The sequence below is a fragment of the Elaeis guineensis genome, chromosome 3, assembly GCF_000442705.2.
Source record: "Elaeis guineensis isolate ETL-2024a chromosome 3, EG11, whole genome shotgun sequence".
Taxonomy (NCBI): Eukaryota; Viridiplantae; Streptophyta; class Magnoliopsida; order Arecales; family Arecaceae; genus Elaeis; species Elaeis guineensis.
In genome coordinates this window covers 106,982,068-107,045,623 of record NC_025995.2, presented here as the reverse complement: position 1 = coordinate 107,045,623, position 63,556 = coordinate 106,982,068, and the positions used below count along the sequence as shown (strand labels likewise).

At 36.4% G+C, this 63,556-nt stretch overlaps 4 protein-coding genes across 8 annotated transcripts; 1 reads left to right on the top strand and 3 right to left on the bottom strand.

Moving 5' to 3' along the window:
* The first annotated feature begins 12,001 nt into the window (after positions 1-12,001).
* LOC105036520 (protein RGF1 INDUCIBLE TRANSCRIPTION FACTOR 1) lies at positions 12,002-14,455 on the top strand. Of its 4 annotated transcripts, XM_029262230.2 has the most exons (6): positions 12,002-12,083; positions 12,184-12,221; positions 12,520-12,555; positions 12,820-13,128; positions 13,665-13,811; positions 13,956-14,455. In XM_029262230.2, exons 2-6 carry the CDS (start codon positions 12,219-12,221, stop codon positions 14,184-14,186), a joined length of 726 nt encoding a protein of 241 aa, XP_029118063.1. In that variant the 5' UTR covers positions 12,002-12,083; positions 12,184-12,218; the 3' UTR covers positions 14,187-14,455. The 4 variants fall into 4 exon arrangements, with proteins under 4 accessions (XP_029118063.1, XP_029118064.1, XP_010910584.1 ...); XM_010912282.1 differs by lacking the exon at positions 12,184-12,221 and having other exon boundaries at positions 12,040-12,083; XM_073253282.1 differs by lacking the exon at positions 12,520-12,555 and having other exon boundaries at positions 12,041-12,083.
* A 6,754-nt stretch (positions 14,456-21,209) lies between these two features.
* On the bottom strand, positions 21,210-35,906 carry LOC105041126 (vacuolar sorting protein 39). The gene is made up of 12 exons (XM_010917950.4): positions 35,341-35,906; positions 34,464-34,675; positions 33,273-33,404; positions 33,024-33,167; positions 28,796-28,908; positions 27,333-27,762; positions 26,115-26,444; positions 24,921-25,142; positions 24,584-24,826; positions 23,885-24,319; positions 22,568-22,666; positions 21,210-21,605 (listed from the first exon to the last, which is right to left on the bottom strand). The coding sequence occupies exons 1-12, from the start codon at positions 35,774-35,776 to the stop codon at positions 21,408-21,410; spliced, it is 2,994 nt and encodes a 997-aa protein (XP_010916252.1). The 5' UTR covers positions 35,777-35,906; the 3' UTR covers positions 21,210-21,407.
* A 1,408-nt stretch (positions 35,907-37,314) lies between these two features.
* LOC105041555 (PHD finger protein MALE MEIOCYTE DEATH 1) lies at positions 37,315-40,534 on the bottom strand. Its single transcript, XM_010918505.3, has 3 exons — positions 40,034-40,534; positions 39,009-39,252; positions 37,315-38,932 (listed from the first exon to the last, which is right to left on the bottom strand). The coding sequence occupies exons 1-3, from the start codon at positions 40,329-40,331 to the stop codon at positions 37,525-37,527; spliced, it is 1,950 nt and encodes a 649-aa protein (XP_010916807.1). The 5' UTR covers positions 40,332-40,534; the 3' UTR covers positions 37,315-37,524.
* Positions 40,535-42,040: 1,506 nt separating this feature from the next.
* On the bottom strand, positions 42,041-51,977 carry LOC105041127 (nuclear poly(A) polymerase 1). Of its 2 annotated transcripts, none has more exons than XM_010917953.3 (12): positions 51,172-51,977; positions 51,004-51,081; positions 50,806-50,913; positions 48,999-49,061; positions 48,737-48,898; positions 45,793-45,906; positions 45,583-45,645; positions 45,171-45,500; positions 44,107-44,271; positions 43,033-44,019; positions 42,559-42,635; positions 42,041-42,328 (listed from the first exon to the last, which is right to left on the bottom strand). In XM_010917953.3, exons 1-12 carry the CDS (start codon positions 51,283-51,285, stop codon positions 42,283-42,285), a joined length of 2,307 nt encoding a protein of 768 aa, XP_010916255.1. In that variant the 5' UTR covers positions 51,286-51,977; the 3' UTR covers positions 42,041-42,282. The 2 variants fall into 2 exon arrangements, with proteins under 2 accessions (XP_010916255.1, XP_073110360.1); XM_073254259.1 differs by having other exon boundaries at positions 44,107-44,292; positions 51,172-51,418.
* Between the last annotated feature and the right edge of the window lie 11,579 nt (positions 51,978-63,556).

Here is a 63,556-nt window from a genome sequence, read left to right as displayed (position 1 = left end):
CGCTTTTCCTTCCTTGCTTGATCCAACTGAGAAGGAGAGGGGTGCCGAAAATGGTGGGTGGCACGTCGAGAGTGCCGCGAGTGTCGCTGCTCGTCCCAATGAGAGAGCCAAGATGACCGCTCTGGTGAAGGAGATTGCCGTGGATGACGGTGGCTGTGCCTAGATAGCATCGAATGCGCCATCGATTGCTTTGCCGATGGCTGTGGTGGCTGGATCTGCTGTTGTCAGAGACTTCTGACCGCCTCTGTAAGGACAGTCACCTACTGCACGAGTGCAGCGATCTGGACGTCCGTGGTGACCATAGGACATGAGGAACTAGGCTCTGCTACTAGAGGAGGGGGAGGAACTTCTTTTCGATGGGAAGAGTATCTCCTTGATCTGATTGCAGTCGAGCATTGGGCTCTGATTTTCATCATTGCAAGTTGTCTTCCCCCTATCTGATGCGTCAATCTGTTGCGACCAACTCTCCATCGTCTGTCGTCGAAAACGAACACCTGCAAAATAGTATCCGCACAGACCAGATTTTTGTCCAGCGGGGACCCTCCGATGTCTAATTCAGAGAGAAAAATTGGTGAACAGGAGTTGAATATAAATAGTAGCAGAGTTTTGGCCCAGAGTTGACTTACCAGCCCCGTTTTTCTTATCATCTTTTATAGATGAGATTTTCGTAACCGTCGGACGTGGTCTCGTATTTTATGATGCTAAATCATCAGACTATAATCACATAATGAATCATTAATTTTCACTGATCACGTCGTGATATGCGGCCGATAACCATTCATGATGGTTATGGTATGTCTGGATTGACTGACCGATCATATGTCGGTAGAATCTATGAACGACCGTCGGCTAATAGTTCTGTTATACCGATGGTCTAAGTCGTCCGCTGCCGATCGATAATAGTCGAATCATTAGTCGATTAGTCGGTAATAGATCGGTGTGGTTCGCTCAGTTGCTCGATGAAGAGTCGGAACCGCATATCCATCCGATGTAGAGTCGGAGTTGTATGTCTGATCGGTCGGCTGTTGTTGAGTCGAAGTCAGTAGTCGCTTTTAAGGTCATATCTGTTTGTGGAGCCAGAGTCGGGTATCGATCGATCTTCGTTGGAGGTCAGTCTGTTTATGGGGGTCGGTCGATTTATCCCAACACCCCTTATTCCACATTGGAGAAGAAACTAGTAGTTGATGATCACACAAATCATATATAAGATATGCTTGATTTGCGTATGTGATAGATATGACAATCTCTAAGGTTTATCACTAACTAATGATAAATAATAATTATTTAGGTTATGAGTTTGGACTTGTCCCAATGGTCATGCCTCTCTTCTTAGCAATAGTGATTTTGTTCGACAGGTAGTGCATTGACTTGGAAACAAAATGCTGGTGGGTCTCCATTCTTTATCTAAACAGAATAAATGTGGCTCGACTCATATAATAAACATACTTGCATGATATTTGAAATAATAAAAATATTTATCTTAAAAATCAAACTCCTATGAGACTAAATTTATTTTTGTCAAAAAAACACAATAAATAAGATGCATCTGTGCTGTATGCACATAAATCAAATATGACAATCATGAGATAGTTTTATGGATTTATAATAGGTTGATAATGGCTACGTAGGCTTGGCATGTTCTAGTTAATACAGATTTTATAGAAGGAAATCTTTGCAGCAGTGTTGGATCCCCCCATTTGATGGGGCGCCGCATGACAAGGTTAAAATAGAAAATTTCTCCCGAAAACACTAATAAAGCCTTGTGAATTGTGCTAATTCTATCACGTCACATCAGAAGGGAATCGATAGGCACATGATTCATGGAATTCTCTCACTCAATTAAGCACACTATAATGCAAGAACAAATAAGATATGCTTGTTTTGCACATGTAGCGCACACAAGAGATTAGACTTACTGTTAACTGGTGATATAAATAATATCTTATGTAGGCTAACCCATGTTTAAAATACTTGCATAATACTTGAAATGACCAAAATACTCATCTTAAAGATTGAAATCTAACAGGGTTAAATTTATTCATGTTAGCAAGCATGATAGATGAGATATGCTTGGATTGTATGTGTGTAAAAGAGATGTGACAGTCATTTATATACTTCTCTAAACTTATCAATAGATAAATACATATGAATGCACGATAAATGCGACAATTATTAAGATACTTTCTAAAAGCTTATGATAGGTCATGTAGTCTTGGCATGTTCTGATTCTGTCGGCAAAAGAAAACTCTAAGCACTGCAATATTATCTAGTTTGATGTGGCATCGATAGATAGAAGAAGGTCAAAATAAAAATTTTTATCCAAAAAAAGCTGCTAAAATCTTGTGAATTACACCGATCTTCTCATGCCATAATGGAGAGGGACTAGTGGGCAATTGTGCCTCGATTCATGGAAACTTCACTCGGTTGAGTACGACAAAATGATGAATATATAACATATGCTTGATTTCCATATCCAAATGCGACAAGCATTTCAGTTATTATTACTTAACGATAAATAATTTTTTTTTAACTAACCTATATGAAAAAACTCTTAAATAATACTTAAAATGATAGTTGAATATCTATTTTAAAACTTGAAACTCTTGAGTGACTAATTGCATTAATATCAACAAAGACGACAAATGGGATATTGTGAAATATATGAGGCAAATACGACAATCATCAATATATTTCTATAAACTTATGGTAGGTAACATTTGGATCTTGCTATTTTTCTCTATATTTTCAAATTGATGAAATTTATGTACTCTCACTTGACTCTTTTTTTTTTTAAACCTTTTTTCCCTTTGTAAAATTAAATATATGCATGCTGCTAGATATGACAAATGAAATGTACTTTAAGCCATATATGTGTAGAAAACACAATAATTGCTAGAATGTTTCTGTAAATGACAATATATGTTTAAGACTTTCATAGGCTCATGATAGATAATGTTGATGGGCACAACATTCAGATTTTCACATTGGCCATCAAACAAAAATATATTTTTGTTAGTAGTTAAGATGCAATCAAGTCATTCATGTAGAAAACGAATATGATAATCACTGGAATATTTTTGTAAACCAATGATAGATAATGTTCATATAGCTAAACTATAATATCTTCAAACTTGAATTCGTGCAAACATTTATGATTTTGTAATCTCTGAAATTCATGATTCAACTAATTATAAGCCAATTCTAAATTATGTGTTATCTGTGTACTACGAAACAATTGATAAAAATAGGGAGATAGCTATCAGGCATACCTTGAAACGGACAACCCTCCTCTATTGCTGTATCTCTCTAGTTTAATCATAAATTAGAGAGAATATTGATTTGGACACTCATTTAAGCTAGCCTATAGTAGGTGATTATCCATGCATCACGTAATGGACATACTTGTTAATTATTAGACTCTTCAGTTTAACCTAAAGGGGGTCATAATTGGATATTTATTTAAGCTAGTTCATGGTAAATATGGATAAGGGGTATCCATGTATAACCTCTAGAGTTCGACCCTAAATTTGAGATCATCTCAATTAGACATCTATTTAGGCTAATCTATTAATTGTAAATATAGAGAGATGATTGTCCATGAGACACTATAAGAAATTTAGTTTTTTGTGACAAGCAATGTTGTCACTGAAACTTGGAATATTGTCACTGATGAATTTCTCTGACAACAAACTAGCCGGTCGCAATTACTTCACTAGCCGGTCGCAATTACTTCATCGCTAAAACTATTTATGACAACTTAAATTTCTTGTCACTGAATCATTTCTTTTCTGTGACAATAGAGCTTGTCACTTAATGTACTTTTTGCTGTCACCAATACAATGAAATGGGCATGCCTTGAAGGATCTTGTGACAATAGTAAATCTATTTAGAGACGAGTTCTCTTATTACAGAAAAGTCTTACAGAGACAAGAGTTTCACTTGTCACTGAAAATAAAATTTGTGACAACTTAACTTGTCACATAAACAAATCATTCTTGTCACAATGCACTAACGTAAATTGGTTTTGGGACAATAATGACTCTGTTTAGTGATAAAGTTTCTTGTCACTGAAATAGCTTAAAGTGACAAGAACTTTTGTTGTCACTGAAAATAAAATTTGTGACAACTTAACTTGTCACATAAACAAATCATTCTTGTCACAATGCAATAATGTAAATTGATTTTGGGACAATAATGACTCTGTTTAGTGATAAAGTTTCTTGTCACTGAAATAGCTTAAAGTGACAAGAACTTTTGTTGTCATGAAAAATCTCATATGTGACAACTTGTTATTGTCACTAAAATTTAGTGTATATGACTACAGAAATTCATCTCATTCACAAGCAAACTAAGAATCCAAATACATCTTTCTCAATGTTTGCATTTCAGTAGATATCCAAAATAAAAATCACAAGATAGTACCAGTAGTTCATAAGCACTCCATATGCTATTTAATTGATCAAAACCAATAGTACATGATCCAAGACATCCAAAAAAATTTTAATTTCACTGTTTGAAATTTGACAGGACATCCAAAATTAATTTTAAAAAAATACTGACTAGTACCTATAGTTCATAAGCACCCTACATTCTACTTAACTGATCAAAACTAACAGCCTATGACATCCATATTTTCAAATTGAAGCTAGTTGATGTACTCCCATACTGCCAACAGAAATAGCTACCCATATTCCTGCATATAAATAAGGTTTGGATTAGTAAATGATTGGCTAGAATAAAATTTTGAGTAATTAAAGTCTAGCAACCTCTAGATAAGCAACAGATTATCCACTAAAAATATTAAAAAAAAAATAAGGCAACTTTTTTTGCATATAATTTGTAAATTTATACTTCATATTGAAAAGTTGAGACAACAAGAAAGGTTTTCAATCCATGTTTTCAATGGATTATACAAGAAATGAGCTCAGGCATGTTAGCAATTAAACTTCTAAAATAAAAAATTAAAAAAAAAAATTTGACTATATATTAAGAATCTCAATTCAAAGTTGCCATTCCTAGAATTATAAAAAATTATGGATCTCACACTCTTAGAATGCAGCACTGTACCTAAGTATACTATAGCTGATTGGTTGTTGTTTATATTCTTCTCTTATAGATCATTGAAAACAAGAAAAAAAAATATTATATTTAACTTTTCTACTTTCTTAAAAGTAAAAAAATTCTTACTTGGTCAAGGTTCATGCATTGAGGAAGATGAAGCTCTTGATTGGGAGAAAGTTTCAAAAAAGGCAGCAAAGCGAGCTTGGATCATAGCATTAACTTTTTCATTAACTTGTTCCTCCATTTGAGCTTGAATCTCAGCTCTAATCTCATCTTGCAATTGAGCTCGAACGTCTTCTCTAATGCTATCCACCAACGATTCCTTAGCTTGTTCGACAGCTCTTTGTACCTCTTCTTGCACATTTTTATTATACCTAACTCTCTTAGATGGTGCCTTCTTTCCAGCACCTTTGCCACGAAAATAACCAGACTTTTGGCCAAGTACTTGCAGTAATATGTCATCACGAGTCATTTGGGATTCATTCTCTTATGTTTGTTGAACAACCTCCTCAAGTTGTTCCTGCAATAGATTATCAAAGATTAGATGCCAAAATAATGCATAATGAATTTTAAGAACAATAAGAAAAGTTTTTTAACTAACATGGATCTCCTTGGATTTAGGGTCAGACAATACGAATTCTCCTTCTTTATTTTTCTTAGTGTGCTGAATCAACCAAACCTGATCTGGTGGTGCTTTTTCACCTGTTTCTGGGTCCCTCTGAAATGAATCACAAAAAAATAAGTGTTTTATTTAGAAGTTCCTAAAACTACGTTAAATCTTCAATTTATTCTAAAAACTTACAGTTGATTCTTCAACTTCAGCATAAGATCGGGTGCCACATGTATGCTTAGTAACTAGCTTTGCCCTATTTGCTGCATTTCGCTTGCTTACTTTCTACAAACAATTGATACATGCAACTAACATCATCTATAAATCCAAAATGATGATGTATATATTTTAAATATAAATTAAATTTTAATTTACAAAAATCTGAAAAGCATCAGAGCTGAAGTATGCCATCATATATTTCCAATCTTCTGGAGTAACATCTTCAGGAATATTAGCCAACCTCTCCTCATCAGTTCTAAATTTTTTATATAAATCATGCAAGCGATTTCTCCAACCTCTATAAAGTCGTTGCATGGTGGCCAAGACAAAAGCACATAAACGATATTCATTCCTATCATCTTCCATCTTAAACTTCTCCTAGAAGACACAAACAATGTAAATTGTATGTTAATATATATAAATAGAAATAAACAAGATACTAAAATCAATCATAAATATTTAATTTACCTTTACTTGTAGCCACATTCGCTCACCTACTCTATTTGCCACATCTGGCCAATTTTTTGCAGTTAATGGAGCTTGTGTCCTGACAACATAACCACAAAAATTGACAATATCTCTAGCATTTTCTCCTACTGCTCTCAGTATATCATGAGGGATGCTAACTTTTAATGGTCCATTCTTTGTTCTCATATCAACCTTAATACATTTGTAACGCCCACGCACATTCTTACTTGAAATAGTTGCTATAGAAAATAAATTACAATTAGTATAACTAAATTTAAGTAGAATAAATTAAAAGTTTCAGCTATAAATAAAATATTATTATACCAGCATTACTACAATGACTAGAAACTCTTGGTTGAGTTTGAAGTTGCTGTCCATGGGATTGACTTTGCTGCAATTCAAGCATCTGATCTTGGTGTTCATTTGTCTGCTGGTTTTGTTGGTCCCAAAGTTGTGCCTCTTCTTGTGATTGATTTCGCCGCAGCCTTTCTCGATGAGGTGATGTAACTTCATTTGTTTGAAATCTTATATCAATAACATGGCGTTGTCCTCGTCCATCAATTCGTGCACCTCTTCCTCTACATCTAACCATTTCCTAATAAAAATAATAAGCAAGCTTTTTAGTAAAAGTTCAACTAATTATCAGCAACATCTACTAAATGCACAAAAAAATATGAATATGCCATTAGAAGATATAAAAATAACATGAACACAATAAAATGATTTAAATTAAAATACCTGTTGGTCATCACATAATGTTTCTTCTTCCAACATGACAAAAAATAAAATTCTAATTACAAATAGGCTAATCATCAGGACTATATTCATCAGAACTGTATTCATCATGGTTGTTTTGATCATCATCTGTTTCGCTTTCAGTTTCTTCTTCTATTTCATCATCATTAATAAAATCATCTAATGTCAGATTCTCTCTATTTGTGTCATTGTTGGGTGAAAAGCTTTGTGGTTGAAGATCATCTCGATGTAGCACTCCTATCAACTCATCATTGTTCATGATTTGATCATATTGAAAATTTTGTTCTTGTTCCTCTTGTTGGTAGACATCATCTTCGATCAAACTATCATCATCATCATCATCATCTGCATCATTATTTATAGATGGCACATCATAAGCATCACGTGGATAAGTTTTTACCACAACAAGCCAATTGCTATCAACTAAATCTTCTACATAGAACACTTGTTGAGCTTGAGAAACCAACACAAAAGGCTCATTGGTGTTCAAAGATCCATGGATATTTACGCTTATATGTCCATAGTTGTCAACCCTATATCCTCGTCCCAATCGGCCAACATCCCACCAGTGACATTTGAAAAGAACTACTTTTTTATTTTTCACATACAACAATTCAAAAATATCTTCCAACACTCCATAGTATTCTTTATCAGCAGATGTATCATCTCCTTTTACAAGCACTCCACTATTCTGACTTTCTCGTCCAGTTGCACGATCTCTTGCATGAAATCTGAATCTATTGACAATGTAAGTTCCATATCTATGAACTATTTTGAACGGTCCAACAGCCAAGCTTAGAAGATCTTCACTTGCTTTGCCTTTAGCTTTAAGCTTTGAAACCTATTTAAGATTAATAAATTAAGCCATTATTAGCATAAATAAAAGTAACTTAAAGTATTTACCTATATTATATGATACCTACACGTTTATAAAACCAATCTAGAAATTCTTTGTGATGTCTAGCCAGGACATTTCTTGAGCTCGCCTCTTCCAATTCTTTTTTATGCTCCCTATGAATGACATAATTAATCAATAATAAAGATGATTGAAGTAGAAACAAAGTTCTTTGAAGATTTTCATAATAACAAGATTTTGTTCTTACTCAATATATGGCCACATTTATTCTATATTGGAGAAGAAACTAGTAGTTGATGATCACACAAATCATAGATAAGATATGCTTGATTTGCGTATGTGATAGATATGACAATCTCTAAGGTTTATCACTAACTAATGATAACTAATAATTATTTAGGTCATGAGTTTGGACTTGTCCCAATAGTCATGCCTCTCTTCTTAGCAATAGTGATTTTGTTCGACAGGTACTGCATTGACTTGGAAACAAAATGCTCGTGGGTCTCCAATCTTTATCTAAACAGAATAAATGTGGCTCGACTCATATAATAAACATACTTGCATGATATTTGAAATAATAAAAATATTTATCTTAAAAATCAAACTCCTATGTGACTAAATTTATTTTTGTCAAAAAAAACACAATAAATAAGATGCATCTGTGCTGTATGCACATAAATCAAATATGACAATCATGAGATAGTTTTATGGATTTATAATAGATTGATAATGGCTATGTAGGCTTGGCATGTTCTAGTTAATACAGATTTTATAGAAGGAAATCTTTGCAGCAGTGTTGGATCCCCCCATTTGATGGGGCGCCGCATGACAAGGTTAAAATAGAAAATTTCTCCCGAAAACACTAATAAAACCTTGTGAATTGTGCTAATTCTATCACGTCACATCAGAAGGGAATCGATAGGCACATGATTCATGGAATTCTCTCACTCAATTAAGCACACTGTAATGCAAGAACAAATAAGATATGCTTGTTTTGCATATGTAGCGCACACAAGAGATTAGACTTACTGTTAACTGGTGATATAAATAATATCTTATGTAGGCTAACCCATGTTTAAAATACTTGCATAATACTTGAAATGACCAAAATACTCATCTTAAAGATTGAAATCTAACAGGGTTAAATTTATTCATGTTAGCAAGCATGATAGATGAGATATGCTTGGATTGTATGTGTGTAAAAGAGATACGACAGTCATTTATATACTTCTATAAACTTATCAATAGATAAATACATATGAATGCACGATAAATGCGACAATTATTAAGATACTTTCTAAAAGCTTATGATAGGTCATGTAGTCTTGGCATGTTCTGATTCTGTCGGCAAAAGAAAACTCTAAGCACTGCAATATCATCTAGTTTGATGTGGCATCGATAGATAGAAGAAGGTCAAAATAAAAATTTTTATCCAAAAAAAGCTGCTAAAATCTTGTGAATTACACCGATCTTCTCATGCCATAATGGAGAGGGACTAGTGGGCAATTGTGCCTCGATTCATGGAAACTTCACTCGGTTGAGTGCGACAAAATGATGAATATATAACATATGCTTGATTTCCATGTCCAAATGCGACAAGCATTTCAGTTATTATTACTTAACGATAAATAAACTTTTTTTAACTAACCTATATGAAAAAACTCTTAAATAATACTTAAAATGATAGTTGAATATCTATTTTAAAACTTGAAACTCTTGAGTGACTAATTGCATTAATATCAACAAAGATGACAAATGGGATATTGTGAAGTTGTATATGAGGCAAATACGACAATCATCAATATATTTCTATAAACTTATGGTAGGTAACATTTGGATCTTGCTATTTTTCTCTATATTTTCAAATTGATGAAATTTTTGTACTCTCACTTGACTCCTTTTTTTTTTTTAAACCTTTTCTCCCTTTGTAAAATTAAATATATGCATGCTGCTAGATATGACAAATGAAATGTACTTTAAGCCATATATGTGTAGAAAACACAATAATTGCTAGAATATTTCTGTAAATGACAATATATGTTTAACACTTTCATAGGCTCATGATAGATAATGTTGATGGGCACAACATTCAGATTTTCACATTGGCCATCAAACAAAAATATATTTTTGTTAGTAGTTAAGATGCAATCAAGTCATTCATGTAGAAAACGAATATGATAATCATTGGAATATTTTTGTAAACCAATGATAGATAATGTTCATATAGCTAAACTATAATATCTTCAAACTTGAATTCGGGCAAACATTTATTATTTTGTAATCTCTGAAATTCATGATTCAACTAATTATAAGCCAATTCTAAATTATGTATTATCTGTGTACTATGAAACAATTGATAAAAATAGGGAGATAGCTATCAGGCATACCTTGAAATGGACAACCCTCCTCTATTGCTGTATCTCTCTAGTTTAATCATAAATTAGAGAGCATATTGATTTGGACACTCATTTAAGCTAGCCTATAGTAGGTGATTATCCATGCATCACGTAATGGACATACTTGTTAATTATTAGACTCTTCAGTTTAACCTAAAGGGGGTCATAATTGGATATTTATTTAAGCTAGTTCATGGTAAATATGGATAAGGGGTATCCATGTATAACCTCTAAAGTTCAACCCTAAATTTGAGATCATCTCAATTAGACATCTATTTAGGCTAATCTATTAATTGTAAATATAGAGAGATGATTGTCCATGAGAATAGATGGACCTCCTTAATTACTAAATATCTCCATTTTCATCCTAAATTATGGAGTATCCCCAAAAATTATTTATTCAGGCCACCATGGTAAATATAGAGAGATGACTATCAACCTTTCTGTTGCAGCTAAGGACTTAAGGCTCGATATATAAGGTATTATCTGCTCTAGCTCATGGGTCTCATGATTTTATCCTTTAAAAGACATCTCACATGGAAAGAATGATCTCTTCATATATAATCTAGAGTTCTCTTGACTCATAATCAATATAAGACTAATAATACCCATCCTTATACACCACAATATAGCCCTTCAGTCAAGGAAGAGCCCGTGTATAGATGGAAGATACTCTCCTCCTTATTTTTACTATAGACATGTATGGACGAGAGAAGCTGCATAGTTGTATAGATGGTCCCTTACTTAAGATGCTATTGTTGCAGCCAAAGGCTCGTACTTCGGTATATGAGGTATTATCCATTTTGGTCCATGGATTTCATGGTTTTATCTTTCAAAATGTATCTCATATGGGAAGGATAATCTTTTTTTATATAAACTAGAGTACTTCTTGACTTATAACCAATATGAGACTAATGATGCCCTCCGTTTTATACCATAATATTTTTCAATTATAAAACCTATCTGGTATAATCTTATATTAGAGAGCATTCCTATCAAATATTTATTTTCTTTATATAATAATAATAATAATAATAATAATAATAATAATAATAATAATAATAATAATAATAAAAATAAATATTAAATATATTCAGCAAAAACACATTGAATGTTTACATTATATGTAAAATAATAAAAATATCTTTTAAATTTCAAAAACACTAAACTCGTTAAATGGGTAAAAGCACTAACGGACACTCGCTGCTCTTTGTCGATAATAAATAGAAACTGCCAAGCCTCAGCTACTCACCAGCAGTTACACTGTAAAGAGAGTGACGTGGGGTGTGAGTTCGCCCCACGCCCCCAGCTGCGGCGCCTCCAGCACACTTTGTAACGTCATTTGGACCGCGCAAATTCCGCTCGGAGTGGCGGGAAACGACAAACCAAAGTTGCAGAAGCGACACGTGCGTCGTGCGTGGGGACACTTAAAAGGTCGTCCTCCGGGGGTTTCCTACACGCCTCACGTGGGGACCGCGTCCCAGCATCCGACGGTTCTGGTCTTCGCTATTTTCCGGCCAACGGTCGAGATTCTTCACTGTCGTGGAACAACTCGTGGCCCGAGATGGACGGCCCTGATAATTCGACATTCCTTTTCCCTTCTATTCATTTCCACCCCTCGTCACGCCTATAAATTACGAGGCCATGCCCCTTTATCCTTAGCACCTCCTCGCCTTCTCCTCACGGCGCCGTCCAACGAGGGCGAGAAGAAAAAATGGTAATTATTTGCCTTTCTCCCAATTTTATCATCAGCTTTGTGCTTTCGTTTATCTATACTTCAATTTCTTTCTAATTTTCGCCATGGTACTTATGATCAGTGTGCAAGTTATCGACCATCTCTCGAAGGAATAGAATGGTGAATTTTTCAGATCTCAGCTGTTTTTTATGATTTCATGCACAAATCTTGATCGAATTTTTCATCCATCTTCTTTGTTGTCCGTATTCTTCAGTTTTCTTATTGCTTGTTTGTTTTTCTTTGATTTTAATCTCGATCATTTCCTGAAGTTGAAGAAATGACGAATATTTTTTTTTCCCCTTGATCTCTATAGCTTATTCTATTTGTTTCTTCTAGCAATTTTGAACAAAATTTTCGTCCGAACTAGTTGCTGTTTCATCTGCTGTTCACTTGCTCATAGTTTGTTTCCTTTTTCTAGTTTCAATCTTGGTCGTTGCCTGATGGAGAAGAAGTGGTGAGTATTCCGATCTCCATTGCTTTATAATCTTTTCTATCTATTTCGAAAAAAAGGCGTTATTCATCTAATCGATTCGCGAATTGTTATTTCGTATTCTGTTTCCTATTAATTTTAGATCCTCTGGTGAAAGAGATATCATGAAATGATACATTAATTATTCTCTTCATCCAAATTATGAATCATAGATCAAAATTAATATTCTTCTATTGGAGACTGTTATGATTTGTGATCTGATATTTGGTGATGATGATGGATCTGAAGGTGGGGTATGCGTTCCACTACAAGAACAAACTGGAGAAGGAGAAGAGGAGCCGGGAGTGGAGGAAGCCTTCATGGCTGGAGCCGCTGCTGAGCACAAAGTTCTTCGGGCTGTGCGACGGTCATAAGGAGCTGAGGAAGAGCGAGGAGAATACTTACTGCATTGAGTGCAATCGGTGCATGTGTCCCCACTGCCTCCTCCGCTCCTCCGCCCACCACGGCCATCGCCTCCTCCAGATCCGTCGCTATGTCTACCAGGACGTGATCCGCATCGCTGACATGCACAAGCTCATGGACTGCTCCAAAGTCCAGGTGGTTTCATTACATCCAATCTCATATAAAAGTAGCTTAGTAATTCCTTTTCTCTCTCCTGTCATTCGGATCCTTTTTAATGTTTCTTAATCTTTAATGCAGCATTCCAGTTTTCTTAGATCCGGGGGAGGAAAAAAAAAGAAAATTTCATCAGTTCTTGGAATTTATTCCTTCGGTTTTTTCAGTTTCTTTGAGCTACTGAGCTTTTGAGCTGTGAATTGAGCATTTTCTTCTTGATTTCTACAACACAACAAAAAGAAAAAGTTGCGATTTTAGCTTGGAGCGATATCTCCCGTTATTGAATAAAAGAAGTTGTTGAATTTTTTATAGTTATAATATTATTGTTGTTGTTTCTTGATTTCTCCATGAAGATTAAGAATTCACGAGTTCTCGTAGTCATGTCCTGTCATTCCTTAAAAGCACAACTGACACGATGTATTCGATAAAAAAAAATGTTGAAAAAGAGCAAGCAATGATTATTTCAATGATATTATATTATATAATATATATATTTTTTTTTTATTTTTGCCTTTTAGCCGTATACTGTGAATAGCGCCAAGGTGCTGCTGCTAAACCCCAGGAAGAACTGCAAGCCAACCAGGATGCACCCCGGCGGCGCCACCTGCCGGAAATGCGGCTGGACTCTCACCGCACCCAATCGCTACTGCTCCCTCGCTTGCAAGGTACGTTCTCACCCCATCACTCATCAGTAATAACTTTATGTGTTCATGGGCATTTTGGTCATTTTATCTTTATATAATGCATTATTTTGTCAAATTAATGAAAAGTATGAGTACAAAATTTATAATGTCATTTTTAATTTTCAGATATCTGAAGTAGTGGATGATGCCAATCCATCGTGTGGAGCTGACGGTGGAAGCATAGCTGGAGGCAACCAAATCGAGTCACTCTTCCAGCATTTGACGGCGGACGTGGAGACTTATGACATGTCTTCCGATTCCAGCGAAGGGAGCCATGGCCGTCGCATGGATGCATTAGCTCCCAAGGCCGCCATTCGTCGGAGGAAGGGGATCCCCCGTAGGGCTCCCATGCATTGAACCGAAATCCTCACACCTTCCCTTTCTTAAAAATAATCAATGATGACTTCCCATAGGAGTAAAAAAAGGGGAGGAGTGATCTATTAAATGTGGTGTTCATTTTACTATATGACGGCGAATGGGCTAGCTAGCATTTTGTGCATTCTATGCGGTATTCTGGTGGGCCCGGCCGTGCGCATGTAATTTGGCTGTACAGCATAAGCGGGATGGGGCCCGGTTGTTGTCGAAACAATTTTCCAATTTTATAATTTTATTGCTGTCATTATTAATTCTCTGGAATGGCCTGCTTTGTTACCTTTTATAGTTAAATATATTATGTTTAAATTATGTTAGAATAATTAATGTTGGTGGCTACTAATATAAGTTTGTTACATTATGAGTAATTGTATATGTGATGTTTTCTATCAATATATATATATATATATATATATATATATATATATATATATATATATATATATATGTGTGTGTGTGTGTGTGTGTGTGTGTGTGTGTGATGCGGGTCCATCCAACCGTGGACCGGAGGCGTCGTCCTCGCGATCTCTGCCATCGGCATGGTGGGGCCGGTTGTGGTGGCAGACAAAATCCTGAAAGCGGCGAGATCCGGGTTCGAGTGGGTATATGATTCCCTGTCCTCTTGGTGCTAAAAAATTAATGTGTGCCGCATGTTCTTGTGGTGATGATATGTTAACCGTTGGATAGGGATGCGTTGTGCGGGCCGTCCAATAGGTATCTAATGGTGGTCTCCGGACGGAAGGCTGCATAGAGATTTTGGTGCTGACTCCGCTCTGGCCGTCCGTGTTTCTCGCCGAAGGCATCCAACCGTTCGTGCGCCACCGTGACGGTTGGCGTCGTCGCTTCTTAATTTGTCCGACGTCCCGCATAGAAATCTGGCTTGGGCCCCACAAAAAGAACTCGGGATCGTCCAATCACGTTGCTTGCTTTTGCTGAGCTCCTCCGCGGCACGGTGGACTGGTAGTGTGTTGTGGCGTTGTGGGGCCCGGAATGTACTTCTCGCGCTGGACGTCCCCAGAAGTTTCTGTGGTGTTGGAGGGTATTTCGGTCATTTCATGAAAGTTTTGTCGTCACATGTGGCCGCGGGCGTTTCGCACGCTTTCGTTCTGTCTGGCGTTTGTTGCTCCGCCTTACAATAACAGTACTGCACGTGTGTCTCCGCCTCTTCCTTCTTATTCTTGTCAGTGTTCGGGGCTGGCTGATCTTACCCTTCCGTCCGTTGGACTTACCTGGAACTAAGAAAGATGGGTATTGACTTTTTTTTTTTCTTTTTTGTCGAATTTTTTTTTGATAATTAAAAAAAAAATATTTATTTTTATCTAGAAATGCAATCAAGTTCAATTGAATCGAATCAAAATATTTATATTCAAAATTTTTTATTTTTAACTAAAATCTTGAGAACGGCTTGTCTCAAAATATCCAAACTCAAAATTTAATTTTAAATTAATCAAGTTTTAATATTTCAAACTCGAATTCAATTAGATAAGGAAAAAAAAAATATATTCGAAATCTACTTAATTCAATTTGACCGTGAGAGTTCGAATATGAATTTTAGTCTATTATTAACACACACATAGAGATATATATTATAAATAAAAATAATATGATTAAAAGTATATATAAACTCCAATAGTCTCATGAATCTTCAAGCTAAATATCTTACCATTCGAGCTCAAACATCTTAACTCATTTATATTTTTATTTTTATATCTTTAAAAAATTTAAGAAAAAAAAATATAACTTTTACAAGCCCATGGCATAGGTTTGCACTGACACAGCAAATCAATATATCTTTAGCTTGAAAAGAAAGGTCTTTAATTCAGACCACAAAAGCTTGTGGATGGTGAAAAAAATTCAAAATTTATCAAGATAATATCAGAGATAGCAAGAGTGGTACTGATTTTGTCATCCAGAATTCGGACATGGGGTTACCAACGATAGGAGACTTATATTTATTTGAGCCATCTATCTTAGGAGCTGACTTTCAAGCTACTTGGGCAGACATTATCTATACCAAATAGGAGTTGTATATATGCAAAGAGGATTTGCATAGAGGATAATTTGGTGACCATTATTGGTTGGATCCGGAACGACATGAGATGGATAGAGATCCATCTACTTCTCTATGACATTTGGACATTCTTTCATGAGTCTGCTGTAGTGTTTGTTCGGCATATCTTTCGGAAGATAAACAGCACCGCAAATTAGGATGTTTCTTATATTGATGAGCACATCGAAGATTGCATCTTGTGACAGGATGAGACGTATCCATAGATCCCACGGGACCTTTTATTTTTTGACTTTATGAGTTGTACTCAAATTAGAGTGATCTGATCATCTGCTCATACAAATATATATATATATAGAATAAAAATTAAACAAATTATCAGGTAGGTTTCCCTCCACAATGTACGCAAATGAACCAAACCAGCGAGAGTAAAATTAGCTTCATTGTAGGTGGCTGAAACAGGAAACGAGCTCTAAGCGACCAACCATATATACGTAAAATGCCGCGTCAAGTACCGGAGAGGGAGGGAGATGTATTCCTGCTGATCTTCCTCTCCTAGATGTAAAAAACTATCGTAGAAGAATTTCCTTGGAGCTAGATTAATGCCCTCGTATGCATTAATTCGATAGCATGATGAATCCTATCTCACGAGACAACAAAGTTTGCAGGGTTTTCATACCATGATGATAAGCCTGCAGGACTTTAATAGATCTAATCTATTTGAGAACCGTAGAGTCTATTAATTAATTAACTCATGAAGAGCCCATATACATGTGCTGGTCTCAAATGCTCTATGCTTGCCTACCACCAAAAGCTTTCTAGGATGACTTCGTCGGGTTCGACTTCGAAAGCCCTTTGGCACCATCTCTTTGGATGAAACTGAGCTAATCTTACCATTGCATCAACGAGCCCAATCATACCAAATCCCCTACATCAAATCCGAGATCCATCATACAATCTCGGAGGTTTATATTACTTGTCATTTCAATATTATCTTTTTAAATCCAAAGATCTCTGGCCCATTTGGCAAGGAGGGTGGGAATCTATCAGACAAGAACATTAGTTCCTCTCTATTAAAGCTTGGACTAGGTCCTTTTAGCCTCAAGCTTGGTCTTCCTTCCAAATGTAAAAACGAAAAAAAATGCTTTCCCCGACATCAGCAACTTACTTATGCTTCTATACCCCTTCATTTTTTCCTCCTTTAAAAAAAAAAAAAAATCATTTTCCTCATTTCTTTTCCCCGATCTTTTAGTTTTCTTTCTTTTTTTCTTTTACCTGCTTCACTCGCTAATATTTTAGTTTTCTTCTTTTATTACTTACTTCACTTGCTAATATCAGTTAACTTGTCAACTTTTAATTTATTTGCTAATCTTTAAGTGAAGAAAGAAGGCATGGCATGAAATATTTGGAGAGATCATGGAAAGAAGACATAGTATGTGGGGTGTTTTTCTTGGTCGATTTATGAAGATGAAGGATGCCTCTTATATCTAGCTCTCAGACTCTTGCTGATGGCCTCCATTGGGTTGGCAAGAAGACAGTCCTTAAGTGGATAGTTTCACTAGTCAATTGCTTCAGGAGGCTGAAATGTAGGATTAGTAGCTTAACTTTGATTTTTTTTTTGTCCCCTAATCACTTTATGTATTATATGAAAGTGATATTCTAATCATCCCAGTTGCTTAATATCACCATCACTATATGGATTGTATGGAAACTCTATTCAAATGGTGTTGTTTTGCAGTGTTTTTCTTGGTCGATTTACGAAGATGAAGGATGCCTCTTATATCTAGGTGTCTCTCACATTCTTGCTGATCGCCTCCATTGGGTTGGCAAGAAGACGGTCCTTAAGTGGATAGTTTCACTAGTCAATTGCTTCAGGAGGCTGAAATGTAGGATTAGTAGCTTAACTTTGATTTATTTTGTCCCCTAATCACTTTATGTATTATATGAAAGTGCTATTCTAATCATCCCAGTTGCTTAATATCACCGTCACTATATGGATTGTATGGAAACTCTATTCAAATGGTGTTGTTTTGCTTGATATCAGAACTTGGAACATGGGTTATGTCCATTAATGTATAATAAATGATTATATATATATTTAAAAAAAATACATAGACACAATTAGGGATGAGCAAAAATCGAACCTCAAGCAATCAAACCAATGGAATCGAACCAAACTACAGGTTTGGTTTGGTTTAAAATTTTATTCGATTTGGTTCGATTAATTTTTGACATATAAAAAACATGTTTGGATGGATTCAGATTTATCAATAAATAAAATTATTCTCAAATCTAATCGGATCAGTTTTAATAAAACGATGTTATTTTGATGAGAATGTTGTTTATATTGAAGTATTAATGTATTAAAAAATAATTCTGGATTTATGATGTTGTTTATCAATTTGATTTTGTATTGATTAGCCTTAAATCTTAAGTGACTTACTTACTGAATTATTTATTTTTTTATAATATATTAAAAATTTTTATCTTAATTTTTAATTATGATATTTAATTAAAAATTTTATTTTATTGAATGATAATATCTTATGTCAATTTAAATCATTTTACTTGATAAATTCTTATGTAAAAAATAATTTTTTATGAATAAAAAAAATAATATAAATCAATAAATCAAATCAAATCAGATCATTTAAATTATATTAATTTAATTTGATTTCAATTTTTTATTTATTTAATTTAATTTTTAAAAATAATAAATTATTTAAAATTGATTCGACATAGATTTGAGCGTGAAACGGTCCAAACCGAACCAAGCTAATCCCTACGCACAACACACGCGCACACATGTATGCAGACGTACGTACGTGTAAAGAAGCAGTTGATATGTTCCGGGGCAGCTTTTTGCTGCGATCTGCCAACATGAACCCATTTGAAATAGCAAGGTTAGGATGAGTTTTTACATAGTTGAATTGGCTGCGTGTTAGGTAAGACAAACTGTTTATTAATGGCTCTTGAATATGGATTTGGTCCTCCGATATGATGTATCGCCATATCATATTTTTTGTGATATATTTTATTTTTATTTGTTAACATACGTGATTTGACAAGTGAAAACTCATTGGATTAGTTGAATTGATCCGGATGAAATAAATGTGTCAGGCTTTTATACTTTTAATGCTGATCATAAATGGGCATTGTTTTGGTTGGAGAGTTTTTATTTATTTATTTATCTAAGCTAATTTGATTAGACCTAAAAATTGACCAAATTCAACCCATTTCCAACCCTTTTGCAAACTGACACATCTGGAACTTCTATTTGGTGGTCAAACCAAGGTCATGGCAAAACTACTTGCAAACCACCTAAAGCAGGACCTTAACAAGGTGATACCGAAGAGCTGTGGCATTTGTAAGCAAATTAAAGAACCCATCAGATAACATCCTCCTTGCTTAAAAGGCCATTCACTTGCTCGGACGAGTTTTTTTTTTTTTTTTTTGCTTGAGTAGACGAGGATTTATTGCAATCAAATGGGACTTGGAGCGGATGTATGACCGAGTGGATTAGGGGTATCTAGAAGCTGTCCCAGGTACTTCTAATTCCACCAAAAATTCATCACTTGGATCGTGATCTGTGTGACTAAGCTCAGCCATTCTTAGCTTCGTCATTCTAATCATGTCCCTTGTCATCTTATTCATTCTGTACCAAAATTTATCAATATAGGCCCGTTTGGTTCTTCGGGCAAACGGACCCCACTTCGGGAGTGATCGGCCTGAAGTGGAGGTGAACTAAGTTCCCGTTGGCCCAATTTAACGAAGAAAGGCCCAAGGATCGAAGCCATTTCAAATGAACTTTGCTCCAATCTGACCCACCTACAGCTAACTAAACGCGCCTCAAGATTGAAGCGGATCCGCTTTCCGGCTAATAAGCAAGGAGAAAGCTGTTTCGCCCAATCAGGCAGTCGAATCGCCACGGAGGGTTTGCGATGAATCGGAGATCCTTTACGGAGATTATAATAATTAACCGAATGGACTCTTGGATTAAACTCTTTCCATGCTGGGCCGTACTGCTCTTGTTAAAATTTCCAAGGTTGCCTCTCCTATTCATCTCTTCTTTCATGATATTGACGAGCTTCCGGTTGATGCTGCTGGACTCTTTCGTCGAAATCGAAGTGAAGTCTGCAATGCAGCTGAAACTATTGCGGACGGTCATGACGAGATATGGGAAATTAATCCGCCGAGAAACTAAAGAATCGTAATCTTGCAATCTATTTATGAATACTGTGGTCTACGAAATTAAAATGCTAGGACAAGGATTATCTATTTTTGAATCCTGCTTGCAATCTGTAGATCGAAATAATTGGCTGTCCCATACCAGGAATATTCCAAGAGATGATCAGCATTTCATGCTTACAAAAGAGGGACACCAAAGACAAGCAAGCGAAGAGATGGAAATTCATTCTAATCAAAGTCATCATCCAGTTGACAGCTCCAAAACAAACGTAACCAGGATGAGGGAGTCAGAGTGCCCAACATCTTGTAACATAGCTGGATGATCAACAAAATGAGACCCAAACCAAACCAGCATGCCAATTAAAGAAGCAACGGAACAACAGCACCGCTATCACCAACCAAAGCTAAAAAAACAAAGTCATACAGTAAATTCAGACAAAGCAGAGCTACCCAGAAAACAACAGAAGCCATACTACGGCCAAGATAACCCAAGAACAAGGACATCTAATCCACCCCTGATCGCACAGAAGGGCTAGAAGGAGCCTCCTTGGTCACACCTCCAGCATAATCACGAGCAATGGAGGCCCTACGGAGCTCAATATCCTGTATCATTTTCAGGGCATTCTCTGCAAGATCATCAGTGAAAATGAAGCCATATCTACCACCCAAGGCCCTGAAAGTTTCAGTGTCCAACAAATTGGGATCACAATCTGCCCTGAAAAAAACATATTGTTTATGGATTTTTTTTTTTTTTTTAACACCAAACGTAGAGCACAGTATTTTACAACACAGGATTGTGGTGATTCATAATCTGCAAAGAAACTAAGAATCAAAACTTTTCAAATCAATTCAATTCTATGTAACAATCCTGATGATGCCAATAAAGTACAAAATGAAAAAAGATGCTCAGAGTACAAAATATAACTATGCACTGCTATCTTTAATTCCTTGATGACTGAAAATTCTTGGTATGTAAATGGGATTGATTATACTTGGAGTCGAAGGACAAATTACAATTGCTTTCTAGGTGCACCTCTCACAGCCTTCATATTCTGAGAGTCTCTAAAGCAAACAAAATGAACGAGTGTCTTGCCATTTGGATAAACTGCAAATACGCTACTCCCTATCCGTTTACGGCAAAGGGAACATGTGCTATCACCATCAATTTTCACAGCAGTTTGCCGATACTTATAAAGATCCTGTTTTACCTATAATACAAAATAAAAGTAATAAGCACAATGAGCATTTATCACTATTATAATTATACATCCAGCATATACAGCACCAACAAATTTGGTTCCCAGAAAAACAGCTAAGGCAACTGATTAAATTTTTTTAAAAATATAATCACAATTTTAATATCAAGATAAAACAATATATAACTCAAGAAAAAGGAAAATACTTATGGAAAAGCCTTTTCTCTTGTTATTTGAAGATTCTATTTTGTTTTAACACAATTTTGATTCTGCCAATGCTGCTATCTCCATCAGACTTAAAACTAGGGGTGGCAAACGAATCAGGTCGGTCATAGATGGGTCGGGCTATAAACGGGTCGGGTCAGAAAATGGTCAACCCAAACCCAACTTGTTTATTAAACGGATCAAAAATTCAAACCTGAACCCGATCTGTTTATTAAACAGATAACCCGATCCGACTCTTTTAATCCGTTTATTAAATAGGTCAAATTAGGTTAAATGGATTAAACAGATTAAACGGGTTAATCAGGTTAAACGGATCAAGTTAAATGGGTCAAAAACATGTTAAACAGATTTTAAACAGGTTAAACGGGTCTTAAATGGGTTAAACAGATTAAACAGGTCTTAAATGGGTGAAACAGGTTAAACAGGTTAAATGGTTAAATGGGTCAGAAATAAATTAAACAGGTTAAACAGGTTAAATGGGTTATCTAACTCAATCCAACCTAAATATTAAATGAGTTAAACGGGTCAGATATCTAAAACCCATATCCGACCTAATTATTAAACAGATTAAACGAGTTGACCTGTTTATGACCCGAACCCGTTTAACCTAAATCCAAACCTGTTTATGGCGGGTCGAACACCGATCAGGTTGGCGGATCGGGTCATATTTTGCCAGCCCTACTTAAAACTGCATCTGTCGAGGGCTTAATCAATTCAAAACAAAATGGCTTCACTGTACAGATACAAACCTGCAAATTTTCGCTGTATCTCAAGCTCTTCACCACTGAATAATTTCTGCGACCTTCACTAGATTTCTTCAGAAGGGGTTCCAGAAATGGAAGCAAGCTCTGTCAAGATCAATTCAAAATAAAATATTTAATAAAAACTTCTATAAACTGCACCCAGTTCAAAATGAAATGTTTAATAAAAATTTCTATAAACTGCACCTGTGTGAAAAACAAATCTCCAAATTACAACAATATTTTCCATAGAAAGCTTTTTCACATTCTTAATATGACTTATGGAAGAAAAGCAAATAGTGGAACTTTTGCGGATATTTCAAGAAGTAATCTTATTTTTTCTTCTTCATTCACAAGATCTCTGCAAAGTTCAACAAATTTTTTCTTCAAAAAATGCTTTATGTCCAGAAAATTCACAAATTTACATTAAACTGCAAATTTTTGCCCTTAGAAAATTAATCCTGAACTTCAACTTCCTGATTACGGCATTCAAAAAAAGGTAGCCCAATGCACAAGGTGGGGTTTGCAGAGGATCAAATATACACAGCCATACCCCTGCATGTGGAAAGATTATTTCCATGTTTCAAACTAGTGACCCCAGGTCATAGTACAACGCCCTTACCATTGCACCAAGGCTCACCCTCTTGGCTGATTATCATGCAGTCATGAAATATCGAACTCAGGAAAAAACTTCCATGTACAAGTTACTAATAACAACATTGCAACTTGAAAATATATAAACAAAAGAATAAGTCATACATAAAAAGCCAGAGAGGTGACCTCTCTAGAACACAGAATATTGGCATACAATAAATTTAAGAAGAAATACAATTAAAATAAACAAATGGAAAAAATTGTCCCTTGATTTCAAATCATGTATACATTAATTTGAGTAACCTGCTATTAGCAGGTTTACATGTACCAGCAACTTCATACTGATGTTTCTATATCTCCTCTTTTTAAACATGCAAGTGATGATCTAAAATTCATATATTTGTCATTAATGCCAGGTAAAATGTAAGTTTTATTGTTGTATGATTGGTCGGCTACATATTTATCTGCCAAAAAAAACTCTGATAGTCCTATCTTATCTCTTCCTTTACATCTTCACATTTACAGAGGAGGACATATTAACCAAGTATAATCATGAGAATTTCAAGTGATAAAATAATAGCTTTTGGCACATATTTCCATAAATCATGTAATAACTCGAAAAACATTCTATGTGTTATACAATCATGCATTTATTGGTGTATTTCATCTAAGCTCCAATGATTCATCAGTCCTGAAAGAATATATGGCAAGTCATGTTTTTTTCTTCAATACCTGGAGCTTTGTCTCTCTTGGTAATAGTCTAAGTGCCTGAGCACCATTGATTCTATCCCATCTCTGGCTCAACAAATCAAGTGCATCATTCAACATTATTGGACCTCCTCCTTCTGTCACTTCATCTCCATCACCATCACTTCGTCCACTGTCAGTGCTGCTGGGGCTGATGCGAGTATCATCTGCCACCTCAATCTCAGCAATTTTTTTAGCCATGCGACTCTTGACCTTAGCAGAACCAATCCTTTGAGTCCCAATATTCTGGGAAGGTACTGGATTTGTAGTTCTTTGGTCAGATTCCTTTACTGTCCTTTGCGGGTTAAGATAAATTTGTAGAAGAGTAAGATAAATATTAGCATATGATCTTGACGGATGACGTGATCCTGTCTCATAAACCCAATCACAATACGCAAGTGCTAGTGCAGGTAAATGAAGCTGTACAATTCAAAAATGCAGAGTTATGTGAAGGCATTACATTTTAGATGAACAATGGTTACGAAAAAACTTGAAAGATATAGAAGAAATGTCAGTGCAACATGATACTGACAACTCAATCAAGATCAAAAATTTCAGATAATCACATAGCATGAATGAATTTCCTTTCTACCACAAATACTTTTCCCAACTACAAAACTCATATCAGCCAACATTTTTTGACGATAAATTGTAGCAAAGAAGTTCATCTTGTGAATGCAATACCTTATGAACATAGAGAGACAAGGCAAGCTGATGTTGATTCATTTTCCCAAGCAATACTGCACGTTCCTCATAGAGACCATCTGATGGAAGACGCTTTAACAGAGCCTCCGCATTATAACCTGAAATACTTTCCAAAGCAGTCAACAACTTCCTACGAGTCGAGGAGTAAGTTTTCTCATCCCAATTCTCTTGTTCCTTCAGATCCTTGTACCAATCTAGTACTTCCGAAAGGTAGATTTGCACCTGCCAAGAAAAGTATTATTGAATCATGGAACTCTCAGCCAGTTCAGATAAATATACACCATGCACTAGATATGGGAGGGGAGAAAATAAATACCAGTTCGTTTTGCAAATCTGTGTTGATTCCATTTTCACTCATCGAGAGCATAAGCTCTAAATATGTAGACTGCATGTTTGGAGCATGCTGTTTCAAGTATGAATTTATCAAGTCTGCTGGAATATTTCCAGACAGAAAGAGCTCAATAGTTTCTGTTGGGCAGCTTTCAAGGACATGCATAGAGAATTCTAAAACAAGCATTGGATCGCTCCTACAGAGTGGCTGCAAGAATAATCTTAGTAGAAGTCATACCAAAAGGAGAGAAACATACGCCATAGGAGGCCAGGAACACATAACACATTATGATTAGAGTTGTTTCAAAGCTCACAAATTACAATGCTATAACTCAAAGAACTGCATTCAATTGTGCAGAAAGTTAAACAAGAAAACATGCTGGGAATAAAATTTATGAACTCCAAATTGTTCTAAAAGGTTTCTTTTATGAATGTTGGGACATCCTATCTACAATTAACTGCTAACAAAGCAAAGGACAACAATGATCACACTTTAAACCTGATATTTCAAATTTAAGTCATACAGTATATTCTGAGTAACTATCAACTGACGTTGCAATTAACTTGAATCTCAACAATGCTAAATTCTGGCTAATTTATGGAAGGATGCATGGAACTTTACAATTATTTGAGTAATAGTTTTGTTAATTTAAGCAATAGCAACATTGATGCATAGCAAGCATGGTAAGAATAAAAAAGGGAATGGCAACTATGGAAGGGCAATCATGATTGTTCATGAGTACATCTACTTTACTGAAATATCAGAATCACCAGTCACTACCCAAAAGAAGCAGACAAGATGCTTAAAGTAACTAAAAAATATAAGGTTAATTTACATTCTTAGCTTCATCTGCTACTACATTGGAAACTATTGAAAGCTATGATTTAGCTAAATGTTTCCTAGACTAAAATACATACATTTGTTCTTAATTTTTAGTTCCTCTATTTCCAAATTGTAACAGTGAGAAATTAGAGACCCTGGCATGCAACTAGTGCTGCCATTTTGCAGCTCTAGTTATCTATTTGACACTCCATGGGCATCTAAAAATCGAAGTGGAACGCAATCAAAGTGAACATAGTATGGTCAAAAAGCATAGGCACTTTTTTGATTGGTCAGGCTGGCATAAAATTTAACCATGAATTAACATTCCAAAACATAGTACTAGATAGGCAACCATACCTTCAGATAATCAATAATCATATCTGGCCTGAACTTCTGAGTGAGCTCTGAATTTGGAAAGCTGGATTTTGATTCCTCAACTAGTTGATTGAGAAGTCTGAGAGCTTCACGGTGCATCTCATTGCTCTTGTAAAGTTCCAACAGTGCTGTATATTGATTCCTTTCCTTTAGAAACTCTTCGCATATCTTTAAATCACAATAGTTGGGACCCTTCACTAACTCTAATGCCCCTGACGACTGTCCAGTGAGAAGCAGAGCCTGAAGAAGTGCAGTGTCAAGCATAGTCGCCATCTCTCTGGCAACAGAACTGATATGTGTGGGACGACGTTTCTAAGAGAACAAAATAAACCCTTATTAGATTTCTGAAGAATTAAACATTACAGTTATATTATAATAGCTTACATTTGTTAACCAACAAAAAAAATATCCATCTTCAAAGATATATGGTTCTTAACAATGCAGTGGTAAACTATGATCATTAGATGCTAATGTTTATCTCTCAAGTAACTTCCAGAAGATAACTGCTTCATCCTGCAAGACATGTAATATGAGGGGCTCCAATCTCTTAGAAAATGCTCATGTCAATTCCCCTGGACCACTGACCAGAACCAAGTATCGCCCTTTCCATGGTAAAATATAGAAGTTCTAACATGTTCAGATAATGATGACACAATTCTTGTGGTGGCTTCAGATATGTCCCTTCACGGAAATTTTTGGCAAAGAAATATTTACAAAGCTCACATTGAATATCTGGACAAGACTGGAGTGTTATGCTTATGGTAAAGGCACAATGATATGATTTGAGAGTACATCTTGTGAATCAATAAATTAATAGAGGACCAGTAACACTTGATACATGGGGTAAACTTAGCTATAGCTATCAAATGGGTGGATTGTTGGGTGTTGGCAAAGAAACATTTCTCTGATGATAAAATCTACTGGCCCACAGACATATATGGAGGCGTATACATAGACCTGTGTCATAGCACTGAAAGTTAAACAGCATGTGGTGCAACCAGACAGAAGAATGCACATCTACTCATGTAATTTTGTATATGCAAACCCAGTTTTCATACATATTAGGAGCATATCTAACACTAGAATTTGTACTAGGAACTGAAAACTGACATCCTTCATAATTTTCCTTGCCATGCCTACGCTAGATAGCTAGCAACTAATTTCAAGTTTTCAACTAGTCAAAGAAAACAAGTGCCCTACCTTGCTTGAGCTCTTTGACCGATATGGCTCAGATGTTATACTGTCCTGCACAGCATCTGAGACAACCTCCTCTGTTACCTCAGCAGTAGCCCTTTCAATGATACTGTATCTTCTCTTATGCAAGTACTTTACAAGGGCCATAAGAGCATTGTGACTCATTTTCTTGATCTCAAGCATTGATTTATCATCAGATTCCTGGAGTTGTGATGGTGATGATGATTCTATTTCATCTGAGGCATCAGATGAAACCCTTGAGAGAAGTGATTCATCATTCAAATCTGGAAACTTCTCAGGCTCAGCTATAGTCAGCACCTTAGGAAGAACTATAGATGGGTATAAAGACAGCACATAGTTAATATCCACTTGTGAAGCTAAAAACTGCTCCATTGATTCTTCATAGCTCCCATTATCAAATAAATAATGCCCGTATCTGTAACATAGACATAAACAACTAATAAGAAAGAACCATTTTTGATAGATGTCAAATGATAGAAAACCTGATGAGTTATGTATTAGGAATACAAACCTTGGCTATTCCTACAGATGTAACAAAACCTATACTAAAAGAACATAATAAACTAACGTTCAATTCAATATACAATTATTAAAAGTTGAATGAACAGAGCAGCAAGACAGAAGTGATAGAAGAATCCTATCCATTGTGTATATACATATGAAGATAAACAAATTTGATCTGCAGTCAAAGTATTTTCTTTTCCTTCTATTTCATTTATGAGCCCAAGCATACAACCATCATGTTGAGGAGGTGTTACAAGTTGAATAGTATGAGAATTGATATGGACCTTGATGAGAAGACTTATCAAAAACGAGCAGTTGTAAAAGCAATAATCATGCAAAAATTCAAATATATGGAAATGTCGATGACATCTTAGGTTTGATGGACATGTTCCATGGGCACTAATGGGATGTTGGCTTTCTTGAAGAAGAAAGGATATATGGAAGCAAACCAACAAGTTATAATTTAGAGTCATCTTCCTCTCAATCTAATTTGGAATAAAACATGAAACAAGGTTTCTCATTGGTTTAGTGTGTTGCAGAACATTTCTCAAATCAACATAACATGCTTCTGGTTTTTAGAATTGTGCTCATTAGCATGTTGGTTTCTCAAGTCTCCTTTATGTCCTGGAACTGTATAAGCAAGAAGAGTTTGCTCACCAAAGCTGATATTATCAGGTTTATGCCACCTCTGTGACTCTAGCATGACCATGTTCTTCTCCAACAACTCTAGTCCATGATAATTAAAATATCAATCTAAAACAACTGTCTTAAAGCTTACCAGCTTTTTCATATAATTACAGGTGCTTCTAAGAAAAATCCAATGTATAATATCTCAACTGTTGTACACTGACTCAGTAACACATTATGATTTTCTTAAAGGAAAAGTAGGCACTACAAATAAATTCGAATAGACCTCGTAATAAAGAGCAGAGGCAAATTATTACCTCATGTGTATTGAGCTTTCTTTTGCAGCTCGAAGGGTTGAATCCTCAGGAGGTAGAAGCTTACACAAAGCCAAGGCCTCCTCAAAATCTCCAGATGCAGTTAACTGTACAATCTGTATGCCAATGTACATTAAAAGAAATATGATAAGTTATATCAAAGGATAAAGCTGCCTTAGCAGCTTCAAGCAATTGTCCCAAATTTGTTGGAACCACATCACTATAAAAGGCCACTACACGAAGAACAAATGAATGCAACTGATCTGATTTCTATTCACTGTTTTCAGGTTTCTTGCATCAACATTCATAGCAGAATTGCAATCCCTTAAGATAAGAAGCAAATCAGTTTTTAGAACCAAACAGATCTAAAACCTGTCAACAATTTGATGTCTGACAGCAATACTATAACAACAGACAAGTTATTAAGGTGGAGAATAATAAGAGCAAAAAGAGTGAGGAAAGAAAAAGAAGAGAAATGGAGCAGAAAAAATGATCTAAAAAAGCTGAATAAGTAGAGAAGAAGAAAGCAGCCAGCAATGCGTTTATCTTTTACCTCAACAACTTCTGTCATACAAGCTACTCAGACCCTTTTTCAAGCAGCCCTGAATACGAGCATTCTAATAGGCTCCATCATTCACTAATCCTACCACGATCAGGACCCTTCAAATTAGGCACAAATAAATTTCCATCTAGAAGTAAGCACAGCCTTTGGATTTAGGTGATTCAATCTTAGCAATCCACAACTTCTAAATCTAATTAACCTTGTTTAATAGAAGTCTTGAATTCACAGCACATTAATGCATTTTGTCATGTAGAAGCATTATGCCATATGATTATATTCTTGAAATTCTGTGGTGAACTCATAATCAAAAATATTTGCAACACAAGGATCCATTTTTCAACTTTGTTAACCCTTTGTTTTGGAAAGTCTCATTTCATATTTTCCAAGTGGTCAACTTATCATAAAATTCAAATTCGAATTCACTAACCTGATTGATTTAGGATTTTAATTTCTAGAGCTCCCAATAGTCCATTGCTTGGTGCAATGACAAAGACTTGGGTTGAGAAGTGCAATGGCACAGGTTTGAGTCATGAGGCAGCCACTTAGTGTGAAAAAAAAATTGTCCAAGTTTAGGTCTGTCCCTAGGATGCCCCTACCAGGACCCTGGATTGCCAGGAACATATCCAGGTGATTGCCTTTTTATGAGCTCCCCAATAGTCCTTTCCACCACCTAGTTAGCATCGCAAGTAACTGTTTGATCAGATATGCAGACCCTGGATTGCCGGGAACATATCCAGGTGATCGCCTTTTTATGAGCTCCCCAATAGTCCTTTCCACCACCTAGTTAGCATAGCAAGTAACTGTTTGATCAGATATGCAGCTTTCTATAATTTATAAGCATACTTTGTTCAGCATATGCAGGAGAATCACTTAAGCTATAAACCATCTCGGTAATGTGACCAGGAAAAGAACTTTGATCCTTTGCTTCCTTGCTTGTATATATCTTCTACTGTGGTTCCCCAATAGTCCTTTCCACCACCTAGTTAGGATAGCAAGTAACTGTTTGATCAGATATGCAGCTTTCTATAATTTATAAGCATACTTTGTTCAGCATATGCAGGAGAATCACTTAAGCCATAAACCATCTCGGTAATGTGACCAGGAAAAGAACTTTGATCCTTTGCTTCCTTGCTTGTATATATCTCCTACTGTGGTTCCCCAAGTGGTTTAACACTTCTTGATATACTTGGAATGACTTCAACTATAGAAGCCTTTTACTAGTACAGAAAAACCTCTGCTTTACATTGGCTGATGACCCCTTAATAGGAAAGGAAGAAACCATTAACTGGACACCTAAAACACATCATACAAATGATTGAAAACCCCTTAACATAATTCAACTATAGACTTGAAGCCATAGAAAAAGGGTTGGTTAAGAATTTAGATAGGCAAGTTTGTTGGCCAGCAAGGGCCGGTCATAAGGCCCTGTCCAGAAGGCCTTTGCTTCTCTGCACCAAAATATAAATATGACATCTTCTAGATAAGGAAAGTCATCTTTCTAAATTAAAGAAGTCTACCAATAACCTAGTAGATTCTCAACAACTGAATTGGATGAAGAAAATAAGAATTAGTAAACAAGTTAAACATGCAAGTGAGGATTTCTCTGATTGAGCATCAATTATAAAATGCATAAGTTGGTCATTCTCAAAATGTAGTGCAAATGAAAACTTTTATTTTTCAAATATTGTTTAATCAATTTATTTAGAAAAGTGCAAATTAACTAAAAAAAAAGATAATCATTTCATCATAGTTCAGCCCATTTGTGTAGTCAACACTGCATTTGTTACTTTAAAGCTTGTACATGTCAATCAGATGCAAGGGTTAAAATCTCCTGTGAACATGCACTGCACCAGCCAGTACAGACCATGCTGACCCTGAGCCAGTATCATCAGGATGGTATACACCAATATTGGGCAAACCAGGCCTCAATTGCTTGTTCTGAGACATAACATCTCCATATCAAGGTGTATCAACCCTGAATACCCATACCAAGGTACACTGAAGTATGCCTCTCACATTTTAAGGATAATTGCTGGCCATAGATGTTGTCCTAATCCTCGAGATTTGAATCATTTATCAGATACTAAACTAATCTCAACCATTAATCAAGTAATATATACTTTAAACAAAAAGAACCCCTAGAACTCTTGGAAGGATTAAATTGGAAATACAGCAAATTAAACTAAATATACAGAAAAGTCAATCAAAAGTTTAAAGTTTTCTATAATGACAAAATCCTTTCAGCTTCTGCAGGAAGGAAGGAAAAAAAAAAGAAAAGAAAAGAAAGAAAGGGCTCTCTAAAATCATGCATGTATTTACTTTCCATGAGGAATGTGTTCTTCTGTAAGCCAAGTTGGTTGGAAATATGCACTAACTACTTATGTCTATCTATATGATTATAGTTGAGTCAGTGGTACTGTCAGTTATGCAAGGATTATCTAAAAGATGTAAAATTATCACTGAGTTGGGTCAAATTGAAAGATCTAATACCTATATAAATTCATGTTGACAGGTATTTGATGTACCTGCACAAAAAGTACTTTGTTGGTTGACCACTGATTTAGGCCTTTACCAGTTTTTCCTTTATGTTCGTTGAACTTACTAGTCAAATGTATGCCTCTTTCACAAGATCCTCCTGTTCTTGCCAAAAATGCACAACCTTCTACTTTGGCTGCATCAACTATGCATGACTATAGTACCCCTTAGTCAGCACCTTAATCTAAAAGCCAATGTATAGAGTCCTGAATTTTTCAGTTTAAAATCTGAGCTCCATGCTGTTGTTTTGGACTTTTTTATCCAAAATAATACTTATAAGAATTATTTTAATAATGTACTACCTATGTTATATTTATGCCCATCCACAACAGCTTGCATGCCTAAGTAATTTAAACTTCTTGTTTAAATGTTCAGTAGTTTGTCCCTTAGTCACTTCAAAGCATGAAATAAAGTTCAGGCTTAGATTTGGGTTTTCATGTGTACACCTTTGTGTCACCACTGTATTTTTGAAAGCCACATATTTTGGCTAATGTGTATCTGCAATTGGCATACATGATGTTGTTGTGCCAATATGCTCCAATGGTGGACACAATGTTATGTCATGCAGCCTGATAGCAAGACTGCAATATTAGAATGCTGGGTAACAGAAATAATGCCCTCCTGCTGTAACATGAAAACATGACCTAAGTTTCCAGACCAGATATACGTTAAATATGTATCTGAAGATCAGTATTGTTCCAAATGGAGATGTTGCTCAAGTTTAACAAACCTTGGTCTGGCCTTTGAAAAAAAAAACACTTATATGTTGGCATAGCACTGCATGTGAGATAGTTGTTTAACCTTGAAAGACATTTGATTTGAGATATGCACGCACAATCCCCACCTATATTTACATGACGCAGGTGAAACTGATAAAATAAACCCAGATGAGCTATTAAAAGGATTTTTTAATTTGAGGACAACAACAATATGATTGCTGACAGCTCTCTGGTAACGAGTGCAGAAATTATACAAAGGTTATCAACAGGATATACCTGTGCACCAAAAGGGACAAGCAACAGGCTATTAGCAGAATTGCTCCATGCACCAAGCACACACACTTTGGTTTGCTAACAGTTCTATGGTAAAAAGTCCAGAAAGTGAAACTATATAAATGATATCAACAGGATATACCTGTGCACCAAGTGGGACAGGCAACAGGCCATAAACAGAATTGCTTAGTGTAGCAATCACACAATTGTTGCTTTGGAGAAGGAGATGAACATCGCGGAGAACAACAGTCTGAACCAATGGATAAGGAGCTCTCAGGGACCGTATCTGCAGAAATTTGTCATATTGGGCGATTTATATCAGGACAAAGATTCATTAATTTTTGTAATGAAAAGTATCAATATCAATTACCATAGAAGTGATTGAGGTTACCTCAACATGCCTTGGTAGGCGGCCTACTGCATATGGCTTGTGGATTGCAACAGATGCAGGGGCTTCAGACCAACATATCCTGCCATCTTGTAGAAGCTTCCCATTTTGGTCAACAAAAACTCCAATATTATCCTAGAGATAGATAAAAGTGCATGACATTTTTTTTAAAAAAAAATCATAAGCTAAAGGTAAAGCAATAAGAATAGTGGTAAATGCAATAAAGGGCTTTTTAAAGAAGATCAAATGAAACATTGGCTAGTGAATGTTACCACAGAAGGAAACAAGGAAGCATTTTCAAACAAAATGCTACCTTTTTATGATAGGCCAGATCATGATAAATGTGTCAACAAGATAACTTAATCTAACTCTCAACCTGCAAAACTTATCCCATTTATCTGAGGTCAACAAGAAGGTTTGAGAACTTTCTATTATTCACTCCCAACCACATGTCATCATTTCAAAATCCCTGATCTAGGAAGAAAAGCAAGTGATAGATGCCACAATGAAATCTGGAATGCTATCTGGCCAGGAAAGAAACCTGCCTGATAGCTTAGGGAGTTTAAGCTCAGGCAGTCAGAAGGCAACCCTCAAAGTTTCCCTGGACATCTGAAAACGTTAGAAAGAAAGAAGGCATAGTTTTAATATGGGAAATGTATTTATATTTGAGAAACAAACAAACAAGTCAAACATTTAAATTGATCAAAAGAAGCAATGAAGCATTTTAGTTAAAAATGTGAGACTCACAAGGCTTTCAGATTTTCCAAAAGTATACACATACATATATTATCACAATTTCTGTTTGATTTGACCCAACATTGTAACAATTATCTAGTTCTCTACCACTAATATCCAGTACTACCATTGTGATCATAGAATGGGCCATAGAACTGACAGGAATTTAAAATATAGTGAGCAGTACATTTCCTTCATTAGAACTCTGTTTGGGATCTATTAACAAAATGAGACTTGTTTATTCTTTATGACTAACATTTACTGATTGCTAGCATAAGTTTCTAAACATTTACAGTCATAAGTAAACAGCATTGTTAAAAAAAAAAAAAAAAATACTAACAGATCATCATCTATTGATCCAAGGAGCCCATACTGAACCGGCACACACAATAAAAACAAAATGAAAACCATAAAAGAAAGAAAGTTAAAGAATCTTAATGTATCAAAATGCAAAAGTACCTTTCCTAGAAGAAGCTCCCCTGAAGGAAGAGGGACCACCAATGGAGGTGCAATCCTCCCAGAAGGGAAAACCTCTGAGAGTGCACCAGTTGTACAGTTCATTATCATGTATTCCCTTCTAATCCCCAAACATATGTTTTCCCCACACCAAGCCATAGACTTTACCACATCAGGAACACCAAACTCCTTCACTTCCACAAATTCTCGACCACCTAACCAACAACCAAACTAGATTTGAGCATTTGTTGCAAACAGAAGGATCAAAAAACCGAAAGTGGCAAGAGAATTTAAACAAATGTAAAGAATCTCATTGCGAATAACGATTATTATGTAAAAGTCAAATGCATTAAAATGACCGCTTTTTTAGTGTCTAACGAATACATTTTTTTAGATGTCAGTATTTTTTCTGCTTCATTTTAGCAAAAAAGTGATAATATGGTTAAGTACTCTGCTCAGTGGCATGAGATTCCAATTAAAGCAAGCATATAAAGTTAGTTTGTGATAATTAATATATAAAGCACGCATATCAAGATTGTAAGATTGTGGCTCAAAGTTGGACTAGCCGAGTTCTCGTATTTTAGAATTTGATACTTATAGAAGATAACATGCTTTACAGCATTGAACTGATTGCTGTTCTCGGCAGAAAAGGTACACAACATATGATGCAACTCAAATCAGTCCTCAACCAAGCCTTAAAGAAAAATAACATAATTCTACCAACAAGATCATAAATTTGGCCAGTGTCTCCTTCCAGGTGTCGAAAGAAAATCAAAAAGTTAGTTACTCGTTTATTTTCAAGAACAACTCACGGCAGCAAATTAGCTCAACGAATTCAATAGTCTATCAGAGAGGGGAAAGTGGGCGGTGAGCGGGATACCATCAAGGCGGTAAATTCCGATCCTCTTCTGCCTACCAACGCAAAGGAACCCCCTTCGGTCATCCCAGCTGAAGACGTTGGCACCCTTCGTCTTTCCGATAGCAACGACCGTCTCGAGATTGGGAAGGCGGTGGAGGGCGATCCATTCGGAGAGGGAAAGCAGGAGATCTCGGGACCGGGAAGCCTCCATGGCGACCAGGGCGCGCTTCCAGAACCCTGTGACCGTCCGCTCCAGGATGTAGGGCTCTCGCCGAATCCCAGGGTTGGGGGAAAGGGGTCCATCGTCGCCGGCGGCGAGGGCGGAGGAGGGGGCATAGATCCGGAGGGAGCCGTCGGAGCATCCAAGGAGGATCTTCGAGCCGTAGGAGGCGACGGCCTCGATCCTTGCGGGACAGCCCTTGAGGAGCTCTACCGAGTCGTAGGCGCTGTGCACCATTATTGCCTTCGCCTTCTCTCTCTACGGGGCCTTTGTCCCGCAGTGGAAAAAGGAAACCAGGAACGGTAAAGGACTATGTGGCTGTGCCCACCGAATCGAGTGGATTGTTTCATGACAATCCTACCGGAATAGAACGAACTGCACCGATTTGCATGATCGGAAACCTAGTACAGTACAGTGCACTAATATAATATAGTATTGTATGGTATAATATCGTATATTAGGGTAAAATATAGTATAACAAAATATGGTATAATATGGTATAATCCTGTATAATATGGTATAGCATATGATAGCATAGCATAGTATAAAATAGCACGGTATGGTGTATGATAGTATAGGATAACACAGTATGGTATAGCATAATCTTATACAGTATAATATAATATAGTATAGCATAACACAATATGATGGCACAATATGGTGTAGCATCGTATAGCATAGTATGGTACAATATAGCATAGCATAATATAATGTAGCATTATATAGTATAGTATAGCATAATATCATATATTGTAGTATAGTATATTATGGTTTAGTATGATATAGTATGGTAAAAGTTATATTAAAGAAAATTCTGCTATTTTAAGCTATATAGGTAAAAGCTCTATCACTTGCAGCAATGTCAAGCAGGGATCTACACCTAAATTAGTATGTTATAGGTTTAGTCGAGACCAAACTGGAATGATGAGGGAAAGAGAATTTATCCATCATGTTGCTAAAAGATATAGGACAAATTCTGTTATTTGTTTCATGCTAAAAGAGTAAAATTACTCAAGGACCATACGAAGGCTACCACAGCCTCTTTTCACTTCTTCAGAAGATTGTTTTCGTTAGTTATAATCCTATATATGTAAGTTGTGGAGGCCATACATGAGCTGATCGGGCAGCAGTTGCAAAAATATGAATGTTCATGCTGTTTTCCATCAAATTCTCCAGTATTAACGGGTTCTACTAACAAATAACGTATTTGCCTGAGCTGCCCGAGCATATCGATCATAAGAAGCATCCCATGAACTCTCCAAGCCGCCCATTCTTCATAAAGGGAAAATGATTAAAATTTACATGATGGATTACATGGTCCAAGAGTTGGAGAAACATCATCCTCAATTCCTGTACCTAGCAACCCTCTTTTTTCCTCCAACAAAACTGGTCCCACTTCTAGTCCATATCTCACTACAGTTCCAGCTGTCTTTAGAACAATCACAAACTTGCAAGCTATCACGCTAGCTTGAGATACATTATGCAACTCTGGAGTTGTAATTAGAGAGCAACACATGGTTAGAAAATTCAGTCGAGCCGCCCAGGCCGGGGACTTCAAATTACTGGAAATTCTCTCCACTCTTGATGCTTGGACTGCCGTGACAAAAAACCAGAATCAACGCCAAGATTATTTAATCATGCTGGAACCTGCGCAAGCTGGGTAACCTCATGTTTGCAGCCTCTCCAAAGCAGTAGAGCACAATATGAAACATTTTAAAACGCCAACCAAAATTCAAATGTCAACACAATGTGAGGTCCATACAAATTGGAAGCAATCTTCGTCATCATTCTTATTGCACTAGATTATTAGAATTATTAGAAGCAGGTGAAAAGAATCAGAACTAGTAGGGAAAATTATTACAATGAAATGAAAAGAATCTGCAGTTTTCTCACAGTCAAAAGTCGGGAGAAAAAAAAAAACAAAAAAAAAAGACCTCAACATACCGCTGCAGCCAATAAACGCCCCTCTCTTGCACGCCATCTCATCACGCCTTCGGCCCGCCCTCGGCGGCGATCAGAAGTGAGCTCCCGCACCTCGCGCAGAGGAAGATCGGCGGCACCGGCTCCCCGTCGGCGATACCAATGCAGCGGGTGTGGTGCCATACGTCGCATACGTCGCAGGCCACCATCCGCTCCCCGTCGTCGTCCCGCGCCCCGCACGAGCACCCCACCGCCCACGTGTCGGGCCCGCCCTCGTACCGCAGCTTGCACCCCATGTCCGCCCCCTCACCGCGTATCCACACCACCGACCCAGACTCCACGCCGCCCAGTAGCACCGGGTCCCGTTCCTGCCCCTCGATCCCCTCCACCGCCGCCGCCCGGAACCCCTCCAGCACGTAGTAGCTGTCCCGCAGCGCCCGCTCAGCCTCCACCCGCAGCTCCCCCACCGAGGCATGCGCCTCCACCACCACCACCTCCGGCGGTGGCAGTGGCCGCGTCAGCGCCCCCATCTCCTCCTCCCGCGGCAGCCACATCGCGAGGAACCGCAGCCGGTCGTCCGCGTCGTCCCCCAGGCCCCATGCCTTCACCCAGCGCTTGCAATCCAGCACGGACCCCGCCACCTCCGCCCGCCCAGCAACCACGCTCCGGTAGACCCCCTGCATGTCTTCCTCCACGTGCTTGGGACTGGGCCACGCCCACACCTCGTCAGACCTCGCCTCCTCCGCCACCACCGCAGCCAGATTGTCGCCGTGGGTGGGTTCCTCGAGGCTGAACTCAAGCACGCGGGTCTTGGGGTTGGACACGCGGCGCACCACCTGGCCGTCCATGAAGCAGTCGCCGAGGGACTTGAGGACGAAGTCGAGAAGGCCGGTGTCGCCGATGGTGAGCCGCGCGGCGTCGCGGACCTCCTGCCGGGTCATCACACCGTGCTCCCGGAGCGCGTCCACGATTACCTGGGCGGCCGTCCGGAGCCTCTTCGCCGACCACCGGCTCGCCAGCTGTACCGCCACCTGGGCGAAGTCCCGGCACGGCTTCCGCTTCTCCACCATCGCCGCAGCCATCGACGTTGCCTTCCCTTCCTGCTGCTGCTGCTGCGGTGGTGGCAGAGTTGGAGGTGGGGTCCGGTGCTTCATTCCAAGAAGGAAGCGGAGGAGGTCGCGGACGGTGAGGATGGGCGGGTCGCGGTCGGGCTGGCGGAGCTTACGGTATATGTTGGTGACACGGCGTAGTTCCCTGTCGCGACCGGCCTTGGCGAGGTCGGCGATGAGGGTATCGAGGCGGAGGGTGGAGAGGAGGTGGAGGGCGTGCTGGTAGACTTCCTCGGTGATGCCGAAGCTCCCCATACAGAAGCGATAGCCCCAGCGGGAGAACCAGGGGGCGCCGTGGGCCACGCCCAGGAGGAGGCGGAGATCCATCGATCTCTTGTGCGCCACATCCTCCACCGTCACTGCCCTGTTTCACATAAGACGATGCAATTAATCAATGGACGGACGGCTATGATTGAGCAGTATCAATTAATTAATAATACCGGGCGCGGAGGGCGGTGCAGAGGCGATCGAAGAGGTCCATGAGGTCGCGGCCGGGGATGAACTTGGAGCCGCCCTCGCGGCCGTTGATGCAGACGAGGTGGCCGAAGCCGTTGCAGTGCAGAAGGCCGTGGAGGAGGTGGGTGTGGATGTGGAAGGCATTGGGACTCAGGTGCTTGTCCCAGTCGTCGTCCGCCGGGATTATCACGTGATATCGCCGCTTCGATACAAAATGATGGCTCCACCCTGAGCTAATAGTTAGTTGATTAACTATAATTAATTAACTTTTAAAAGACAGCAAAATTAGAATTTAACAGCAGGAGTCAGGGCTTAACAGTTAACGATGATGGAGCAAAGTAACCGGCCTTTCAGTTGTGGAATCCAAATGAGGCATTCAGAAAACTAGCATAGAAATTAACCACAGGAGTTGAGCCTAAGGATAACAACAAAGGAGCAGAGCAACCGGCTATCCAATTGCCGAACCCAGCGGAGCGCTTGGGAAATGCGGCTTCCATGGTATTTCAAGAATGCATTATTCTGGAAATGCAATTCACATGCTATCACATGCGGTGATGCACAAAACGTAGTACTTCGGACACACCATTCTGCGGGTTTCCTTTGTTCGCAATAGTTTCGCATCTCTTGTTCTAAATTAGGATTTTTGCCGACTGGTATTTGGGGAAAAACAATTAAGAAGAAAAGCAAGATTTCTTCTTCCCTTTTTGGAACTATTCGGTATTGTTGTCTCAAAGCTCTAATGAGGTCAGAGAGAGGGGGGTAAAATGCACCTAAGAAGAGAAACCCCAAAACTGTATCAGAAGATTCCTCAAAGAAAGAAGAAAAGAAACAAAATCGATATGGAGAGACCGCTGAAAATCTCATCGTAGGAAGACGAAAACCCAATCCCCGGACACCCGGCGACGAAATTTCCCTCAAATCGGAGGATGAAACCGCTGGAAACCCTCCCCTGCCTCTCTTCCGCGGCCGTCCCAACCCCATCCGATCCAAGAAAGCTCGGGGGACTCACCGGTGCAGCGGCAGTAGTCGCAGAAGGGGTTGCGGGAGTAGCGAACGCTCTCCTCGATGGTGTAGAGGGGCGCCACCGCTCCGGACCTCTCGTCGACGAGGAGGGTGCACCACGTTGGCATCCCGGCGGTGTCCCGCTTCTCGACGTCGCCGCACTCCTGGAGGAACCGCCGGACGTTGTCCCGGAACGCGCCGTAGAAGTCGGTGGGGCACCCCGGGTCCAGGAACGTCCGGAGCCCGTAGATCTTGGCCCTCACCTTCCTCTTCGCCGTCGGATCAGAGACCACGGCCGGCGGCATCGCTGATCCGCCGCCGCCCTCCTCCGCTGCTTCCTCCCCTTCTCTCCCTCTCCTTCCCTCGTCTCGCCGCGGCTTCTTTAGACCGCCTCGCTCTTATTTCGAACAAGGAGAATCCCTCTAATGCCCATAGACCTGTGCCGAAATCTCCGAAAAGAGTGGCCTTGAAGCTGGACAACAGGGGTATTTTGGTAATTATGACGGCTTGTTAGGGGGCGGGGCTTGAGACCCCCAAAGTCCCTGGGTGCATGGCCTTAAGAAATCGGACGGTCCGCGTGCGATCTCGTCCGCGGTCGCACCTTATCATGATCGTCGGTTCTTTTCTTAACAGTTTTTGTACGGCAAGTACGGAAGGAACACGTGGAGGGAGGATGAGTTCCATAGAGTTGCGGATGCGGCGGCTGGATGAAAGTGATCTGACGTGGCGCGATGGTTTTAGTTTGCTAATCTAACCAGTTCAAGTATTTGGCGCCTTTGATCTAAGAAAGGTATTTACGAGAAATCCTTTCAACACCACCCTCGGTTGAAAGAAAAATACGTCCATTTCACCAAATGGGCCACCTAGTGCGATTAATAAAAGGTAGGCAGATATTTAATACAGTTAATTTTTTTTTCCAATTTTTTTGATTAAAATATTTATTTTTATTTTATTTTATTTATATTTAATCACAAAATCATAGATAATAATAAAATATTATAAAAAATAAAATAATATAATAATAATAATATAACATCCTATTGCATCTTATTGTATATTATGAATAATTATTAAAATATTATAAAAAATAATAAAATATCATAATAATGATATAATATTCTATTACATCTTATGATGTCCTGCGACATCTTAATAATGATATGATATCCTATTGCATCCTATGACATCCTGCGACATCTTCTAAATAATTATTAAAATATTATAAAAAATAATATGATATCATAACAATGGTAATGACATTTTCTTATACCTGTGACATCATATTATATCCTATATATAATTATTAAAATATTATAAAAAATAATATAATATTATAATAATCATACGATATCTTATTCCATTTTATAAATAATTATCAAAATATCATAAAAAAATAATATTACATCGTAATAATGTTATGATAACCTATTACATTCTATAAATAATTATTAAAATATTATAAAAATAATAAAATATAATAATAATAATATAATAATAAAAAATAATAAAATGTTATAATATTATTTAAAATATTATAGTATTTAATAAAAAAATATTTTGATTAGAAAAAATTTGGAAAGAAAAAAACTACACTACATTAAATACATGCCTCTCATTAATTACGCTATGCGGCCTAACATGATAATCATGCAATTTTCTCCACCGGACGCAGTGATGTTTACTCACGCATTTATTCTGAGTCAGGACAGGAGACTAAATGATGAGAAGCATTTAAGCATCAATGCGTTCTCACTTCATCGTCTGGGTTTCCAGCTACAAGCACCCAAGCACAACCTAAATGTAGTCCTCGAATACGAATTCCCACAGCTAAATAGCATCACCTTGCTCGAAGTGAATACCCTGAGCCAGTAATCATAGGAACCCACCAATTATCATAATTCTTGCAATCTCCCAATCATCCATCCACATGCATGCATGGCTACCTCACATAAACTATACAAATCCCAATTAGCTGCCATCATCAACCAATTGAACCATGTAAATGAAACGAAGATGAGCAAGAACATATATCTTAATATTGCATATTGGATTTTATTACAAAAGGTTAGGTGCCATTGATCCACCGGTCACCCTATTACAGAATTAATACAAGGATGACAGTACTATCAGCAGGCCACATTTGAGCGAGTAAATTAGCTCTGCAGTGGTTATCCCAAATATCCCACCTCTTCCACATAATTCAAGAGACCGAAGTGGATGGTTTACGGATACTCTGGACGTTCTCAAGCACAAGAGTCAACCGCTTTTATCTGCTGCTTTCACAACAGAGGACAACCTTAAGCTGCAAAGGGAAGTGCAACAAATAAGAAAATCTAAAACTGGTTTTAATCAAGGACCGAAGGACAGAACCAAGAAATAAACAACCCACAGAATCAGTGTGGAATCAAGATCACAATGGCCACTTTTCAGGAAGGCCTGGACGGGAACCAGGAATCCAACTACCAGAATTACTACTGAGAAACTCATGCTAGGACAGTGAAGCAACAATATGATGTTAAGAAATATAATTACCGGATAAGTGGCTTGCGCTGAGTATTTGATGAAGAAGCTGTGGGGCCACCAAAAGTTGGAGCAGACAGCTCTGCCGGCTTTTTCATCAAAGACAATGTACAGAGTCAGTTCTAGTAATCCAATTAAGAAAAAAGATCATTGTAAGATGAGAAATATGAAAATTAATGCATTGTGATTTTTTTATAATAGATATTCATTAAAAAAATAAAACACTCTTTGTGGAGACCTATTTCTATGTTAGTCTAACATTATTTTAACTTAGTTCTCCCGTCACATGTTCTACACTAGATTTTCTGATATTTCGTTGACTACTTGCAGCAGTATCTCGAGTGGCAGACTGATGCCAGTAATATATCCAACAACAAAGCACTCAATCTCACAAGCAAAACAAAAGATATAGCAATTAATTCCAAATGTACAACAACAAATAATCAAAGGAGCACAAGTGAAGAAAAGAGGAGAAAAAGTAAAGACCTCAAGCTCTTCTATGCCTTCATTCTTGGAACTGTCATGCAGCTTGCCGACTTGCATTGGAGCATCCTTTGCAGCCGAAGATACCACAGAGCAGCCACCAGCAACCCCATCAAAATCTTTATCCTGCCCTTGCGGCTCAAATAACTCAAGCTCATCAAGTCCTTCAGGTAAAGATGCCAGGTTTGTAGGAGACCCACTGGTTATTTTCTTTATTGCAAGTGCCTCAGCTTCCTTGGAGCACAAACTAGCTGTACAATTGCCAGGACCCACAGCAGCAATAATACCAGAACCAGCCATGCCAACACTCTCTGGCAGTTTAGCTGAATGAGCAGCCAGACGTTGTGCATCAATTGAGTTGCTGTCTGTGTCCTCCACATGTTTCCTCTTTCTTGATTCAACGGTAACATTTAAAATCCCATTGGCATTTCCCACAAGGTTGATTGCTGATCCTTCAGCCTCCTTGGTGCACAAACTAGAAGCACTGGAAGAGGTCATGGTGATGGGACTACATCTTTCAGACCCCTGGACTACTTGATCACCAACAGGAGTACCTGCAGCCAACTGCTTTCTAGTGCTAGAGTCATCTGCCATATGTGTATCACAACTCCCACTTAGAGTGTCAGAAGGTTTTCCTGCCAGAACCAAGCTAGAGGACTTGGTTTTTGAAATAGTATGACCCTCACTGCCAGCTGCCTTAAGTGGACGAGAAGGCCGTGTTCCACCAGGAAAAACAAATGAAGGCACATTTCTGCGTTTTATATGAGAAACTTGGATCTCCATGCCTGGTTTCCATAATGTATACATGCCAACAGAGTGCTTAAATTCTTCCACTGTTACCCTTATATCAAATTGTTCCCCTTCATTTACTGGTACTCCTTGTTTTCTCTGAAGTCCCATGAAGTAGCAGCAATGAAATGGTCTAGATTTGTCTGAGAAGTCACCTGGGTGAGGATGACATTGAAGCATGCCAAATGTGTGCCTCTCAATCTTTTAAAAAAAAAACATGCAGCAAGGTCAGCGATATTTTTCAGTTGCTTCAAACAAGAAAAAGAAATGGTTCAATATTCACTTAACCTTTAATGTAAGCGTACGAAGACGAGATTCAACCCATCCCTTCCATTTTCTGAGATCATCTTCATTTGCTGCAGTGATGTCAATCTCCAGATAATGCTTGTAGGCTTCAAAGAATGGATAAGGCGCAAAAAGTTTATTCCAATCAGCTTTATTGGCCTCCATCTCCTGCAGGTAGAGACCATCATTCTAACCAATAAAAAGAGCCAAGGGCTGAGTTCTGGAAGTATGTATAAATATACAGAATAAGAATAAGAAAAATTAAGCTAGGACTAGTAACAGCGACAAATAGATAAATACTCAAGCAGCTGAAACAGGTAATAGCTGTCCTTAAAACAAGCACTGATGCATGACATTTTTTCCAGTCATAATACAATTTAAATCTCAAGAACCTGGGATCAAACACTGCATAACTGAAACAGATTTTCATGATGAACTGAAGTTGATGAATTCAGTCTTACAATATAACAAGTCAGCAAATTTCATCACAAGTTTGTATTCTCTTTGCCAGGTACACCTAACAGAGTACATTCCAATGGCCTATAATGCTAAAACAAATCTTCTACCATAGCCATGATTAGGTATTATTTTCAGCGGGCTTCCCAAACACAGCCATTCAAAGAAGTACTACAGAACGGTCAGTCCATTATGAAATCATTCAATGCCCAATACTTAAAATCAAGATGCACGAACATTCATGATACTTAAATAAACAGGAAAGAAACTATCCTTATTATTCTATTGCATTTCAAACTGTGTAAAGTTGTATTCTTCAGATCCATGAAAAATCTACTATGAACTCAGCTGCACAAAAAACCTCAGCATCTACCAGTGTTCTCCAAGCATGGAAAGAATCTTCCTAAAGATCCTCAATAATCGAATGAATAAGGATGAGACATATGTTGGTCCCAATGATGCTTCTCAGACCAAAGGACAAAAAAAAATTTAGATGCCTGAAGAGAAATCATATTATCAGATGGCATCAAAATCGTCACAAAATGCCTGTTATTCTCTTTATCTACATTAATATTGATGAAGCAGACGACACCACTAATAATACAACTGACCTCGCAGATCTCATGGCCTCGTTGAAATTCTTCCGTCATAACACGCAAAGTACTCGATGATACATTGTAGCTAGAATTCATACAAGGATAAGCAGGGGTTATAATAGGCATTTGATGTAGTCTGTCTTTATAATTTTTTCTTGGATCCCAAACAGGGAGTCCAAGTGTACCCTCTTCAATATCACATAGCATCACAGGATTTGGCCAGCGCCACTGGGTATAAACTCTGAAAAAGCGAGATACCAACATACTGGGCAGTGCCTTTGGGTATAACTGACATATACGAGCAACAAGCAATGCCCAGTTTATACCACCAAGGAACCCTGCAACCTGATCATGATAGAGAAAAAGTCACCAGGAAGCACAAAAACCAACACGAAAATCCATCCTTATTAACAAAGATGACTCGTACATTAGAATAAACTCCACGGCGTTTTGCCCAAAATCTCAGGCATCTTAAAGTTGTGCGAAAATTCTGCATCAAATAAAACAGATTAATCAAAATCTGCATATTGAAAAGACACTACTCTCTGCTAATGTTTTCAATTATGCATTGGAGAATATATATATATATCCAGATGCCACAAAGATTAACACCAGGCTCACAAGGGATACAGAGGACCTGGATATTTGGCACCAAACGTAAAATTTGGTCAGTAACTCTGCACCCATTTAAACTACGAACTGTCTGTTCATCCGCATTTTGTAATATAGAATCCTGTGAGATATCCAGATCCTGAAACAAAACAAAACAGATTAGTTGATTAGCAAAAGATTCAACATTAAAATAAAATAGTCAAACAGAAATGCATGAATGACTGCCTGCACTATTCTTAGCCTGTATGAAGTATGAATCGCTGAACTAGATTATGGAAGCAAATTTCAGGAAAGCATTAAAATTAAGATATCACACATCATCTGTAGTTATTGAATTAATACTAATGCCTCATCGTGATTTGATAGGAATCCCATGTCCTTGAATTACAAATTCAAAAAATTCAGACATGAAATATCAACCGTAGTATTTTGAATTAATACTCATGTCTTTTCATGGTTCAGTAGGAGTCTGATCCTTCTTTTTCTTTTCCAGATTTTGCATATACTAAGTCCATTTGGTTGTTTGGAAATACAAAGAAAAGAGAAAGGAAATGCTGTAAATGGAAAAGTAAAGTCCAAAAGGGAGATATATATACTTTAAGGGGGATAAGAAATTAGCAAACTTACGTGGGGCATAGACATAGATTAACTTGTAAGGTGTACATGTTTAAATCTTTAAAAGAAATAGGATGGCAGACAAGTCATGAAATGATTGAGTATTTGTGTTCCAAAGAAAGCCAACTACTGATAGTTCACAAACTCTAAAGTTTGTCCAGTAGAGTCACCATCTCTTTGTGGCTACCCAAAGAAAAAAGAATTGTTTGAATGTGCCCGAGCCACAAACATCATTGACCTCCACTGGGATATAAACATAAATTAAACACTGTATTCTTAGAATCCACATGATTTCTAGCATAACTACAAAGAAAAGAAGACAAGTTGTGCATCATCATATGATAACTTCTATGTCCATTTGATGATGTTACATGTCTTAACTCACTCTAGCTTTTCCTATACTAGTGAGATTTGTAGGCCTGATATATAGGTTGATACCATGTATATTTTAGAAACCAAAAGAACACACACTGTATATGTTCCCCATATCACTCTGCATATGAACTTCCCACATCATCAGCAGTACATGAACAACAACTATGTGTTATTAACATAAAAGCACAATTGCATGTCCCACATAATGAATTTTAAGCTTATTTTGTGTTAATAATGTTTGAATATAATTGTGTGCCAATTACTTGAATCACTGCTTTTAGCATTTCAAAAAGTCACACAGTGCATTACCACACAAAACAATAAAGGTAGATTATCAACCATAACAAAATTCTAAGTAGCTTTCAGTTAGTCTGTAACAAAGCAAATATATTGTGAACCATGGATGCACATGAAAGATGAAACTTTGAGGAAAAAAATAGTTGGATATGGATGGTAAATGAGACACATATTTGCTGGAATGGATGGTAGTCAGACCTTATTTGCAATTTAGAAGATCAACTTCTAATTTCTTCTCCATATCAAAACAACCAGATTGCCATCATTAATAAAACTCTCCCATAAGTAGACACATGATAGACCAACACACTTGTTGGTGATTGCATAAACACCACGCGCCAACAAGACAACCAAGCACTGTGAATCCCCATATGATTTTCACCATGGAATCCACTCATTAAAAGTAGTCGTGTGTTAGAAACTTATGATTGATGATCCAAATTGCAACAATCCAGATAAAAGTGGCCCTCAACCATCCAGATTAGACACCTGTATTAGGGTTGCTGTGGATTGTAAGATCTTGATTTCAACCTAGCATCCAGACCATAGATCATTTGATTCTTTGGAATGTAAGATCGAAAGCCAGTTCATGTTTTCACATACCAAAACCATGAGGATATCCATCTTTCAAGATCGATTAATTCCTTGACTTTTATAAGGACAAATTCAGCATTGATGACTTCCAAGACATCAAATTACCAAGTCTCCTTCAAATTCTCAAGGGTAAAGGAAACAGAGATTTAGCTGTTTCAGAACTAAGACAGAGCTATTTTTTTTTAAATCCCATTCAAGATTTTTAAGAATTTGATTTCTGCTGCAATCTCTTACCTCAAAGGGGAGTTGAGTTAAATAAGCTTATGCCTATAAATTTTTGCAAGGTCTAATAAATGAAGATATTCTATTGATTTATATGGTGAAATAAAACTATACTGATCAATCAAAAGAACTGATATTTATGAGCTTATGGTTGTTGGAAATTAAACTTTTTTACTATATGACGGTTTCTTACTCATTATCTTCTTACTGACTTACTCATTATTCATTCAAATCATTCTTTAATCATGTATCTTACTTTTAATGATGTTTCAACTCTATTTTCAAGTTAAAAAGAAATTGGAACGAATCTTTGAAGTTGAGATATGATCCAAGACTTAATGATGCCTCTTAATTTTCAAGTTGTTTTAACACTATTTGTTTATGTCTGAGAAAAAGAAATCTTACAATTTATGATTCAATTCATGATCCAGTCCAATTTGACCTCCTCTATGATTTAATGATATGATCCTGATCTTACTAACATCGGTCATGTAAGAACTATCTAGGTGATGTTCACTTATAGGCTTTCTGCTTTTGTAGGATTGGCACTAGTCTTTAGGGTAGTTGGTACTAGCTAGTCAAGATATCAGCAGCTGCCATGCTGCCATAATAAACTCAAACATCAACCTGTTGCCGGAACATACCAAATATGCAGTAGCGAAAATTGTTTATTATACCAGGAGGCACTAGGAACATTAACTCTTTACCTAGTCACAACCATCACCTAATTAAATATGAAATTTACAGGTATATTGAAAAAAAAAAAATGTAATGAGCGGTAAGTCATAAGTCCTTGGCATTGCAAACTGTCCCTTCCAAAGATGCACTGATGAAGGGGCAAAAAACAACAGAGAAACCAGACTTACTTCAGGTATTACCCAAAGTGATAGCTTTGCATAAAGAAGATCTATAGAAACCCCATTAAACTTAAACTTCATCACAGGTACATGAGCATCAGGAACAGGATGTAGTTCTGTCACTTCTGGCATCTCAGCCAACATATTATGGAGTTCTGTAAAGAAGTCCTCCTGCGTTCAAATTTAATAATACATTTTCCTCATCAAAATGTATTTGAAAATAAATGAAAGCAGTTCAATCTTAAGCAAAAACTTGAGTAGTTAATCTTACTTCTCTAGTTGCATGTCTAGGCCCTACACATAATGTGTCTATATCTGCACCAGGTCCATGAACCTGAGATAATAAACACATACAACAGCCCACATCAATATGAAGGACAAATGAAAATGAAAGGAATCTGTTACAAGAACAACCGCAGAGTGCAGAACTAACCAAAACTTATTATGATAGCATGTTTTGATCCCTCCCCCCCACCCCCACCCCCCATCATTTGAAAATGGTATAAAGTTCAGTTCGAGTTTTCTTTAAGCTATAGCTTTATTATAATATAAATTATTGTGAATTAAGAGTGCAAAATGAGTCCTTAAATCCACCATTTAAGCTAGCAAATTTAGCTTCATATGTTTGATCATTCAAACAAAATTCTTTTACCAGTTATGCATTGACAAAAACATCAAAGTACATGAAAGATAGATTATGTTTCCTAGGTTGCACCACAAAAACTCATCACCCTCTCTTTTCCAATGAGCCCAAAGTTCATCACCTTCTCTTTTCCAATGAGTCCAAGTACCATGTGTTTATTTGATCATTATTTGATAGTGTTTATAGTGTGTCTATGGAAAATGAATTTCTAAGCATATTTATGGTCTGAAATTGGACTAGGATCTGCATCGAATAGCCTAGCCAAGATGCACCATGCTTCAGGTTTTTCAGGCCAACAACTATGCTGTTCAATCATGCAAGTGATTCAATGTTGAGGTTTGGTTATATGTAAGGCAAAATACTCATAAACAGGACAGTCAATTGTGGCAATTATAGTGGAAATCTTGAGAAAATCCTGATGAATTTTACGATTATCTTAAAAGGGCTTTATCCAGTAAAGGTTATCCAAGGTGGTAAACAATTGCTCTTGGTTGTAGAAGATGGTGGCAGTGTCAAAGGCGAAAGAGTTGTCAAGCGTGGTGGTAGATAAAGGTTGGTGGTGACAATGCAGAAGCAGGGTTAATAAAGGATCAATGGACGTGGCAACATAAACATACCAGTGTTACATCGTGACATGATTAGAGGTATGCAGACACCATGTGATGTTAGTTGTGAGGGTGCTGAAGGTGGCAAGATGTAGTTGAGGTGGAAAAGAGTGAGGCCAACAAGGTGACGACGCTAACAGAAGAGGATAGTGATGGTGGTATAGAAGGCAATGGAGGGTGTATAAGGTGGATGAAGTGAAAAGGAGTGGCAAAGGATGATAGTCATGCAACAAAGTGCACAGAATGAATGGCATTTTAGCACACATTTAAAGAAAATAGGGAATGTCAGATGGTAGAATGATAATGGCTGTAGAAGATTGGGGGAGGGCATTGGAAATGAGGAGGATAGTTAGGAGAGCATCAATCCCTGCTTGAAGGGATAGGTTTTAATGTTTGCCTATTGTAGATTATAAATGAAAACCCCATGTCCCTATTCAAAAAATAACTATAAATTTTGGTAATCTCAAGCATAGTTAAATTTTAGGAAAAGAATTATTTTCTTATTCAAACGAAGCCCAGTGGAACTCCATCCCCACCTCTTCTCCTATAAAAAGAAAAAGAAAAAAATTATCAACAAGATTGTTTCTTGCATCGCTCAGAAGAACAGAGTACATAAATAAATTAAATGCCTTCAAGAGTCTGGCTAACAACTTGGCAAAGTCAGCTTTTGAAAAGACAGAAGTAACCATATTTTCTCAACTGCAAACATATCATTTAACATAGTAACATAAAGCAGTATTGACTAACAGAATCAATAGATCTTTTCCATCTTAGGCATCACATGTGCTTGTTTTCCATCAGCAAAAGAAAAATAAAGTGGTGATAAGTACCCCAAGACGATAAGAACCAAAAGTGAAGATCTTTGCATTTGCTTCTAGCACAAATTGCTCGTTGAATCCTTTGGCCCTGCTAACCTTCTTAACCCAAACCTTCACAATCTGTTATAACCTCCAAAGGTATCAATATCCACAGAAAGGAATGAAAAGCAATGAATGGAAGAGATCAAATTACATGAAATTAGAGATAACCTGGTCCAATCTTCCCAAAACCTCCTCTCGAGACACAGCTTCTTCCTGGCTTTCATATAACCCAGCATCCGCAAGATACTGAGCAAAACAGAGATCATATTTCAAAAATCCAATGTTTCCAAAAATCAAACTTGACACATAAACAAAAGCCCATAAGCAAAGTGAAACCTTTTCAAGCTCGTGGGTCTTTGTGATATCAAATTCAGTAGGCCCACTCCACGAGATTGGCTCCGTGACCCCAAGGTATCCATTACCCCGCTTCGCTAATCCAGAGCTCGCCATCGGTTGCAGGAACTCTAATATTATTTTCTTTCTTTTTAATCAATATGATTTGTTTATGCCTTAGTATATCGAATTATAAAATAAAAATTGATATCCCGCAAAATCCCCCCTCCCTCAAAATTCAAGTGCAAAGCGTAAGGGATGTACTCCTTTTTTTTATTTTTTTTTTCTGACACACAAATTGTAACCAAGAACAAGGGAAATTAAAAAGATAAAGAAAGCAAACTAAAATCACTGTCCAGAATTACTGGTTCCAAACATCAGAAGAACAAGAATCCATTCAGTTCGAGAAGAGAGCTTATTTTTACAAAAAGAACGAATCGAAGCCCTAACAACATGAACTCATCCACCAAATCTCAATAGGGTTGCGATTACAACCGCATCTATCTCCCTCACTCTTTCTTAGGAGAAAGATCAATAACAAAGAGGCTAAATCCAAGCTCTAGAGAGAAGAATAATTGAACCACTCCTCGGTGCAACAGGCTTGCACGCTTCGATTCCAGCCTTCTCGTCCTCCTCCGGCTTCTTCCTTGGATTCGAAGATCCGTTGAGGCCCAGCGTTCGCCTCGCCGTCGATGATCGGAGGACCAAAAAAACCCTAGAATTCGAGGTTTTGGGGGAGGAAAAGAGAGAGAAAGGAGAAAAGGTTTGGGCCTCTCTTTTTTCTCATTTCTTTTGCCTCTCAATTAACCGAGCTAGAGCCTAGAAACCGACAACTCTGAACTCTCTCTCTCCCCCTCTTATTTTATTTTAGGAAAAGGCAAAACTACAGCCGTTAGATACGGAGGCAAGGTCCTCATCTCAAAGCATGCACATCGGAGGCGACATGACTTGCTCAGAGCCCTTACGAGGGCCTTCTGGGACTGGGCCCACCGACTCATCAGATGGCCCCTGTGATACTGGTGGGCTGGGTCGCTGCAGTGCTTTATGCCAGCAAGCAGAATCACAACGGGCCGATGATCACAAGATTTTGTTTTGGTTGCCGTTGCATCAGATGGATAGGCTAGTCCGATGGCTCCACTGATGCTGCTTGGCTGAGTCGCTGAGGTGCGCCATGCCAACAAGCATGGATCATCGATGGGCCCATCAATTTGAAGGTGATGACCTCATGATCTGTGTTTGGGTTGCCGTTGCATCAGATGGACACACTAATCTCCAAACGGTTTTGGGTGTTGAGAGATATTATAAACTTTTGAAAGCCCTGATCAAATATCTGTCCAATCCACCCATTTATTTATCTATCCGTTAAAAAAAAAAAAAAAAAAATGCTTCACCCTATCCCTGTGCATGGCGATTGGTGGGATAGTGCAAGGAACCCACTTCTCATCCAGTGGTTCCATGTACTGCGCCAATTGCCAAACCACAACCGGAGGGGTGTTAGGCTTGGGAAGTAGCAATTATCCATTTATCCATCTATCCATAATGATTTATGGGAGTTGCTTCGGTGCTCATTTAACTATTTTTTATTAGATAAAAATAATTAAGTAATCTTGTCTGCCATCCTCCCCTCGCTGCCTCTCCTCCTCCTCTCTCTTCTCGTGCCATCCTCCTCATCCTCCCACCTCTCCTCGCGCCATCCTCCTCCAAGGGTGATCTCCCAAGATCTTCGAGCAATGACAACTCTAGGGCTGAGCAAGGATCGAATTTGATCGGATTGAGAAAAAAATTTTATTCGACCGAATCCAATTGGGTTGAAAAAAATTCAATCTGCTGTCCACCGTTTATCATGTATAAATCGTTTGAACCCAAAGTGAACGGTTTGTAGTGGATTCGAATGGATTGTGTTGGTTTGGACTTCAATATTTATTTAATATTAATTTTAAGTTCAATATTGATCCACTTAAATTTATTTATTTTTTTATCAATTTAATGTAAAAAAAGTCTAAACTTTATAAATTATAAATTTTAGACTTATTTTTAAATTTGTATAAAATAAAATAGAGAAATGGAGATTTACTCATTTGAAAGTAACTATATCTGAAAGCTTTTACTTTAAAATTGTCTCAAATTAATGTGCTTTCATCAACAATTCAATATTAATATTTTTATGAATCCAAATGGATGACGCAGTATTTTTTTAAAATAAAGTATTAAAGTTTAAATGATGCCATTCCAAAATAAAAATGAGTTTGTTTAATACTACATCGATTGGGTTCGATTTCATACATGTTAAAAATATAGGAACTAAATCCGACTGTAAATAACTGATTTTTTATAAAATCTAACCCAATTCTATCCAATTTATGTCTTTCGACTGATCGAGACCAATATTTATTGGGTCGGATTGGGTAGATTTCTTCGGATTTCGATTATTTGCTCAGCCCTAGATAGCCCCATAATCTCCAAGCAGCTCTCTTCCTCCACTCTCTCTCATCCGCATCGGTGATGGCAGTGCATGGATTAAACTGTCATAGACCAGACCACTAGCGCCCTACTCCTCCCGACTAAAGTTGAAAAAATATGATTCGACCCACCAATCCAATCCATATTCAACCTACCATAGGCATGTTTAGATTTAGACTAAATGAATTTCAGATCATAAACAGGTTGATTCGTTTAATTCACTTAATATTTGGGTCAGATTTGTATTTCAAATATCTAATTCGTTTAATCTGTTTAACCCATTTAATATCTGCATCGGATTGAGTTAGATAGCATGTTTAATCCATTTAATTCGTTTAAGATCTGTTTAATCTATTTAAAACTTGTTTAATCTATTTCTGACCCATTTAATCCAATCTATTTAACCTGTTTAACTCGTTAAAAATCTATTTAATTTATTTAATCTAATTTGATCTATTTAATAAATAGATTAAGTGGGTCGGATCGAATTACCTGTTTAATAAATAAGTTAGGTTCAGATTTAAGTTTTTGACTTATTTAATAAAAAAATCATATTTGAATTGATGATTTTTTGACTCGACTAACATCGATCCAATTCGTATTTAACCTGATCCAACCCAATTGCCACCCCTACTATAGACCCCATCTCCCAACCTGGGCAGTTGGATGGCAGGGCCCTACCCCCACTATTTTCACTGACCATAATGAGCGCTCTTGTCCCCTGCATTGCCACCCCCAGTGACCTCGACAACTTGGGGGTTCATTAGGAAGCGGGTGTGAATCGCCAACCAAGAGGGGGTGTGCGCAAGCATGGGAGTGCAGCAGCATTCAGAACGAATGCTGGACATGGTGGGGAGGTAAGAGATTTGCCATCTATTTTGCTACAAAAATGCTTATGTAGTTTGAATTATTTACGGCACTGATCATGCACATGATTGATTAAAATCAGTTGTCCATGGATAAATCAGTGCCATCTATCTAAATCAAACAATCAAAAAAAAATGCTAATGATAAAAAGACCAAAAAAAAACTTTGAAGTATCATAGCAAAACCGATGATTTATTCATCTATCTATATAAGGAGTAATGCTATGGGGAGCCCATATTTATATGTATAAAATGTTCTTGATATCACATAATATGGTTATTGCTATTGTCTCTTGCATTTCCTGACTTACAGTTCAATTTTGGTATTTAGATGAATCCCATTATTCTGTTTTGGTGGGATTTTATCAACAATGCATATTAACTTTGATATCTTATTCCATTTTTTGCTTTGCTACTCTTAAGTTCTAGAACTTCGTCAGCGGTGCTCGGCTAACTACCATAACCGGTGGATTGCTAGACTATCTATGTTAGGGCAGAAATCGAATCAGATACTAGTATATCCATATCCATATTTGTTTAACCTAACAAATATAAATATCAATATGGATATTATTCAAATGTAAAAATTCACATCTATGTTTATTTTAAACAAAAACATATACAATTTGGATACTAAAAGTATATATATAATTATAGATATAAGTTGGATAATTAAACTTAATGATTATAGAATCAAAGATATTACTAAATAGATGATAAATTAAATTAATATCATATTTATATAGTTGTATATATTTTTTAAAAAATAATAAGTACTAGATAAAATTATATAAGATTACATATAAATTCGGATATCCGGATACGGATCAGATAGTTATTTATCTATATGCATATCATTTTTCTTTTAATAGATATGGATATAGATATTAATCAGATCTTCAAATTTTTGTCCATATATAAATTGATTCAGAGATAAAAATGAATCTGGATGAATACTATCTGTACCACTTTCACTCCTAAATTCTATGCTTTATTCCACAAGCTATGGACGTAGATGCTGTTATCTTGGTCAACATGCGTTGAACTCAACTTGCTGCTGTTCAGCCTTTCCAATCTTATGTCACTGTGCTTCATATTCAACTTGCTGCTGTTTAGCCTTTCAAATCTTGTGTTACCATGCTTTATTCTCTTTTAAGGGATACATTGCTACCATCATCATTACTGCGGTTCTTCATCAGGATATATATTGGCAAGAGTTTACTGCTTCAACTCATTGTCAATATTCTTATACTTTCTGATCTTTGCTATAACCCCAGGATCTGTTTGTAATATACTGTTTATAGTTCTTTTACTCAATACTCTATATTGTTCTATTGTTGTATCCCTAGAAACTGTGACAGGCTGCAACTTGTTTTTCTGGCCTGCTATTTTGGTTTATCTTTTATATCTGTATACTTCAGTTGAATATAAATTTCTCATTACCAAAAAAAAATCACATAATATTACGAAATTGATATAGCTTAAGAACCTACTGCTAATAACCGGGTTGGTACCTAAGATAGCATTTCTGAGCCCGAGAAACTATTCATCTACAAGAGCGAAAACCATTTTCTATCAATTTATCTGTATGTCGGTCTATTTTATTATATAATGAGGGTTCGGATATTTCTTTTTATGAGATGTCTCTCATCCTCCACAATTCTCGTCTATTTTTCTTATACCCCTTCTCTCAATCTTTTGCGTGCAAGGTGTGATTTGATAACGAAAGACAGCATAGCATGGGAAGGCTGCCAACCCAGTGCCGTTTTCTCTACAATTTAGGGCCCATTTGGTTTGATATCAGGAGAAAGTCTTTGTGCACCACATGCAGTGCAATAAATTTGATATGAAGCATACAGCCAAATTATCTTTAAGCACATTGTATACTTAATGATGAGACATATATTTAATATCATCCAACTTTTTTTTCCTTCAATTTTCAGTAATAAAAATATCATTTCCTCCATATAACAAAAAAGGAATAGTATTATTACTTCCTAATACCTTATATGACTTCTCATGAATATATATGACGTCTTGAATCATATATATGACTTCCTATATATTTATGATATTCTAAACAATATATATGACTTCCTGATATCTTATATGACTTCCTGTGAGTATATATAACATCCCAAATAATATATATGATATCTTGAACAACATATATAGCTTTCTAACGCCTTATATGACTTCCTGTGAGTATATATAATATTTTGAATAATATATATGACTTTCTGTAAATATATATAATATTTTGAATAATATATATGACTTTCTAATGCCTTATATGATTTTCTATGAATATATATGACATTCTGAATAATATATATAACTTTCTATGAATATATATGACATTCTGAATAATATATATGACTTTCTAATATTATATAAGGCGTTAGAAAATAATATATATTATATTTATAGAAAGTCATGTAAGATATTAGAAAATAATATATGTTGTTCAGAACATTATATATATTTACAGAAAGTCATATATATGGCTTTCTAATATTTACAGAAAGTCACAAAAAATCATATAAGATTAGAAAGTCATATATGTTGTTCAAGATATCATATATATTCACAGAATATCATATATATTGTTCGGAATGTCATATATAATCATAGGAAGCCATATAAAACGTGAGAAAGCCAAATATGTTATTCAGGATATCATATATATTCATAGAAAGTCATATAAGATATCAGAAAGCTATATATATATTATTCAGAATGTCATAAATATACAAAAAGTCATATATATGATTCAAGATGTCATATACAATATTATTAGATGGTACGCTACTATTGCACCATACGCAGTGCACAAAAAATTACTCTTGGTATTAGTGGGTTTAGCAAAAGCCGATTCAAGTTGCATTTCCTTTCTTTGGGCCATAACTACTTTTGAAGCCCACTAGATAATCGAAATGGGCTTTCCCTTAGCCCAAACAGAGTTTGGACGACCAGTTACTGACATCCAAGCAGACTTTTATTCATGAGTAATTCTTTGTGCACCGCATGCGGTGTAATACTATTGCACTGTCTAATAACATTGGGGCACGTAATGCATTCAGATGGGATGGGTATTTAATACTGCCTAATTTTTTTTTTTAAATTTTTCAATGACAAAAATATCTTTTATGACTTCTTGATTCCTTGTATGACTTTCTGTGAATGACTTCCTGTGAATATATATGACTTTCTATGAATATATATAATTCAAGAAGTCATATAACTTTCTATAAATATATATGACTTTCTGTAAATATATATATACACACACACATACATACAGAAAGTCATATATATTTACAGAAAGTCATATATAATTTTCTGTAAATATATATGACTTACTGTGAATATATATGATTTTTTATAAATATATATGATTTTCTGTGAATATATATGACTTTCTGTGAATATATATGATTTCTATATGACTTCTTGTGAATATATATAATTTTCTATAAATATATATAATTTTTTATGAATATATATAATTTTTTATGAGTATACATGACTTTCTATGAATATATCTGATTTTTTATAAATATATATAATTTTTTATCAATATATATGACTTCCTATGAATATATATGACTTTCTGTGAATATATATATTCATAAAAAGTTATATATATTCATAGGAAGTCATATATACTCATAGAAAGTCATATATATTTATAAAAAATTATATATATTTACAAAAAGTCATATATATTCACAGAAAATTATATATAATTTTTTGTGAATATATATGACTTTCTGTGAATATATATATTCACAGGAAGTCATATATATTCACAGAAAGTCAAAAAAATTATATATATTCACAAAAAAATTATATAACTTTCTAAACAATATATATTCATAGGAAGTCATATATATTCACAAGAAGTCCCTCACAGGAAGTCATATAAGGTATTAGAAAGTCATAAAAGATATTTTCATCATTAAAAAATTAGAAAAAGAAAACAACGGGATAGTATTAAATATCTGTCCCATCTGAATATGCTACGTGCCCCAATATTATTGGATAGTGCAATAATATTGCACCGCATATGGTGCACAAAGAATTACTCTTTATTTATATAGATGTCTCATGTTGAGCACTAACATAACCATTTCTACTAATATATAATGGGAAAGATCAGTGTCCAAAATCAAGCATTTCTCTTGTGCTTTATGTTGTTTCTAGAATAAAATCAACATCAATATTTATCATTTTATATACTATGTAAGTGTTGCAGTCAGTCAAGCCAGGCTCATGAGGTTGGAATCCATGTCTAGCCCGACGTGAAGGTATTGTCCGCTTTGAGGGCCTACTAGAACATATCTCATGCGACATGGGTGACCTCTCACGACTTTGCCCTCTTGGGCCATGTCAAAGCGACCGGACCTGAAAAGCGCCTCCACATGAGAGGAGGGGTGTCCGAACCTAGTAAGGCATGATTGCCTGACTGAATAACTAATATGGGACGAAAGTCCGCAACTCCTCCATAATAATGGCCCCCCTGGTCAGGGAACTACTGTATATTAGGGAAGACTTGCATGGACCACCAGTGTTGCGGTCGGTCAAGCCAGGCTTATGAGGTCGGAATCCATGTCAAGCCCGATGTGAAGGTATTGTCCGTTTTGGAGGCCCACTGGGATGTACCTCGTATGGCGTGGATGACCCCTCACGGCTTTGCCCTCTTGGGCTGTACCAAAGCAATCGGATCTAAAAGGTGCCTCCACGTGGGAGAGGGTTGTTCAGACCTAATATGACATGGTTGCCTGACTGAACAACCAAAGTGGGACTAAAGTCTGCACTTCCTCTGCAACAGTAAGAATTTTGTTTATTTATTTTGTCATTTCTTTTGGTACACTACTAAAGTGGACATGCAGATGCATATTATGCTTAAACAAAGTTAAACAAATATTGTATTATATTTATATCATTAATTACATCACGTCAAAGTATAGACAGAAATATACAGATAAAAAGTTGTGTTTATTCATTTATTTTTGAAAGATGAATGTAGAGCTAATTAAGATAGATGCAGAGATAAATAACCATAGTTCTTATTAGATTATCATAAAAGTTGTAGTTATACTGAAATATATGCTTTTAAATTAAAACAGAAGGGGGAAAAGAGAGAGAGAGAGCGCATGCCAAAACATACAACAAATTGAAGATTCAGCAACACACTGCCTTATGTGATTCTAAAGACAAATTAGAATGGTTTTAACAAGAGAAAGGATAACACAGTTATTTTTATCTCCATTCCTTAAACTTGTCCTCTCTTTTTTTTTTTGATAAAAAAAGAATTTCTTTTATGAATATAATCTTAAAGATCCTCTATTTTGATCTTTACATGGTTACCCATAATAGATTCAGAAGCTTCATTTACATTTAGTGTTTTTATAAATCGAGCTTATTTTTCGAAAAGCAGATCGATAAAAAGATGATGACTTTGCTCAAGTTGTGATGTATGAATGTTTTCTTTTACTTTTGAAAATAGTGATTAACCTGGGTTTGGAACATTTTATCTTATCCAAAGTTAGAGGATAGGAGCAGGATAGTTAGCAAGAGCAAATATGGATGGATGGTTTTCCTATCAACTCTCATGTCCAGGAGAAAAGATGAGATGCAAATGCAAAGATAGCGCTTGGTTTGGATAATGATGGCTCTAGATTTGTCTTTGAGAGATGGGAACCATAATAATTCTAATAAAAAAACAAGTAATCGAATGAAAAATAATTTTTTGCTATACCATTTTAATATTACATAAATAAAAAATAGAAAAGAGAAAATGTTATAAAATTAGATAGTGTAAATTTGAATATAAAATTTAGAAAATAAAGTACACCTATTGAGTGATTGGGATGTCCTTTATTTTGATAAAAATCCAAAATGAAGAAAAAGATATCATGGTTAAAAAGAAAAGAAAAGAAAGGATATCACTTGTTCATTTTTTAAAATAAAACCTATGAAAGAAAAACCAAAAGTAGAATTGCCCCCCAACTTCTCCACTTTTATTCTTGTCCTTGGTTTTTCGATCCGACTTATACTGTGTTTGGTTGGGGTCATGAAAAGATGGATATGATTGGAAGGATGGATGGCCTCCATTCACCATCTGGTTCAAAAAGTTATAGAAAGAATAGATGAAAAAGGTAGATTATATCTATCCACCCTGGCCCATCATTTTGCATCTTTCCAAATTGGGAGGATGAAGAAAGGATGGATGGAGCATTAAATGATGGGTTTTAATATTAATAAAATTACCCCTCATTAATTTTTTTGATAAAAATATAATACTATTTTTTCATTAATATTATTTATATATATTTATATATATATATATATATTAATTATATACTATTAAATTTTATTAGTTATTATTTTAATTTTAATATATAATTTTTATAATTATAATTAAATAATTAGATTATCATCTATTTCTCTATTTATATTTATTATTTTTGATTAACTATTTATATAATATTAATTAACTATTTAAATTAAATTATAAATTGTTAGCTATTTATGTATTTAATTTATTAATAATTAATTTATGAAATCATGTATTAAATAAAAATTTTATATAATTTTTAATATAATTATAGATTACAAAGATTATAAGTTTATAGAATTTTTATTTTTTTTAGTATAAATAAGTATTATAAATTGATAATAATAATATTTTTACCAAAGGGTAGTTTTGTAAAATGTCATCCATCCTTCCTCTTATTCTTCCTATTCCAAACAGAGGAGAAAATTATTTCCACCCATTCTTCCATTTTTTATCAAACATATGAGAGGATGGATAGAAAATCTATCCATCCTTTCCTCTATCCATCTTTTTTCCTCCATCCATCCTTCAATCCATCCTTCGTACTAAATAGAGGGTCAAAACCTAAGAAGAGGTTAAGTTTTGGCAATCGCGTCACTACGAGATTATGACTTCGGAGTTTTGAAATTGCAAGTGTTTTTATTTGGCCATCAGATTAAGACCTCTGGGATCATTAGGGCTTTTTATGTCCTTTTTTTTGGTAGATTTTATGGTTTTTTTGAAAACGGCCAATGGTATACTACCAATGGTTTAACGATCACAACCATCCATATATATATAGGCTGTGGAGGTATGAGATAAACCCAATGAATAGTTCTCAATAATAATAATAATAAAATATAGATTAACCCAAGATTCTCCCTGCTGTTTAGACCAATGCAGCAAATAAATATGCTTTACTGAGAATCCAATCCATGGAGTTGCTATATAATAAATCCTTGCTGAAATAGGGCCTTAACTCACAAAAACGTTCTCAAATCCAATAATTAACACAATAGAAGAATGACAAAGGCGCAATCTTGTAGGAACCTGAGGAATCACTAGTATACTCGGGCAAGAAGGTATATTGGTGATTTAGGCATGCAATTGCCTCTGTTTTGCTCATGGCCTAGTTTATTTCTAATGGGGATATAGAATCTTGAGAACTGAGATTAGGAAGTGGATATCTACTATCATTTCAGTGCACGACAGGGAGATGGAGTGATTTAGTGAATATGATAATCAATGGTCTAGACGTTCCCCGCTAAGAAAAGATTCTCCCTGATCAACATATATCCTGCCTACCACATGTGACCATGCAGCATGTGACGTGGGACATCAGCATCCAAAGTCTCTGGCCCAACTCACAGCAAGAAGGACGGGCCACGTAATACAATTAATAAATGGATAGGCCATTTAATGCAGCTCAATTTTTTTTAAATTTTTTTGATCAAAATATTATTTTATTATTTTATTTTATTTTACTCAATCAAAATATTATAGATAATAAACACCATAATAATGATATGACATCTTATTATATCCCATGATATCTTGTTATATTTTATATATAATTATCGAGATGTCATAAAAACTAACAGGATGTTATAATAATATTATGACATCCTATTGCAATCTTATGACATCTTGTTGCATTCTATATATCATTATCGGAATGTCATAAAAATTAATAGGACGTCATAATAATACTATGACATCCTGTTGTATTCTATATATAATTATCAAATTTTAAGATTTTTCTATAGATCTCATACAGAAGATTAGCATACAAAATTATAATTTAAGAACAGATCTTCACATGTAAGAAATTCATAAACTAAAATTTAGGATGCGTACCTATATTCGCCATAGATTCCAAGTAATTGATCAATCACAAATGCTAAGACAAACATCAAAAGCCGAGTCCTTGTCTTCAGCTTCCTCTTAATGGGTGGCTATTCGATGGGATAAGTCTGAAAACTAATCTCATGATATTTATAAAAAGTGGAGAGGAGATCTAGTCATTTAAAATAAATCCTAGCAAGCCCTCCTATCATGAGCTTAAGTCGGGTTCAGACCTATATTGCACCACCCCAATCACGCCATCCAACATAAGACCCGTATAGCCCAAAACATGAAGATCACTAACAATATTGGACTCACATGCATATCCATTAATCTGGATCATATAGTCAATATGTTTTTAATAAAATAAAATAATTAATTAATTAATAATAATCTATAATTTGGAAACTTCTCACATTCTTCTACTTGGGCAACATTAATCATAATTTTAAAATTTTGAAAATATTTTATTTTAAAAATGACTCTTGGGCTGAATAATAGAAAACACAGTATATAGCTCCGATTTTTAAAAAAAATGATCAATAGACAGTACCTTAGAGTTGACTCGGTCTAATAGTATTAATCATACTGAATTATGGGAGTCATTGCATCCTTTATTTGACACAAGACTTATCCATGGTTACAAACATCACCAACAATATTGACATGAGTCTTGGTGTGGTAATATAGCAAAAAAATAGCATCCAAAAGTGATCCAAATACATGTTATTTTTATTGTCGGTCATCTAATTTTTCTTCAATATATTTGGATATAAAAAAGTAAAAAAAAATTTAACAGCTTCAACAACAAGCCATTCTTTCTCACATACTCAACATGATGTCCATGACAAGATAGCATAACATATCTGAGACTCGACATCTAGTCTCAGGTTTC

Excerpts from the sequence above, each read along its gene's own strand:
- LOC105036520 (XM_029262230.2), top strand. Across the intron at positions 13,129-13,664 it reads TGGACTGCTCCAAAGTCCAG|CCGTATACTGTGAATAGCGC; the intron begins GTGGTTTCATTA and ends TTTGCCTTTTAG. Across the intron at positions 13,812-13,955 it reads ACTGCTCCCTCGCTTGCAAG|ATATCTGAAGTAGTGGATGA; the intron begins GTACGTTCTCAC and ends TTTAATTTTCAG.
- LOC105041126 (XM_010917950.4), bottom strand. The coding sequence starts at position 35,776 with ATGGTGCACAGCGCCTACGACTCGGTAGAGCTCCTCAAGGGCTGTCCC. Across the intron at positions 26,445-27,332 it reads GGTCAAAGAGCTCAAGCAAG|AAACGTCGTCCCACACATAT; the intron begins GTAGGGCACTTG and ends TTGTTCTCTTAG. Across the intron at positions 25,143-26,114 it reads TGATTATTGATTATCTGAAG|CCACTCTGTAGGAGCGATCC; the intron begins GTATGGTTGCCT and ends TTATTCTTGCAG.
- LOC105041555 (XM_010918505.3), bottom strand. The coding sequence starts at position 40,331 with ATGCCGCCGGCCGTGGTCTCTGATCCGACGGCGAAGAGGAAGGTGAGG. Across the intron at positions 39,253-40,033 it reads CGACTACTGCCGCTGCACCG|GGTGGAGCCATCATTTTGTA; the intron begins GTGAGTCCCCCG and ends CTATTAGCTCAG. Across the intron at positions 38,933-39,008 it reads TGCACCGCCCTCCGCGCCCG|GGCAGTGACGGTGGAGGATG; the intron begins GTATTATTAATT and ends TATGTGAAACAG.
- LOC105041127 (XM_073254259.1), bottom strand. The coding sequence starts at position 51,285 with ATGGCGAGCTCTGGATTAGCGAAGCGGGGTAATGGATACCTTGGGGTC. Across the intron at positions 51,082-51,171 it reads AGACCCACGAGCTTGAAAAG|TATCTTGCGGATGCTGGGTT; the intron begins GTTTCACTTTGC and ends TGTTTTGCTCAG. Across the intron at positions 42,636-43,032 it reads AAGGCATAGAAGAGCTTGAG|CCGGCAGAGCTGTCTGCTCC; the intron begins GTCTTTACTTTT and ends TTGATGAAAAAG.